Here is a 72,089-nt window from a genome sequence, read left to right on the forward strand (position 1 = left end):
AGTATTAATAATGCCTTACTTTGGTACTTAATTAAACAATACCACTATTATTGTGCCTGGTTTTACTCTTAAAATACATGAAAACCAAGCAGCTTCCAGGGGCTTCGCCCCCCCCCCCCGGGCCCCCACTGGACCCACCCCAGGCCACCTGCCTGAACGTAGTTATCCATCCCCCCTAAACACAAATCCTGTATCCACCAATGGTGTCTACTGATAATGTGCTAAATGGAAGATTTACATCCGCGACAGGACTTTGTTCAGTGTGTTAATTCAACCGAAGTTTTTCTGTTGACACATTGAACTCTTGTAGTTTGTTTATGTTACTCAGCTATTTATGGCAAGCAAAATTCACAAGAAATGAGCTAAACATTCATGTGGTTTAGCACTGATAAACTATATTCATCTACTGTAAACTATAGTTTACGGACCGGAAAATGGAAACAACGTAATTGTATAGTTCACATTTCTATTAATTCCAAAGTTAACGCCTTAATTTACATTTCAAAATACATGTAGTAAACTGAAAAGTATGGAAGGCCAAATTCACAAATTAGAGCTAAAAGTAAAATAAGAGCTGAAAAATGGCATTTTGTTTTAAAGAATCTTTAGAGTTTCATTAAAATTAAGTGGTGTAGGAGGAGTTGCGGATAAGAGATAGATACCCTTCAATATTTTTGAAAGAATGGCATTGTCCATATTTTGCTTTAGGTAACCCGAAATATATGTCGGATCAAAAAGTAAAATAGGAGGTGCACAATGGCTCTATATGTAACAAAGATTTTGTATTGAAAATGTTCATTAAATTTCATTATAGAAATTTCATATACAGGGGCTATCAAAAAGTTCGTGGACTAGCGCCATAATATTAAAACCGCGGATGAAAGAAATGGTTATATCTTTTCTATCTATGGAATAAAACAAATTATAAATTTTATTTAATAAATTAGTAAAGTTTTTGTAAGCAATGGTATGTTCACGGCGCAACGAAAACGACGTTTTTCTACATAAGTGTAACTAAGATAAACTATTTTGATATGGACATTTGACATCCAAAAATCAAATCACTGTGTTGGGACCTATCTAAAATATGAAACTCATTCTGGATGTGTTGGGAACTATCTTTAAATGAAATTTTTAGATTGGAAGTATGAAATTTTATTGTAAATTTTATACAAACAAATATTGCCTTGAAAATTCTTAAATTTTAGGTTTTGCCCCTTGAAAAACTGGTATACACTTAGGAAATGTTTTAACTTGCTGATTTGCACCCAAATTTCTTAATTATTTCAGAGAGAAAAGGGATGCAAAGGATTAATGTCGATTTATAGTCAAGGTTTGAAAAATATATCACGTCAAATAATGACGTTGATCATGTGTTATATAGCTATATTGAACTCCAAAAAACAATAATGCTGGCAAAATCAAGCCAGGACATGTATATTTGCAATAGTATATGCACTGAAAGCTGCTGTTCATGACATTTCAAAATACTAAGTTCAATTACAGGTAGAAAAAGCGGTGAAAAATAATATTTGAAGACGGCGCCGGGTGACATATAATGTGGCCTTTATTTTATATTAACTTGGGGAATTATGAACGTATCAAGCTAAAATTTTCAACATTTCTTTATTTTTTGTTTTTTTATGTTCCTTATAAATTTTGTAAGCTCAGAGAGCATAGTATTAATTTTATAGCCTCAGTCCACGAACTTTTTGAAAACCCCTCGTATATTATTGTAAGCTTAAAAAATGGATATTGAAGGGAATTGGTAGTGAAAAAAGTTTGCCTCAACCCCCCCCCCCCCCCCCCCCCCCCCGACCACCACCACCACCACCACCACCACCAAATAGGATTTTTGGACTTTGGGCAATTTTCCTTTTTTTTTTTGTTTGGCAACTTTTTCAGGTAAGTAAAAAAAAATACTGGTAGGTTCAAATGCATTTACTACTAATTGAAGATAGGTACAATTATTTGAAGAAAGGTTCAAATATTTGAATATATGTTAATTTGGGTTCCATAAACTTTTGCCATGATCGGCGCATTAATTGTTGAAAGCCCAACCAGTTAAATTGTTACACTGTTTTGATTCCTCTGGTTCTCCATACATGCGGATAAAAATGCCGTTAGTCACTTACTTGCTCTTCTTTGTGAACTTCTTAAACACTGCTATGACAGCAATTCCAAGAGAAGCAGCCACGCATATCTCTTTGTAATGAGTTTTCATAAATGTCTGCACTCCTTCCATTATACTACTTTTTAAAAGATATTGTATATATAATACTTCTAAACGTCCATCGTCTTTCAAGTATTTAAGATCCGGTTTCGTGTGTATGACTATCTGTTATGTACATAAATAAATTCATAGGCCGGGGGTTGAAAAATGTTCAAAATTTTGACCCTTTTTCCAACCCTGCCAATCTATATAGGCACTCCCCATAATAATTGTTAGAAAATACGCCGTGAAACTTGCTCATTTCACTCATTAATACATGACTCATAATGTTATTTTCAAATTTTATGAATACATATTTGTTTGTATCATCTGTTCTAAGATGAATAGTGCATATGCAAATTACAACTAACATTTATTTCTTTTTGACCCCCTACCTTCATGCATCAGTTAAATCAATTTATTTGAAAACACAAGAAAAAAACGCAGTTAATCAGAGAGACAAATGAGAAAATTAGAAATATTAGAAAAAGTATTGAAAATCAAAAATTAATTTTTGATAAGTAATCATGGATTTATTGATAAGTCTTATTTTTTGTTTAGACAAAACATAGTTTTACATGTAGTGAAATATACCACCATTAAAAAAAAGTACATGTGTGTTATCAAAGTTAATTTAGTTTGAATGCAGAATGATTTAATATTTGATATTCATGTAACTTTGTACGAATAGAACATATTAAACATTTATAGAATTTATACACATAAAGGAGTGCTTATATTGTAGCAGAATTTGCTGCTTTTTCATTTCAATGTTATTTTGTATATTCGATTTTGTTTTTCAATAAAATGGTTGTGTATTTCATAAATGAAATATTGATCCAATTAGAATGAGTGTTACATCCTTTGATGAAATGGAAATTACATTAATTCTATGTTTCTTATATTTGCTAAACGTACAATATCTGTGTTATTCATAAAAAAATCAGATTTGTTTTTACTAATATCGATTGTCACATTATGCATGTTTATAATATCTTACTACATCAAATACATCATTAATACATTTAATAAACAATACAAAAATATAAAAGTGACAAATGAGAGGGGTAAAGAGAGAGTAAGAGAGAGAGAGAGAGAGGGGTGAGAAATGGTGAAGGAAGAGCATGTTCTTAGAAATATGTCTGTTAATAATTAATTAAAGTACTGGTATATGTATGTCCATTCATTGGAAAAGGTCTTTGAATGTCTAGTTTCAGGGTTTTTACATGTGTAAAGATCCATATATTTTTTTTTTAATACAGAATATGCTTTAAAAAGTCTTTCTAAATTAATTTCATATTTTGCTGTTAGTACAATTATAGATATTTTAATAATCGATTTAGTCAAATTAATAATGATGAAAATGTTTGTTGCTTCATCAAGGAGTGAGTAATCAACTCTGTCTCTTATTTTTCTCTCGCCCTCATTTAATGGCCTCCCTTGTATTACCGTGTGTAATACAGTCATCCCAGTCAGGCCAAAATTCTGCCTTCATTCTCTCACAGTAGCCACAAAGATTTTCAAACTCTGAAATTTGAAAATAATAAAAAAAGATAATGGCAAGAAAATTACTGTCCCCCTTCTATAAAGAAAAGAGAAGGGGGTGGAATAACTGTAAAATGCAGATGGAGATGGAGAAAAAGATCTTTGACCTTTGACTTTTTGGCTTTTAAAATCTTTTATAAAACTTATTTTTGTTAAAGAAATTCATGTTTTTAAGTTTCAATGTGAAAGCTTTTGGAACTATAATGTGAAAATATCATCTGACCTTAAAATCAAAATGATGGAATTCCCAAAGTCTTTAGGAGTTGTGATTTGAAATTTAATAGCAAAAGTATCATAGCAAATATTTTCAAGACTTTTTTAAAAAAATCGAAATTTGAAAGTGATGAACACAGAGACAATGTATGAAAAATAAAGTGCCACGCCACAGCATGATACACCCGTCAAAAAATTACAATTTTCTTGAACAGTTTAGCGTGCAAGAAAATCAGGTCAACCTTGATTCTAAGATTTCCATGATTTTTCCATTCCTGAAAATATTTATCCATCCCCTGTGATGTAGGCATTAATTATAATAAATATTACATCATTGAGAGATTTCTATGCTGGTTGTGTTAGACCTTGTCAAATGCCCATCATATTAAACAATATCAAATTAGTCTTAACACCTTAATCTATACCAAATTAATTTTGAAAAGAAAAGGCTGGCCATCAAATGACATATGCTATAAACTGACCAGCAGTTCTTCTGTCTAATCCCCAAAGGATACAGATAAGACTGCTTGATCAGATAACCTTCCTACACTGAACTCATTAATCTTGTCTACTCATTACTACCAAGAGATGAATGGGTCTGCACTATCTACCATAATTTTTTTTTAAACATATAGAATACTCAAAGATTTTTTTTGGTTGAGATTTAATGTCCGACAGGTTTTTTCATGTAATTCATATGGACATACTGATTCCTAGTTTTTAAATTCATGATATTATATAATATCAGATTAGTCTATTATGCAATATCAAATTAGTTTTGATTACTTTTCATCAAATTCATTTTAAAACTTAGGTTAGCCAACAAGAGCTTTTTTAATCCAACAGGCTTTTGCCCAATACTCAAGGGATATAGATAGCACCGATGCTCTAGCTGCCAGTTAGCTCTTCACACTAAACTCATTAATCTCTCTCTAATTTGACATGCAATTTTCTTTTATCAAAATTCTTCTTGACCAGTGCTTGATAATTACACTCATGGGAGAGGTAGGATTTCTCTAACATACATTATATTTGTTATAGATTGCTGTCAAGTATATGCTTAAAAAAATAAGTATTTTCTTGATTTAACATTTTTTTTAATAAGGACGGTGCAATACTCTTACATTATTTGGGATGTGAAAATGAAAAGTAATAAGACATATTTTCTTTTAAATTTCACTTAAATTAAAGGTCACAGTGACCTTCTACCTAAGGTGCATAAACTAGCCAAGTTTGATGATTGTAAGTCTTATAGTTTTCTAGTGATGGGCCGGTAAGGATTTTTCCATATTTGGCTATATCTTCTTAATTAAAGGTCAGAGCGACCTACTTTTTGTGCGCGACACACCTTCTACCCAAGATGCATCAGATGACAAAGTTTGATAATCCTAGATCCTAATAGTATTAAAGTTATGAGCCGGAAACGAAAAAGCTAACAGACAGACGGACAGACGGACGGACACGAAGCCTGTAACATAATACGTCCCGTCTTAAGACGGGCGTATAAAAAAAGACATATGACCTTTTGACCTCAAAATCAATTTCATTGTAAATGTGTTTTTAAGGTGAAATATCCCTCTGCTCAAAATTTCGCCAATTTTTAAAAATTCTAATCACTGATTTTTATCAACAAAAACAGCATTAGATTCAAATGAAAAATAGTTTGAAGTATGAAGCGCTTCTTACTTTTTTCAGAAATGAATATTATGTCAAAGCATAATGTGAAGAAAATACGATATGGTAAATAAAAAGATCAATAATTTTTATCTCACAATAAAATTAGAAATATGAGATTGACGTGAAAATAATATTCACTTTCATACCTATCGAATTCTCATTAGAAAACATACTGAAGCATTGCTTTTTAAATCAGAATATCAAATTGTTTTCTGTGCTGGTAAATAATACGCATCCATCTACAAGACTTATCTTTCCATTATCGCGCTCTAGAAACTAGAAATCAAACATCTGTACGATAGAACAGGCTTGATTGAGTTGACTATAAAATGGTCCATATTAATGAAATCTGTAAATTCTGAATTGACAATTCACTGAATTTCATGGCAAAATGTGTTCAGTAAGCTGACAATCCACTGAATTTCATTGGAAAATGTCTTCAGAAAGTTATCTCTCTTATCTGTTAGGGATATAACACCTTAAAGATTGACTGGAAATAACAAGGTTAAACATAGAATTAACGTTTGAATAAATGGACTTGACATTTGACCCTTAAAATCTTAAATTACAAGAGATCCCTTTTAGGCAATAGTAATTTATGATAAAAAATTAATTGCAAAAGCTCAAAGGCTTCTTTAGATATAGCCCTAGAACGAAAGCATAACACACTTAGAAGGTATAAATTAAGGACCTTGACATTTGACCCAAAAAGCAATACGATTTTCTTTTAAAAGGCGGTAATTGTGAAATTAAAAGGGCAGTTTTAACATAAAAATTTAATGATTAAGTTAAGGTTTTTTGAAATATTGTACGTAAATGAAAATGTTATGTACAGAAAGACTAACAGAGTTTCAGTGACAAAAGCTCATTGTTGTTCACATATACATGTATTTTCAATGGGATTTTGATCTATATCAGGCCAAGTCTGAAAAAATGGGTCGTTCTTTCCTTTTTTTCTAGCCCATTGATCTACAGCTATTGTTTCCTTACTTTCGAGTTTCCCCCGTGACGCAGTGGTTAGATGATTTGTTCTATATTCGCGAAGTAAAAAGTTGATTCCTACGTCGCGTGTTTGAATTCCATTATTGGGCATGGAGACAGGTCCTTCGGATGAGACTGTATAAACCGAGGCCCCGTGTCGCAGAAGATGTTGGCACAAAAACAGTCCCTCCCTGCCCAATGGCTCGGAGTGCCGAGTATAGGACAACATTTGCAGCTCTCTACCGGCAAGTGTTGGCGTCTCCATATGAGTGAAAAATTCACGAGATGGACGTAAAATAATTTACAATCAATCAATCGATTCTTACTTTTGAATTCCTGTTCTATGAACGAACCAAATTCATGCCAATAACACTGGGAGAAAATTCCAAATATAGCGCAATCCGACTGACAAGGCTTCTCTCCAAGAAAGAACTTTTTCTTCCCTAAAATACACAAACAATACAATTTATAGTCCTGTGCAAGAAATCCTAATTTACCTTTTCATTATATATAGTATGTATTTTTATTAAAAACAAATTATATGTTTGCACTAACCTAAAAAGTTAGAAAAATTCGTAAGGCATTCAACAATGATTGTCTCCACTTCTTCTTGGGAATGACGACCCAATCCTTGTGCATTTGCTTGCTTTGCGGAAGCACGCTTCATGAGTTTCCTCAAGATCCACGGTATTTTTATATATTTGGTAAGTCTGTTGCCTTCATCGTAAACCCATCGACTTAATACAAATGTCCTGTATTGATAATATGGAATGGTATATAGACATTTTTTCTACTTATTTCAATATAAATGATTAGAAATGTATATTTCTAAAATATTGAGAGATTGTAAACTTTCTACAATGTTCAAATTCCATCTGAATTTCTTTTTTCAAAGTACATCATTAAAAATAATCATTTATATATAAGGAAAATTATAAAATCTTTAATGTTTGTGCGGAAAATGAGATATATAAAATAACAATCTGATTGAACATTGGTCAACAAATATATATTTCGATAAATAATTATTACATATCAAGGCATTTAGAGAAATTTGCCTGTTTCTTATACTTGTTTGACACTTTATTTTTTCTTTTTAGCTTATTTATTATAAAATACATAGTTTAAAACATTCATATTATCGTTTAAATACATCACAGATAACATATTTCTGATTTCATACCATGCTTATTAAAGGCTAAATTAAAGAAAATATTTGATTTCTCTAAAAATACATTTATTTCGTGGGATACACTTTTTTATTTACCATTTATAAGACTTCAAAGAATCCAGAATCATATTGAGATGCATAAATGAAATTTTGTTGCATCAAGCTTATAATTTTGAGACTTTGAAATTAAAGTTATTTTTGGAATTATTCTTCCTGGCCGAGGATCGGATTACCTAAGAAAAAATGTTCAGTGAATTTAATCTGTCTACACGAAGTAGGGCTTATTAGGGCATACAATGATATCAGGGAATTTGTTTGAAAACTTTATCTCATTTCAAGATCCTAGCATTACAGGAATTTTTTAGATGGTAAATGAAAGAAACTATCAACTTTATTCTTCTGCATTTTCATCATTGAAACAAATAATAGATGTTTATTTAATTTTATGTGAATTAATGGAGATTCTTTACATTTTCTTTTGTTATGACTTTAAAATCAATGATAGACCCGGGCTCCGCAAATATGGCATTTAAATTTAGCATGTCTTCAACAATGTCATCACCTTACCAAACGTTAACGTTAAATGATGTCCGAATTGCCCGAGGTGCTAGAAAATATGAAATATATGTACTAGTGTATGCAAACCAGATTGATTAAAGTCCTGTATATCTGACATCAAAATGTACAAATATTTGAAGACTAAACTACAGAAAAAAACATGTTCGTTGTTAAATTAAAATTAAAAAAAGGGCTTGATCCGAGAGGATTTATATATGATTTATATCCTCGTTTTAATATTTACCAGTAGAAATACTCCTCCGCCACTTTTTGAAGAGAATAAGCTATCGCCCTTTCCTCGTCTGTAAAATCTTTGTCTAGATCTATGTTGAATGTTTTATTGATGTACTTGATACAAAACTCTGAATCCGCCACCTCCTCGCCATTGTATTCAATCCATGTCATTTTTCCTTTCGAACTTTTGTTGGTACCACTGTCGAATTCATTCTGGTTAAAATATTGATCATTTACATTTATATTTAAATGTATCAAGTATGAAAATGTATTAAATGTATTTATATCAAGTTCATGCAGATGTAAATAACTGAATCAGTTATAAAGACAACGCATTTGATTAACAGTGGGTGACTTATTGCATTACAATCCTTTGATTTATACTCAATATCAAACCTGAAATGGAACTTTTGCCATTCTCAAATAGGTTTCAAGTTTTACAGCAAATGGAGTTAGGCTAGGTGCAAATGGACCTCTGCCAGTTTGGTGGTGGATAACCGTGTCTCTAGGGTAAGATTTTCTGAAGAAAACACACAAATATATAGTTTAAAAAATCAGTCAAAATTTTGATATGTTTTAGAACGACAACCCCTTCAGAATGTATTTGAAGCTTCAAACTTGCTGCAATGAAGCTAGAGAAACCATGACAGCCTACACGAATTTTTTTTTGTGTTTTTAGGAAATTTGCGGCAAGTATGCAGCAAGCTTACAGCAAACATTTAACCATGCGAATGAGTTTCGCTGTTAGTCTGCAGCAAAGTTCGATTTTCAAAATATTGAAACAATGCTACATACTTATGGCAAACATCGCTGCAAGCTTCCTGGAATCATTGCTCATGTGACTAAATAATTATTAAAATTTTACAGTTGGAAATTTATTTGCAAAAAAAAACTGAATACACACTATCATACATATGCAAACAAGAACATCTTCTTCCTATGAACAATTTTGTTGCTGCAAACTTGCATCAGACTTGCTGCAGGTTTGCAGAAAACACAACAGATTGGTAAGGAATAGAAAGGGAACTCGGTTTAAAAAATTTTTATAAATAGACAATGCTCTCCGGAATAAAAGAATTTCAGAATTTACATACGAAAAGGAAAAAATTGTGATAGAGGACATTGAAATTAAAATAACGGTTTTATATTCTGATATCAAAATATTGGATTTACTTATGAATTTCAAAATTATCAGGGAACATAAATTTAGTTCTTCTAATCATCTTATGGAGGGTAAGACTTGAAGTACATGTATAGGTTTTCAAAGGGCTTTTAAATTTAAAATCCTTATTCGGCATGCTGTAACGTTACTTTATTACAGAAAAAATATCGAATTAAGATTTTAAACAAAACTTAATCATCACACAGAAGTCTTATTTCTAAGAAAAATAGGTGCGAAAAGTGAATAATAATACAAGCCAAGCTTTCAATTCGTTTAGAAATTTTGTTCACTCGTCTGAGCCTTATTTCTTAATTTTGTCAGTCGCCAACAAAGCTCATAGGTTCATAGGTTATAGCGTCTATATTAGAGTATTGGAGTAAGGAGTTAATCCGTGCTTCGCTTGTTCGAATCTACTAAGGAACGTCTACACCAGTTTTCAGATGATACTGAAAAAAAACAGGTCCCATGTCGCAGTAGATGTTATCATTAAAACGAACCTTTCATTGCTGAATGGCCCTCAGGATACCTGGCATAGGTTCAAAATTGCAGTTTTCCAACGGCAAATGTTGGCTTCTCCATATTAGCGACTAAGTAAAATATGAATTACATTACATAGCCTATCTTTAGTACTTTAATTCTCCAGAACTTTTAGTAATTCAAACTCTGAAGCACCCAAGGAACGTTTTGTCACAATAAACAAATATCTGACTTATGAAGCGATAGTTCCAAACAATAAAAAGTGTAAGATTAAAGTTTCATGGGCAAGCAGTCAGACGGACTGGGCTAAAACTGTTTGCGTCGAATTGTCGATAATTTAGGCATTAAAAGCAAACACTTTAAAACACTTATAAAATACTGTGAAATCACTAATTTTTGGTACTTTAATTTTCTTTGTTCTCGGGGCATAGAGAGACTCACGAATTCACGAACACCATGAAATTTAAGTTTTAGATCAAACATATGGAGATAACCAACAGTATTCAAGATCAAAAGTCTATAAAACAATACAAAAAAGGTGCAGAGTAAACAGGGACCTTCAAAACAGAGGTGTGATCAGGTTCTATGGAGGAGTGAGCCTCCCCTGCCGACCCGTCACATCCGCCGTGTGCTCCTAGTTATGATCGGAAAATGACGGAAAATCCGTCGTCAAATCAGTGAGTAAATAATGGCATGAGTAGCTTCTGTAGTGTTGGCTTACAAAATTCAGTAACGCTTGGGCAATGACGCTTTTTCAAATTTCCAGTGAGAGAGTACCCGATCACCGCTTTCTTTATTGTTACTTTAAGCTTTACAGCTTAACAGTATATACAATAAAATACAATCGGTTACAGTACAGAAGTGGATAATTTACAGGAGAACAATGTATATGAATATAAATAATAATTGTGAAATAAAAAGAACGGACAATATACAGTTTTTGAATTACAAGATCACCTCTTCGCCTCAAGCTATGTTCAATATATTTATCAAGGTTACACATATCCTTATAGTTCTCAGTATTGAACACTTACATATGCAGTAAAACTCGGTTATAACGAAGCCACTGGACTTATGAAATCCCTTCGCTATATCCGTAATTCCTTATATCCGTTATAAGAAATTCCGTAAATTATATAGCTGGAGATGAATCGCATTTATGAATCGTGTTTATATTTGACTGGCACAAGTGATTAACAATGATAAATTGAAGATGTTCTGTGTAAATCTAGACGAGAAGTATGTCCTCTAGACCTAACTGAATTTTGTTGGGGGATTGCATGTAGTATATCTGTTTTTGTATAAATTGCGATAAAGAGTGGAAAATAACCCTTCTTATGTTAGTAAGTTCAATTTCTCGTAAAATATTTTCTTAGGAAGTAAAAATTAGATGTACCAGAGATCACGATGAATTGATCAAACAACAAACTTGATGTAATAAACTTTTCACAATAATTTTGTTTTGCACTTGTGCCAATGTGATTTTTGTGCCAAATTAAACAGGTCATATTAATGAAAGAAATATTTAAAATGATGTATAATCTTTCATTTCTATGCTTACATTTACAAAATTTGCTTGATGAAGCCTTATATCAACTTATAATACATGTATATAGGCCTAAACCATTGTTCTAAGAGATGTAGGTGTTATCGTGTCGATAAAACACTGAGAGTTTTTTTTCACGTGAAATACGTGTACGTAGTTTTAGACAGCAGTACAAGGTGTGCAATTATTATTCAACTCATCAATATTATCAAAAAGTTTTATTTACATGCAAATGTCAAAGCGTTTACTAGTGCGGTTTTTGAAGCAGCTATTCATCATCTAAAATACCTCCAATATTAAATGTGAGCATAGAGCAGTGTTTTTGGAATATAATCTTTCAATTTTGGCCAAATAAAGTGAAAAAGAAGCTCTACGGTTTTTTCCGGTGACGAAGTGAATATTATGCAGTAAAGGGACAAAAGTTATGGGTCGCTATTGAATCGTAAACCCGTAGTAGACTGTCATGCTTTGGGACTCATTCACTTGATTGTAGAACGGGTGAAACGAAGACATCGTCACGTGTTAAAAATTGCCTTCCATATAAGGTAGTGTACCCGACCTGTTTCAGAAATCATAAATGTCCCTCACGTAATCAAAAAAGTCATGTGACATTACAAAAATGCTTTATTATAATACCTAATTAAACTCTTATCACAGGTTGACTGCAAATTCAAACAATGATTACATATTCAAATTAAAATGTAGCTCACAAATATAACAAATATTTTTATGCATTTTAAGCCCGTATCATAACTGCGTGTGCAGAACTGGCTGTTGGGTCGTCATCTTAAACTGCATAGATTTCTGCCGTTCTTTCTTTTGCATTGGTGGTTTGGAGGGTGAAGGCGCGCAAAAATTCACACGAACAAGACATTAGTACATGTAATACTTACGCAGACATACAACATCGAAAACAATTCATGCTTTTTAGGAGTTGAATCACAATAAAGTTCAATAAATTCTCTGGAAGAAAAAAACATGTACACCTTTGTTTGTGTCAACTGATAAGCTAAATGGAAGATTTTCCACTGCGACAGGTCTCTGTTCAGTGTGATCATTCAACCTTAATTTTTCTGTTGACACATTAACACATTGAAATCTTATAGTGAGCTTATTATCCAGCCATATATGGCAAGCAGAATTCACAAAAAATGAGCTAAAAATACACGTTGTTTCACATTTGCTAAACTAGATTTATCTACTGTGAACTTAAGTTTACGGAACGAAAAATGGAAGCAACGAAATTGCATAGTTCACATTTTTGTTCCATATATAGTTAACACCTTAATCTACATTTTACAAGTCGGGTACACCACCTTATATGGAAGGCAATTTTTTTTTCACACGTGACGATGTTTTCGTCACAACTATTCTCCAATCAACTGAATGAGTCCCAAAGCATGACATTTTACTACGTGTTTACGATTCAATAGCGACACGTGGTTTTCGTCGGTTTACTGATAATATTTTCTTCGTCACCTGAAAGACCGTAGATATTCTTTTTCACTTCATAAGAAAAAATTTGAAAGATGTTATTCCAAAGACACTGCTCCTTGCTCACATTTAATACTGGATTTGTTTTAAAGAATTAATAGTTGCTTCAAATACCATATTCAAACGCTTTGACGTTTGCATGTACATAAAAAAATGTTGGTAATATTGAGGGGTTAAATAGTAATTGTGCACCTTCTACTGCTGTCTAAACCTACCGGGGTATGTACTTGTATATCGAATAAAAAAAAAAAACTCTCAATGCTTTATCGACACATTATCACCTAAGTCTCTTTGATCAATGGTTAAGCTGTTTAGGCCGATGCATCATAAATTGATATAAGACTTCATAAAGCAAATTTTGTATGTGTGAACATAGAAATGAAAGATTATACATCATTTTTAAGATTTAGATAGAAGAAGGTGCGATGGGTAACTTTTAATATTAGAACTAGAGGTACAATGAGCACTTAGCTTACCAAATGAGAGCCCTACCTTCTATATAATTATAATGGCAAAGTTCATATCTGCTATGGGAGATTCGAAATAATTGTCAGATCAAAAAGTTATATAAGGAATGCACAATGACATTATGTTATAAAGAATCTGTGAAAGTATCATTAAATGTTATGTAATAGTATAGAGGAGTTGCAGATAAGAGATGAGTACCCTTTGATATTATAGAAACAATTGCAGTGTCCATGTTTTGCTTTAGGACACCCTAAATATGTGTTGGATCAAAAAGTAAAATAGAAGATGCACAATAACAATATGTTAAAATATTCTGTGAAAGTCTCATCGAATTGAATTTCATTTAGTGGTAAAGAGGAGTAAGCAAATAGGAGATAGGTACCACAACATTGCAGACGGACGTACGTACAGACAGACGGACGGACGCACGGATATCCCGATCACTATAAGAACATGGTACAGTTTAAATAAAAATTAAGCCCTGTATTTTTAAAAATATAAAAGGAATATAAGAAATAAAAAGTCATTTTTTCTGAATCATAGGAAATCCTTGCAGTAAGAACACACGAATCGTTTTTCTCATGAAACCTCCTATATATTAATTGTGCCGTCATTAAATTGTGTATTTTCCGTATTTTCTTAAAAATTTGTAGAGGAAATAAATTTTCAGTGGAATTTTTTTGCAGAAAACATAATCTTCCACCGTATCCCACAAAGATTTTGAGATATTTAAATTTTCAAAGCAGTTTACATAAAATATTATCTAAAAATTGAAGTTTGAAGTTGATGCGACGGTGGCAAAGACTATTCTTTAAAGCACATAAATGAGTCATTCTTAACTTATAAAGAATTTAAAATGTATCAAATTAATGACGTTATATTTCCAGAATGGCCTTCTTTCATGCCATATTCTTTAATGATTTATCATATTCATCTGCTCCACTCTTATTAAAGCCAACATCATAACATTTTATGAACATTAATTTTTAGGGCACAATAAAGCCCAAAAGGTACATTCTTCTATATATCCTTCAACTTTTCAAGCGAAGGGTAATAATAAAAAGAAAGAAAATGAAATATGACAGGACAATTCTAAATTTTACTTCATATTTAAAAGAGAGAGATGTAGAAAATACATATTGAGTGATCGTAATTATATGATCTAAAAAGAAATTAATGAAATATTTGTCGTAAGAATTCTCTTATCTTGAAACGTCTTTTTTCTCTCTCTCTCTCTCTCTTTTATTTTATCTTCTTTTATCAGAAATGAAACATACATATACTACTAATATTGTATACCCACTTTTTGGGATCGCCAAATTAAAATAATTAAATTAAATTTTAAACATATCTTAAACATGTTCAAATCAACTGTACCTATCTTCAAATAAATTATATCTATCTTTAAATAAAGATAGGTTTTATTCAATCATACAACCCTATCTTTCATTCATTTGAAGATAGATACAGTTGATTTGAAGTTATGTAAAAATGCTATGAATTAAAAATAGATACAGGTTGGAAGATAGGACATGTGCAAATGGGAAAAACTACTTTCCATGAAAATGCTATGTTCAGTTCTCTCCTGTGATGTTTAGTTCGCTGTTAGAGGGAGATTTAATAATTTTAATTACTTTTCAATAACAGAAAAAAAAATTTACCTTGGTATAATTGAATTGTATCTATCTTCAAATCTTTGAGGAGTTTAAATCAAATATACATACCTATCTTTAAATAAATTGTACTTATCTTCAAATGAATTGAAGATAGGTATAATTCAATTGAACATATCTTTAATTGTTGCAGATATGCATAATTCTATAAAAGATAGGTGTAATTTATTTGAACCTAGGTTTAATTATTCACATTTATCTCTCATTCATTTGGACCTACATGTATCTTTAATTCAAGAGGTACATATCTAAATATTCATTTAAAGATAGTTTCAATTATTTGAAGATAAGTGCACTTATTTGATTAAAGGTTGAAATATTTTGATATATATTAACTGGACGTTCCATAAACTTTTGCGTAACTGTTAAGGTTTCATCAAAGAGCAACATGTCCAAAAATTTATTTTTACAAAAGCTCCAAATCTATGTGGTATATAAAGCTGAAACTTTTACAGTAAATATATATATCATTGACAGATTGAAAGTACCACTCGATAACAAATACTGAATAAAAATATTCATCAGAAAAATTCTTTTTAGAAAGCCTATATTTTTAAAAAATACACTCAATTAATTCCGTACTTTTATTGAAAGCCATCATTGCAGAAAAAATAAAAATGTTTATCAATGAAAAACAAGTTGGACTTTGATAGCCTCTGGAAAGTCATTTTCCCTATTTATTTTGTGCAAATGCTAAGATTTGAAACCGAAAGTACATTGACAATGGCGGATTTTATAGGTATATCTAATGCTTTCAGTAACAGCTTTTCAAAGACCATTCACGTCCAACTTATATTATTTCTGCAATGATGGTCTTCACTAAAAGTAAAGAATTAAGCAGGTGCATTTTTTCGCATATGCAAATTTTTTATATCTATTTTCTCGATAAATATTTTTCTTGAATATTAGTTTTCAAGTGATAATTTTTATTTCTTCTTCAATAATAAAGTGGTTATTTAAACAATAAAATGCTTTCTTTGTTTGTTGATACACATATATTATTTCTTCATAACCCGCGTAAGCGGGTTTTAAACTAAAAGTACAGTATTAAACAGACATTTTATTGTGTATTTTATATCTGTTTAAATAATCAATTAAAGCAATTTTTTTTTTTTAATGATGTATATATTTTACGTTTCATTGATGGAACAAATATTAAGAAATCTGTACAGGCGACATGTTTTTTATGCAGTGATACAATGGGGTTTCTTAAGAAATAAAGGAGAAAATATTCAGTGGATGTAAATATAAACTGTTAAAGTTTTAACTTTATATCTCATGTTGTTTTCGAGCTATAGTAAAAATAAAGCATAAAAATGCACAAACAGTTGTTACGACCACTCTGGCTCTCCATACATACGCATAGGAATGTGGTTAGTCACTTACTTGCTTTTCTTTCTGCACTTCTTAAACACTGCTATGACAGCAATTCCAAGAACAGCAGTAACACATATCTCTTTGTAATGAGTTTTCATAAATGTCTTTGCACCTTCCATTATGTATCTTTTAAAAGATAATGGTTATTGCCGGTTTTCAGTGTTAAACTAAATTCCGGTTTTGAACTACGGTTATCTGTTACGGACATAAGTTTATTCATTGCAGTTGAAAAAATGTACGGTGGTATATTTAGGACAAGAATTTTTTTTAAAAAAAAAAAAAATTCGTTCAAACGACATATCTCTTGAAAACGAGATAATATGTTCTGAAAACAACACAATTTCTCGTGAAAACGATATATTAAATTGTGAAAATTACTTATTATCTCGTGAAAACGACATATAATGTCGAGAACACGAGATATCATCTTGTGAAAACGACATATTATCTCGTAAAAATCACATACAATATCGGTTTCACCAGATACGTATGTTATCTGTTTCACAAGTTAATAAGTCGTTTTCACGAGATAAAAAGTCGTTTTTTAATAATTTATATAACATATCCTAAATATAGCGCCGTAAAAATATTCTAAAAGTTTGACTTTTTTCTAATCCCGTCAGTCCATGGGCAATCCTCATCACAATTGTTAGAAAATACGATTAGTATATGATATGTGTCTCACATGGTACCTTAAAATGAATATCTTGATTTGACTTTATATATAGTTTTGATTTGCACGGCTATACATGTGACCTTTTTTGATAATGTTCAGTTTGATCAAAATGCCATTAATTTAGAATTATGACATCATAAAGCTTATTTTAAGCAGTTTTTTCACAGAAAATATTGAGCGCAAACTAGAACAAACTTGATATTTTTACAAAAAATGTATCTAAACAAGTTTTATTACTGACAGAAAAATGTTGCATGTTCCAAGCTGCGCTCTATGTTTCCCATAAGAAAAAATGTCAAGAAAAAGGTTTGACTGCAAAAATAAAAACATCATTTTTGACATCATGTGATGCCTGTTAGTTTATATAAATATAAAAAATGTATTGGAAATATATTTCATCTATAAAATAAAAATCAATTATATATACATGAATACCATTTTAAAATGTTGATTATATATAGTCCTCATCATGCATAGACCTTTATTCATTTTACTCATTATACGTGACTCACCTTGTCATGTTCACTTTTTATGACACAAGTGTGTTTATACATGTATCACCTGTCCTTAAGATGATATTTATCGTGGCATATTTCTGCCCATACACATATGATGAATTATGTTTACATGCCACCTGATGAAGTTGACATGCAGCACATTGATTTCAACATGCAAAATACTGGTTTTGACATGCTAGTTAGCTAGGTAGTTCTTATTAGAATATACATGATAATGTAAATTTTGGTAAATATTTACTTGTTAACGCCAGTATCTGACACTCTTCATGCAAGATGCAAAACGATGTAGACATGCGATTTATTTATGTCAACTATAACATTCAAGACAATTATGTCAAAATGCGATTATTTGTGTCAACATGCAAGATTAATTTTAGACATGCATCTTTTTATGTCTACAAGCAAAGTATATATCTTAGCATCCAAGTTAATAATGTCAACATATATATCTTTAGCAACTTATTATCTTGTATGTTGACATAAGTAAGTTGCATGTTAAAAAATAAGATATAGGATAACACTATTATATTGCATGTTGATGTAAACAAGTCACATGTTATTATATTTTATAGCTTTTGAAGCAGAAAAATGCTACCATATAGAAATGGAAATAACGTCTGATATTTATTTCTTCTTGAGCTGCACCTTCATAAAAATCTTTTTGATTAAAAACATAATAAAATACAGTTTTGTCAGAGATGAATTTTTAAATGGGAAAAATAATTCAGTCTGTTATATTCCTATATACAAATATCAAAAGTTCAGTATCCGAAATGTAATTTAACTTTCTCAATGGACTTTACTAGAATTTACAATTCTTGAAATACCGCATAAAAAGAAACATCGAGATACAGTGAACAGAAAGAGAAAAATTACAACAAAAAAAAACAACTAATCAACTCATTTCTAAATTTAGAAAAGAAAATCCAATACACTATGTAATAGTATATTTAAAATATTCATTATACTCGAACAAGAATCTTTCTATTTTTAAAAAATATGAAATGAAATACATGTAATCAAAACAAAAATATATATATATAAATCAAGCAAACCGGAACAATACCAGGCGTTATTTAATGAAATTAAATGAACGGTGAGCGTATTATACTTCGCTACAACAGTGTGGGTGTGGGCAAAGATTGGTAGATGTCCTCATAAAGACAGGAAACAGGAAGTTCTTCATGACCCTTGACCTTTTCTGCCGCAGTTAGCACTTCTTCTTTGATATTTTCAGCTATATGCTAAATGATGGAAGTATGATTACATCTAATAAACTGGTATAAGTAAAAAAAAAATTATATATCCTCTCAAATTGAAAGCTTCATTTATATTTTTTTTACCTTCAATTCGTTTTCGTCTGTCATGTTTTCAATCAATATTCTCTCCTTAAAAGTCTCTATTGGATCCTTTCTTTGTCTAATTAAGTCGATTTCGTCTTTTGATCTATAACTGTATAATATTTTAAGTATTACTACCTTAAAGTTGACTCTCTCTCTAAAAATGTAAAGTATTAGCGGTTTTTTTTTACATCTTTAAACAATGTTGTTTTTGGTGGGTAGGGGTGGGTGCTACAATAAACAATAAAGCCATCTTACCCAAAACCCTTGTCCTTTGCACTATGTCCTCCGTACCTATAGGACATCGTTTCCACTATAATTGGACCATTTTCCAGAGCATATCTTTTGGCAAAAACAAAAGCTTCTCGAACCGCCAAAATATTCATACCATCAACCTATTCAGAAATTGAGTAAAACAATACAGAGCACTGCACTGGTGCTAAATTTCTTGTTTTGCACTGCACTGGGCTAAATTTCTTGTTTTGTATTATCCATTGGTCTAATACCAATGAAATTAATGGAGATAACAAATAGCATCCATTAAACAATACAAAATAGGTGCAGAGTAAACACGGACCTCCAAAACATCAGAGGTGTTCAGGTGCCATTGAGATTTGAGCATCGCTTGCTGACTAGTCACATCCACCGTGTGCTACTTGTCATGATTGGGAAATAACGGAGAAACCCGTCTACCTTTCCATGTGCAAACAATGGCCTAACAATTAGCATTGAAAACTCAGTCAGCATTTGACTCAATCATAAATTGTATTTGCAGACAAGGGCGTTGTATTGACCCTACAAATGATGACTTAAACGAGACTGCTTTTTATATTCTTATTTCATCAACTTGTTTGTCAATAATTTAAATCGTTTTAATAATTGTACATACATTTGAACATAGAGCTTGATTTGGCGTATCGAATCAACTGAGAGATATGAACCCCGAATGCAATTGATGAAGGCATATTGTTGTTGCATTTAAGTAAGGGAAATCGACGATTGAAGATTAACGGACATCACACATTCAAGTTTCCGTCAGAATTATACCCGGGTTTAAAGTTTAAACTAATTATTGAGTGTGTGATTATGAAATTATTGCAGAGACCGTCAACATGCAAATACAATTACACTGCACAGAGCAATTGTTGGCTATTATTTTCTAATCCTAGGCAGTTGTATTTTCAGCCAAATACAAGTGCTTTCAACTGAAAATTTTTACTTCTACCCACTTACGTTATTTTTTTCACATATATTGCAAATTTATGCACAATATGGGGGAATTCAGAACCTTATCATTAAAATAAGGAGTATGTCAAATTAAATATATGGAGATAACGAACAGTATTCAAGCTCAATAGTCCATTAAACAATAGTGATCTTATTTAAAATGAGGAAGAATGGTAAACATATGAAAACATAGACAAAGGAATTATCATCAATCCAGGAATGTAGTCTCCCCTGGAGTAAAAATCCGTGCTGGCAGTCACCCTCTCTGCTTTCGTTGAAATACTGTATACATTATTATCACAATGGTAGATACACGGAAGGTTCCAGAGTTTGGCCATATTGAAGGCTTCAAATATCTGACCCTGATTGGCCGCACCTTCTCCATAGGTCGAAACAGATACATTCGGCTTCTTGTTGTATTTCATAGCAAAGCCTACACCAGTTCCAAGGGGTACCTTTAGTAAATGATAAGAGTGAACATAAAAGGATCTTGGAAAAAGTTTTTTTTTTGGTTAATTAAAAAGAATAGCAAGCGGTATGGAAGGACAATGGAGTACATATGTAACTCCTTTTGTGTTATTCATAAAAAGAGAGGAAAAAATAGAAAAAACTTTAGATAATTTATTTCCTTTCAAACTATCAAATTAAAATTAACAAACATATCAAAATAGCATCCGAAATTGATCCCGATTCTCTGCTGTTTTGTACAGCGCTAACACACTCATTCACAAATAAACACACACGATTGTTGCGAGGGGATGATAAACCCAAACCAAGACAATCATGACGTACTGAAAGGAAAATACCACTGCATTTCAGTGTTTAATTCTTGTAAAAAGATAAGTTGAAAACATTAAATATTCACAGTCGCCCCTATTATTCCGTTGCCACCAAATAGATTCTTCGAATAAAGATGCATAGCTCCACCTTTTCCCTTAGAACAGCCGGTTGATTTTCCTGTGGAATAAAGGTAATGAGCATGATGAAAGAATTGTTTTCTTAAGACGCTAGAACAAAGGAAGATATGGAGATAACGAACAGTATTCAATCTCAAAGTCCATAAAACAATACAAAAAAGGAGCACAGCAAACACGGACCTCCGAAACATCAGAGATGGGATCAGGTGCCATGGAGGAGTGAGCATTCCCAAAGCATTTTAAGAATGTATATTTGATACTTGTCTGACAATCATAGAAATCAGATTGCTATCAGACAGAAATGAATACAATTTGTACATGTATTTAGATTTAATTTATTCACTGAAAACAAACCTATGGGTACACAAGGCACAATAATTAGGACAGATGATACATTTTTTTCTATTCAAAACCGATAAAAATTTAAACGTTTGGTGTTTTTTTTCACGTAAAATTTATCTTTTTAACTTATGGATTTTAAAAAATTATTTTATAAATTTCAAAATGTGAATGCAGAAAACAAGAATTTTTATCATGATAAGAAGTTGATAATTTCTTAATATTTTGAAATTTTACAACAATAGACCCTGACATATATAGTCTTAAAGTCTTCCATGTCTGTTTCATATTTATACTGACTAAAACGATAAAGACAACCTAATAGCTATACTATGCATTGTATAATAAAACGACTACCTCAGCTTTCTCAATGTGAATTTTTCTTACTTGCTGTTTTTTTGTCTTGTTTTCTCTTTCTCCTATTTCATTTTCTGATTATGTATACCATATACTTATACCTCTGACCCGAATATACATACTATTAATATTTTCCATTGTCCTCATGTACCATGTGTTTTAAATAGTTTTGAGTGAATAAATGGACTTGAACCTGAACTTGAACTTAATAATGCTTATATATACACTTGCATTCGGTGTTTCTGTCTCCAAATTCTGAGTACGATCAAGTCTTTTATTCAATGCAGATTACTCACAAATAAGTTAAATTTACAAAGATTTAAACAAATAATTTGAATTAACAAGAATTTGAACATCCCCCTATAAACATTTTTTCGTCTTTTCTATTGTAATGAAGTCTTTTTAGCGAAAAAAAATGTCGTAATACGAATGAATGGAATGAAAGTCACAAGGGAACAGTGTAACACATTTGTTGCAAGTCTTTAAGTTAGTAATACTTCAGCAAATATTTAGTTTGATTCACTTATTTTACCCAGAAATTCTCCAAGAATTTGCTCGACTGTTATCCCTCTAGCATAAGCCCAGCCATGGATACGATATGTACCGACAACTATGTCTTCTTGTGTAATGGCTGCCTCTACTCCGGCGCGCACTGCTTCCTTTATCATAAAACAACACATATATCATTATAGATATTGTTGACTGCCTATGTTATAATTACGGTTTTAATATATTCTTCTTTTTAGTACTTTGCAATAGGTTCACATAAATTTATAATTTATTTAACAATAAATGAAGAAAAGGGGAATAATAATAACGTTGGTTTTTTCGACATCGTATTACATGTATATTATATTACATTGCATATATTTCAATACTTAAACATTCTAAAACATTTCTAAACAGACTGAAATAGCTAGACATTTTCTTGTCTGTTTCGGTATAAACCGTTTCACGGTAACTGCGGTACTGCTCTTTTTGGAGGGCAAAATGATAATGTAGTTTAGTGAAATATGACGTAAAAGTTGTTGTTAAATACACGTCACCTAATTATCTCTCAACAAAAACTTCGCCAAACGTTATTATTTTGCCCTGTAAAAGAGTAGTAACGCAGTTACCGTGAAGGGGCTAATAGTAATGAAGGAATATGCAAGTTTCGATATTATTTCCCTGGAAGCGCTCTATTGTAGATGAGGAATGTTAGTTTCGTTGCCGCGTAAATAAACAGGTTGAACAGATATTTTTATTGTATACATTGCATAATCGATATACTGGTTTATCATAGCTACATGATTGTTAGTATGCACTCTTCAACTCGAGAAAAACAGAATTAATGTAAGGCGTCATTTTTTTAAAGCAAAAAATCGTCCAAAAATAAAATATCAATGGATGTGAGACTTTTCAGAGGAGGGAAGAGATATGGACCTCTAATAAATACGGTACACGTGCATCTCTTTATTACACGCCGACAATCTAAATGACACATTGATTTTTTTCCTTTTTATAACTTCAAAGAGCACACTTATTTTTTAGAGACATTTGTACAATTAATAAAATCTTTTACTTTTCATAAAGACCACGACTTAGGTTTCTTTCCTTTTCAAGTACCCTATACCGGTATTTAAATATATTACATAGTTGCGCTTGATAAAATCATCAAATGTATCACTGCTGAACATTATTATATTTTGATAACATTAGATGTATAATTTTAAAAGCCATAAACATCGTTCATTTAATTTTGTATACAGAAACAACCTGTCCCACTTCCATGTTGAAATGCTGAAATGGATACTTTTTGTGCTTTTATCGTAGGAGAGTTACAATCTCTAAAATCGCGTATTAGCAAATGTTACTCCCTTGCATTAAATAAGTATTTCATATGATGTTTATATTTATATCAAGGACCATGCGGGGTGTATGAGAAGAAAAATGGGAGAAATTCGTACCATTCCTGGACACAGATGAAGAAATCCTCGAATTAAGTTTTGATTAAACAATATGTTTGCTACATTCCCTATCTCTCTCATTTCCGACATCATTGTGAAATATGTGAGGGCATCCGTCCTCGTAAGGGTAGTTCTGGTTGATGGACCAGTTTCTAGTCCATGTAATTGGCAAGGCTGAAAAGGAAAAAAATGAAAAAAATCTTCAGCTCGTTTTCAACAAACCAAATTATTTCATATCAAAAATTAATTGCTTATTTATAAGTCATCACTTTTGTACTCTAAGTAAATTGCTTACATTTTAAAAGCAAACGTACTTTAAGTAGGTGTCATAATCATAGTACTCATATTTCAAATGCAAACGTACCTAAATTAGCGTAATTAAAAATTAGTGTCCTCGCCTTTTTTTTAATCTGATCAGCGCTTTAACGTATATGTATAAGAACATTAGAGATTTAAAACCGTAGATATAAATTTGTACGTTATTATCATGAGTATAAATCAGTGAACAAAAGGGATTTCCAAAGCAAAAAAGTTCAGAATTAAGATCATTGCCGCAAAAAAGTACTAGGTTTACATTCAATCATTTATATGAAAGTATTATCTTGTTTGATACTTCTATATCAAAAACAGCCTTGTTGGCAAAACCACGTCTTGGCCCACATTGAAGAAACATCTGTAGAAAAAGCAAGTTGACAAATTCATTGTTAAATATAATATGATGTAAAATTGAAAATAGGATCATTATCATGCAAGATAATTCGCTTTACTGAAATTTAAGTTGTGATACTAGTAAGTAAACAAAATACACATTTGTTTGACATACCCTCTGCAATTCCTTTCCCCTGGCAAACATTATTCTTATTTCTTCTTATGTTGTCTAATACTGATCTAGAGATTAACAAAAAGTAGAAGAATGAATATTTTGTCATTTTCCTTATTTGTGTAACAATATTATCAGCTGCACAAGAAAATTGTGTCTGAGAGTTTATTTGATTTGAGAAAAAAATTGAGAAAAAAAAAACATGGCTGGTTATTGAAAAATAAGTTGATGATACATGTACGAGGATTTCAAAAGTCTTGTTTAAAGTCGACATCTAAAATTCTGTGGTCAACATAATGGACGTAATAGCATATCAATCCTTCATTCATTAAAATGTTGACTTTATAAAATGTTATAATACGCAAGTTTCGAGATTATCTCCCTTGGTGCACTCTCTTCTTGAGGCGGGGAGTTTCGTTGCCGCGTAAACAGGCAGGTGTGACAGATATTTATATATTGGATACACTGGATCATCGATATACAGGTTTGTCATCACTACATGATTGTCAGGATGCACTATTTCATTCGGAAATAACAGAATTAATGAAAAGGCGTCAATTTTTTAAACAAAAAAAATCAGAACAAAAAAAAAAGACATCAGTGGATGTGAGACTTTTCAGACGAGGGAAGAGATAAAGACCTCTAATAAATACGGTACACATGCATCTGATCATTGCTTGTCGGCAATCAAAATGACACATTGATTCTTTACCTTATCATAACTTCAAAGAGCACACTTACTTTTTATAACAGGTTTGTAGTACAATCAAGGAAATCTTTTACCTACTACGACGGTTCTTTCGTTTTCAAGTATCCTTATCGAAAAGTAGACTTGTAAAATATGCATAGTTGAGCTTGATAAAATCATCAAATGCATCACTGCTTAACATTATTATCTTTCTAAAGCATTGAATTTATTTTTAAAGCCATAAACATCTTCATTTATTTAGGCACGTTTGTATGCACTTGCAACCTAGCTGTCCCACTTCCACTCTGAAATGGATACTTTTTGCGCCTCTTTAGTAGGAGACTTAAAATCTCGAAACTCGCGTATTAGCCTCATCATTTGACAAGGATGCCAACATGCTCCTGTTTCATAGGTCTTCAGTTAAAATTTCGGCCAGGACAGACCTTACTCGATGAAAATAGGTAGCAACTGTTCCTTCGCGCTCGGAACCTCGAAACGAAGCTGTGGATCCTTCGGAGGAGTCCTTAAAAACCGAGACCCCTTGTCACAAATGTTACGATATCTTTACCATTATAGATCAGCAAAAGCTGACACGGTGGACGCCGTGGTCCAATATTAACAAGACGGCCAGCAGTTACTGGGAGCAGAAATACCACTTTGTATGTACAGCGAATGTACAATATACCTGACCCCAGTCCGGCCCAGTCATTGCTCAATGACTCTAAGTGCGAGTAAAGATATAAATTTATTATGTCTTTGTATAAATGAAGAATATAAATTTCTGCTTACTTATACTAAATACGTATATCGATTTTAATAATACTTACTCAAAAAATAAGTAAATTAAAGATCACTAAAATCATCAACACAAACAGCAGAGTGTTCTTGGAAGTAGAGAATGGTTTTAAAATATTACGTGACAGGCAACTGAAGGGTGAAGTGAGCTTTTCCTGATATAAAAAAGAGCTACTATTCTGATATGCCTACGAAGACGATGCTTAAATAATAAAAAGCTTTCTTTGATTGTTAGTACGGGAATAAATGTCGCAGCTGTTGCAGAAAAAATACATAACCCTCGTAGGCGGTTTATGTAATTTTTTCTGCAATAGCTGCGACGTTAATACTCCTACTAACAAACAAAGAACACAATTTAGCATCTTTTGAAATTTAAATTTCAATTGCGGATAAAAATAGGGGATCATTTTTATTTTTCTGTACAATGCCTCTGCATTTTTATAAGAGAGTAATCCAATAGCAGAAACAAATTCTGTAAAAATTTGAGAAAGTATGCAACATACCTTTTTACATCGTAACACATTCATATGAATTTCTTGACATGCGCTCTGTCTGTATCTTTAATGCATCTTTTTTTAAATTTCAATAAATCCACACACACGATATGTACCTTGCACATTTATAGAACTTTGTTTCATATATATGAATGATAAAGCTATGTATATAATAAACCTTAGGTCATTCCTTCGAAGTATTTAACTACCGGTCTGCTGACGTAATAAACACGATTTACATGTATATATATATAATTTGAAACTAATATCCGGTAAACTGGCGATAAGTATATACATGTAAACGCATTGTTACGTAGTCTGCAGGGGAAACATTTACAGTATTTTAAATAATATGAGCTCCTATATACTTCAAAATAATAATCTGATACTTTAACAGGTTGAAAATATTAATATTATTTGATTGATATAACAAAAAGGATCACAAGCAATATTGTCATTTTTTAGACAGAGGAAACTAGGTGAAATAAAAAAAAAGGAGATACAATATTCTTTAACTCACTCAAAAACAGAAAATAGAAAGTTTAGAAGATTTTAACTAGTGTAGAACTACAATGTGAGTATTTGACAAGTTAAGCTGCAAAATTGAAACTAAAAGTACAGTGTCGATATGATGTATTATACAAGAGGCAACTGTGGTTTGCCTAATTGTGACCCTAATTGACAATAAGATCAATTTAATTCCTTCCTGGCAGCTAATTTATCATGTCTCTTGAACTGAAGATAGCGATATTAATAGGATTAAAGGATCTGATTAAAATCTGAAGATCTATAAATATATTCCAGGTAATTGTCCGTTATAAACCTTTATATTGGTTTTGCTATATAGAGGTGAAATTGCTTAAAATGTTTATTTATAAAATTTTATTTCTTTTCTTAAAATCTAAGTATTAACCTAAAAATACCTTCTGTCTTTATCAATGCAGAGCTGACGGCGTCTTGGAACGGTTGACAGGGGATGATTTATTCTCCAAAGCATCTGATCCATATCATATTATGTCAAAAAATGCTTGTGTTTTTGCTCTGTTCGGACTTTGTTTTGGAAACAGAATTTAATCTGAAACTTATTTTACAAACCAGAAAAAAAGATGTTTAAAGCCAAAAGCTTTCGATTAGTTGGAGCTTTGGCGTTTATATTTCACACGTGTATTCCTCTTTGTAGGATTTCAACATATTTGACCTCTTGACCTTGGAGATCGCCCACTTTTTGCAAAAACTTACCCAACTTTTACCTTGGCCAAAGCTTTTGAATAGATAAGGTTAAAGATGGTAAAAACTTTTGAATAGATAAGGTTAAAGATGTTGTGACGTAGGGACAGTGTAACATTCGGGAACTTCGATTTCGGGGGCATAATTATTGGGACGTCATTCAATTAGATAATTATTGTGTAGTACGGGTGTAAGTGTATCATGTTGAAAAAATCTTATTTCAGATTTTGTGATTCTGAAGTAATTTTGCATAATTACAAGCCTCTAGCTATCACCATCAATCTGCTTTCGGTCCAGATCTCAAAAAGTTCAGGCAAATATAATACATAATATAACGTTTTAGATAATTAAAATACACAGTGATCAAGATCATAAAACAGATTTTCTCGGTATTTTATTCCAGAAGCAATCATTTTGCAAATTAACACATATTCCCAAAAAATTAACCGCGAGGGACCACATTATTTAATGACTAAAACATTATTTCAAAGTCTACTACCTATTATTACCCATTTCCTGTTTTCTGGCAAATCGATGAGCGTAAGAATTGTTAGACCATGATTTCGACGGCCTTTTTCCGCTATTTCCCGATCATGGTAAAGAGCACACGGTGAATGTGACCAGTCGTCAAGGGATGCTCACTCCTCCACGGCACATGATCCCACCTCTGATGTTTAGAGATCTGTGTTTTTCTCTGCTCATATTCTATAATGTTTAATGGACTTATGAGCTTTAATACTGTTAGGTATATCTACTTATTTCAACATCCAACAAATCGCCTCATTTTAGAATTTTCATATCATATTAGAGGATCATAAAACTAGGCGATGCATTTCTGTGTGACCGCAACAAAAACATAATAACAAAGGGAATATTTTTTAAATCGATATATTATTATGCTAAGACAAAGTGCACAATTGGATTAGATATCAATCATTGCCATGTTCTCCAAGAGGACAAATGTTGAGGGAATTTTTCAAGCCCTTTATGTGTCTGTGTTAATATAATTTGCTATGGAATGATTTCTAATAAATATATATGAGTGCTTTTGGTCTATTAATTTAATTGACGAAATCGATCTGATTAAAATCAAATTATTGAGTCCTTCAAGAGCATGATTTTTTATTCTAATGGTTTTTGTCAAAGAAAAAGTTAGGATGATGGGGGAGGGGGGGTGGTATATAAAAAAAGATCTGAGCCTTTTGTCAGAATAAAATAGAATATTATACAAATTTCTTTAGGAAACGTGTTAGAAAGTTGAAAGACAATAAGCAATCCGTCTTTTCTTCCCCCTGTAAATAATGTAGACAATAAACGATATGGACATTTTATATTAACATAATGTTTTGGTTTTAGCAGAAAAAGCTTTTCCAGAATTGTTCTTTGATTGTAAAGTTTGTATTTCAACCTCGTTCAACTTGTAATAAATTGGTTTTTAATTGTATGCCGAGGATATAATTTTTCAAAATCTCATTTAAGAGTTTATTACTTTAAATATTGGAGTCATTACTAATGAGTTTGATCAGATCTACCTATTCTAGATTTCTAAAGGAGATGGTTGAACAAAGCGTGCAGAATGCCCATAGCTTAACATATATGAAAATTATGAATTAATTATTACTTGTAACAGCAAATGTCTCTCTATTAAGCTTTTTGAACTTATAATATACAAACATTTCTAAGAAAATATTAAATCAACAAAAATATTTCATTCATTACAGATAATGTGGTATTCATGGGATTCTAACCCAAGTCAAAGAAAAGATAACAACAGTTCTTCTTTAAAGCGTTCGGTACATTGAAAGGAAACGTACGTATCTTTCAGAGGATACCTTAAGAATCGTATCAGGATTGTCTTTAGCATGATAAAGACTCCTCGTTGCTCAATGGCTCTAAATGCCTGATTAAAGCCTTAATTAAAAGTGCCACACTAGCATATGATACAACAGCTATGAGAGTGGACAAAGTATTGGATGGCACCTACAAATACAGCCATTTAATGAAAATACTTGTGGGGAGAATTATATATATTTATGAATAAGAAGGGTTTGATTTGGCCTTTAAAAGATGCTGAAAAAATAATACATGCAGCTTATTGATTTCTTAATCAATGAGTCGAGTGCTTGTGTAAGACAAGAAAAAAAATGAGTTTCAAGAAAATTAAATCCAAGAAGTACACTGTAATTAACTTTGAACACGTCTTCTCTCAATTCGATTAGCTTTATTAACAAATACCTTGTCAGATAACTTTGCACACAAGATTTTATTTTTAGGTTAAAGTCATCTTGTTTTAAAGAGAATAAAACATTCCCCCGTGACGGTGTGGTCTCTTCTTTGGGGAAGACTTGGATGACGAGGCCAGCTGGACAACCGTTTAAAACACCAAACATGTTTTCTACACATTTTGCGAAATTCCTTTTCTCTGTAAAAGTATATAACGGGCCGGGGTTCCACAGTGCTGATAATTTGGCAAACACTCCAGGAATACTCACTAAGTTTGGATTCAGTGCCATTCTCTTCCTTGTCATTTGAAAGACAGATAATATAGTGTATGGCGCCCAGGATAGAATAAATAATCCTGTGCGAAAAAATGATATAAAATTACAGAAGATCATTTAAGCAAAGCAGCCTTTATATTATTTGAGTTGAACATGTAGCAGTAATTATTTTTCTCCAAGAAAGTCATATTTCCGCGGAAAGACAATTTTTGTTTAATCTGCCGATAGAGAATTTTTTTTTGACTGCCAGTTCGCTGAAACAAATTTCCACCAAAACACATTAGAGCATTATATAACTTTTGCACACAGGAAGATTATATTTTTACAGTAACTCAATAATTCTTCATTTTTCTATTTTTCTAACCAGTGTATTACACATTGTTGTCCAGGGGGCCTATTCTGGTGAATTTGCCGATTCATTTAATAGCTAATTCAATATTTTTTTTTAGAAATATACTTACCAATCATTATAAGAAGTGTATTTGTTACCCGAATCTTTCTGGAATCATGGCTTATACACTGGTGTTTAACCTGAAAACATGGAAGGAATTTTAAAAGAAATCTCAATACAAATCATGCGACATCTCAATGTCAATTGTCAATTTAATTTAACAAAAGACAAACCAACAAATATATCAAGATATCTTAAGTTTTGGTTTTGTGTTTGCATTTAAACCCAAACTTCATAGCATGTATGTATTAAGATTTCTTAAACATAAACATTGTTAAACACGTTGAGCGGATGAGTTTTCATAACTTACCTTTACAAAAATCATGAAGTAAGAAAAGCAAATCAAGATGAGAGGAAGTGCCAAACAAGCCATTAGCATGTAAATGTTGAACGTGATATCCCTCAAAGCGAGGCTGTCCCAGATCGGCTCACAAGATGTCCCAGTAACATTTGGCAAGTAAGAACCCCATCCAAGAATTGGACATATCGCCAACGTTAGACAGTATCCGTAAGAACCACATACAATGCCTTTTGCATAACAAGAATGGAGTCTAAAGTTTGGATAAGACATTATTACAAATCTCGTAAAAGATATAGCAGAGAGCAGAACTATCTGTGACAGCCCGAGGAAAGTCATGATGATTCCTTGTATCTGACAGACATGGAAAGACATAATGCGTCTTCCTATGAGAAATGCAAGAGCTGTGGTAAACGTTCCGAAAACTGACATAAAAAAGTCACCCGTACAAAGGCCAAGCAGTAGGATACAAAACGAATTTCTTGTCTTCTCCCAGAAGAATATATAGATTAAGATCCCATTTGCAATTGCAGACACTATGCTGATGAGAAGATATACAGCGCCGTAAAGATATTGAAGCCATTGTTCTATAACCATGGTGTCCGATGCTGTTTGACTTAGATTTCCTGTCATGTTTCACTATAAAAATCATTCAATTTTATATTTAAATCACAATAACAACAAATTAAAAGTTAAATAACAGGTTTCAAAAGTAAAATTGAAGCGTGTTTCAAGGTTCGCTACCGGATAACGTGCATTCGTAGGGAATAAAAATCAATTTTTGCAACGAGTTGTGGATTGCACGGTTGTGTCGAATATATACGAGATGCATTTTAATAGATTTCAGAATTGTTTGAAATATTAACCGTTCAAAGGAAAACTAAATCTTCATGAAGTCGATGAAAAGTTGATTTAGAATAGCCATAATTGAAAACTACAACTACGAAATGTTGCGATTATATAAATTCAAAGTGCATTTAAGTTTCATATTTTTTTTGCTTCAACAGTTTAGCACTTGTCTCACCGATTTGTCTATAGATTTTGTTCTGTTCACCCGAACATCACAAGTCGAACATGGCAAATGTCTCTTGTCGGCAGGGAATGCTCACTCTTCCATGGCACCTGATCCCACCTCTGCTCAAAAGGTCTGATCACTAAATAGATTGCTTCCATAAATTTTGATTTTGTATTATCTTTATCTTCCAACGTCCCTTTCCGCCATTCCGAGGGTGTTATATCATAAATAAAAAAATTAATTTAATTCTGTGACAAAACTACTGTTTCAAATTATATGAAGCTACTGTGTAAGTCTAAATTTTATTAATTTTTATTTTGAAGAAAGATTTTATATAATTCATTGTTTAAAAAAGTACTCAAAAATAGAAGGTTAAACCTTGCAATTTTCCTAAAAATAAAAGAAATATAATGACATAATTATTAAAGACAAATATAACTTCTTAAAATCATTTATTTTTGATTTGGCGATTGTGGCCACGACCTACATAATGCAATATATACTTTATTAATCGTTATAACATAACACCTTATAAACCTTATAAACCTTATATCCTTATCCTTATAAACCTTATCCTTATAAACCTTATATCCTTATCCTTATAAACCTTATCCATATAAACCTTATATATCCTTATCCATATAAAGCTTATATCCTTATCCTTATAAACTTTATACCCTTATCCTTATAAACATTGGATTTATTTCATTAAAAGGAAATAAATCTTAATCCTTCATAAGTTATGTAGTAAAAAATGCATTTAATTCTTTGAAAATCTTATCCTTTGCAGCTGAGTATTAAGCAGAAAAACTATGTATATAGTTTTGATTTGACAACATTCAAGCTTGGTAATGAGTCATAAATGAGCAGATACCATTTCCTCTGCTCCTGGGTGATTTTAATGTTATGTCTATTTTTTTTTTGGAGGCCCTGAAGTCATAAGTTATGTAGTAAAAAATGCATTAATTATTTGAATATTGAAGATTCTAGTTAAAACAATGAACCATGTACATAGTCATGATGAAGAAAGGCGCTTCTTCCAAAATGATAAATTTTATGATCCCTAGGTCAGGGGTACCGAGGGATGGCTGTCTCTAATGTATATAAACTGAAAATGAATTAATGCTTTGAAATTTGCTCTTTGTTATTAAGCAACTTTTTTTATGATGAGCAAAGATTTCTTTTCTAAAATTGTGAAATATGTTGTCTCCAGGTTCAGTGGTTCCTGTAGGTTTGGACACTAATGATTGTAATGCATTTTTTCTTTATTCCTCTGACTTGCCTCTGGGTATTTAGTATTCAAAATAAGCATTGATAGTGTTTAGTTATGATAAGCAACAATGCCTTTTTCGAAATTGTGAATTTCATGCAATTTGTAAAAAAAAAAAAAAACAAATTCAACAGCTGGTTGTTGCATGATACTCAGGTGACCTATATGGCCCTTGGGCTTCTTCCTAATATGTCTAAACTTTTCCCACAAATGAAAAATCAAATAAAGTCACAAAAACAAGCAAGCAAAATAAAATAAAAATCACGACGATAAAGATGACTCTACATAAAAATGATCACTGATTTTTTAGTTTAAAATCTTAACATTGTTACAACACAGCAAGGCTTTCAAAGTAAATGGTGAAAAATAAATTCAAGATGCACAATTTTGGCTTATTCCAATATACATGTACGTACAATGCAAAAATATAATATACAATACTGATCATTCAGATGAAACAATCCAGGTAAACCAATCAAATCATTCTCACAAAATTTTTACCGTGTATTAGAATTAGTTTAATTTTTAGAATATGTGTTATTATGAAAAAAGACTTTATTTTTAGCACAAAAAAATATTCAAAATCGTTATTACCAAATTTCAAGACACAAACATTTAATGTACATATCAAAATTGTATCAAAATTTAGGATTCCACACACAGAAAAGTTTAAAAAGAAAAAATTATTAAAAAACGTTGATCATGAGTTAAATCGACATTACCTAATGAACAGATATCTTGCATCCGAAATGGGAAAGAAATGTCTTTGCACATATAATGATTTGAATGTTCTGGTAATAATGATTATGAATATTTTTGTGCTAAAAATAAAGTTCAAATTCAAAGGTATTTCTAGAAACTGATTACATAAATAATCGTTTATGCTTGAAAATCAGAAAATCTAGAAAATTCTTACATACACGATTATTTATGTAATCAGTTTCTAGAAATACCTTTGAAATTATTTTCTATTTTTGATTATGTGTTATTAGAAAAAAGACTTTAGCTCAAAAAGTATTCAAAATCATTATTACCAATTCCATGAAACGAAAGTTTAAAATACATATCAAAATTGTATCAAAATTTAGGATTCCACACACAGAAAAGTTAAAAAGAAGCAAGGATAAAAAAAACGTTAGTTAAATCGACATTACCTAATCTCCAGGAAACCTGCATCTGAAATGGAAAAGAAAACGTCTTTGCACATATACTGATTCGAATGTTCTGTATAAAAATCAGAAAGTCTAGAAAATTCCTACATGAGCAATTATTCATGAAGTCAGTTTCTCGAAGTCCTTAAAACCAAATCTTGATGTACAGAAATCGAAGCTTGTGTCAGGCAGTGGTTTTATAATGAAAGTCTTGACCTTTTTTTTTTATTTAATGAAAAACTACAAGGAATTTGCTGTAAGCTGCGATGTACATGTACACATGTACCAGCGGCATGAAAAAAATATTTCAAAAAGTGAGTATAATAATTGGTTCAAATATATAAATAATGAATAAAGAGAAGGCACAGCAGCTATTAATTTGAAATTTAATTGACGTATATTTACACAGAAAAGAACGCATATTGTATCTACTGTTACAGTAATGACGCTAAGCCTTGAGAATCTTGTTTGAGCAACAGAAAAAAAAATATTTATCTCAGTAAACCAATATCTAACGAAAACGCACGAATGTTTTTAAATATTGCTACACGTGAAAAAAATCGAACTCATATTCAGACGGAATGGATGTAGCAAAGATTCTAAACCTAAGTTGTTAATACACCTTTAATTGATCGACATATAGAAATAAAACGTACTACCTTTTCCGAGGCAATCTAAATAATCAATTACAAAGGACTCATAACAGAGCTGTATCAGTAGTGTACACATTCAGAAAAATGACTTATTTCTGATCCTTTGAGTGTGAATTATATTGTATGTCATAATTTCTTTTAAACATTTTTACAGTTACATGTATTATGCTGGCGCCATTCTGAAAATGATGAAAAAGGTACATTTGTAATTTAGGATTTTTCTTACATTTTATTACCGTATATTCCCGGAGGAAGCAAAGCAATTAAACTGTTCTACATACTCTTTCATTGCAACTTAACAATGAGGTCAGGGAAGATATAGGTCATTATCGTTAAGTAAACCACATCCTTTGAGGCGTTTCAAAAATATGTTAACAATATTTAATCCAAACAAACGAGAAGCAATTCTGTTAATGTGTACAGATTATTATGCCCCCGTAAACGAAGTTTCGGGGTATATAGTTTTTGTCGTGTCCGTCCGTCTGTCCGTCTGCCTAGCTGTCTCTCTGTCAGTCTGTCTGTCTAGCTGTCTCTCTGTCAGTCTGTCTGTCCCTGTCCATAACTTTTGATTTAGTTGAGCTATGACTTTCATATTTTACATGTTTATTCCTTGTGACAACACCTTTCTTTGGGTACCACCAAAATGGTCCTTTTGACCTTGGAGTGTGACCCAATTTTACACAAAATTTCTCAACTTTTACTTTGGCCATATCTTTTGAACAAAAGATACCAGGACTTTAATATTTCACATATATATTCTTTGTGACAAGAACTTTTATTGAGTACCAACAACGACCTTTTCACCTTGACCTTGGAGATTTCCGTACTGATTTAAACACTTTAACATTGGCAATAACTTTTGAACGGTAAGGGCTAGGGCTTTCATACTTCATATAATCCTTGTAAGAAGACGCGTCATTGGATACCACGAATTTTGACCCTTTGACCTTGACCTTTGAGTTTGACCTACTTTTAAAATACAACCTTGGAGTTTGACACATTTTTGCATAAAAAATTGTAAACTTTTAATGTGGACCTAGTTTTTAAACAGTAGATACTGGGAATTTCATATTTCAAATATCAATTCTTTTTTGGAAAGACATTTCATTTGAAATCAACACTTTTGACATTTTGACCTTGACCTTGGAGAATTCCATACTTACGAGAAAACTTTAACCTTGGCCATAGCTTTTGAACGGTAAGAGCTAGGGCTTTCATACTTCAAATATGTAATCCTTGTGAGGAGACCTTTCATTGGATATCAACAACGTTGACCTTTCACCTTGACCTTTGAGTTTGACCTACTTTTTACAAACATTAAACTTGCCCAAAACTTTCGACCAGTAAGGGCTAGAGCTTTTGTTTTTCACATATTTAATCATTGTGACAAGACCTTTCATTGGATATCAACAACTCTGACCCTTTGACCTTCACTTTGTGTTTTGATCTATTTTTTACAAACTTTAACCTTGGTCATAACTATTGAACGGTAAGGACCAACGCTTTCATACTTCCCAAATGTAATCTTTGAAACAAGGCCTCTTTTATAAACTAACAACCTTGACCCCGGAGTTTGTCCTACCTTTAAAAAACGTTAACCTTTGTCATAACCTTTGAACAGGTGGTTTTATGTTTGTATTTCTTGTGAAAAGGCCTTACTTTAGGTACTAACATATTTGATCTGCATTTGAGAAAACTTAACCTTCCTTCTGTTGCCATACGGGGGCATCTGTGTTTCACAAACACATCTTGTTTTTGGTACTGTTATAAAGGGTATTTACATATAACTCGGGCAAATACACTTCAATGCATAATCTATATGATACATTTGTCTGTATGTTTGTATATAGAAAAACTTTTCAGGAATTTTTACCTCATACATGTATTTAGACGCTGTTTTTTGCCGTCGGAAGGATGTAAAATTATAAAGTTTGTCGATACATTGTGCATTTAAGAATCAATTCATGCAGATAGCACACCGTCTTCTTATTACCTTCTTCTTCCAAAGTACAGAACATATAGATATCAAAAAGGGCACACATTTCAGGGAACTTTGTTTTGAATAAGAAAGGTATACCTGTTATATATGAATTTGAATTATTTTTCTTCAAAATTGCATTTTATATTATGTTTCGTGATAAATAGCAAAATAATTTACTTTATGATATAATCCATCATATTTCAAGCTGCAATGACATTAAAAGAGTACCTGTAATTCGCATGAATGCTGATGTAACATTTATATCACATGGCCATCATTTGTTATTTCAGTGGGAAATACATTTCCCAAATCTTTTTATAAATATTTAGAATATCATTTAAGTACATTAAGAGATAGGAAAAAGAAACATAACTCCCAAAGAAACAGGACCTATAACAAGTTCAATATCTTTACACAGCTTATCATCAGTGACGCAATATCCTACAGGAAGTGAGATGTTCGAGTAACTTCCGTCCAGCAGGGGCTAATCACCCACAGGTCATTTTTTTATGCGTAGCTGCTTCGTTATTGCACTGGAGAAAAGAAATCTTTTATTACTCACAAAAAATGCATTTTCAGTGTGCATTTAATGAAATTCCAATTGAAAATATATCCCAACTATATTCGTTCTTTCGAATTTCCCATCTCAATTCTTTAGCTTATTTTAAACTTGTAATTACGGCTTATTCGATTTTATCATCTTAAAAGTTGTTGCTACCTTATTTCTTTGAAATTAGTGGCGCAGTGGTTATAGCGTCTGCACTAGAGTCGCGAAGTAAGGAGTTAGTTCGAATCCCACTGTGGGACGTGGAGACCGGTCCTTCGCAGGAGAACGTATGAACCGATGTCTCGTGTCGCAGTAAGTGCTGGCACGAAAAAGATCCCTCCCTGCTCAATGGCCCTGAGTGCCGAGTATAGGACAAAATTTGTAGCTCTCCACCGGCAAGTGGTGGCGTCTCCATATAAGTGAGAAATTCAAGAGAGAGGGACGTTAAACAACATATAATCAATCAATCTTTGAAATTATTCATGGGATTTTTCTACGTCCCAAATGAATGATAAATTTTGGTACCCAGGTATATGCGATTGCATAAAATCTTATTACCCAGAATGCTACACATGACATGATACACATTTTGATGGGATTGTCTACCTTCAATTGTAATAAAGGTATATATTTAGTCTGGATTACGTTTACGTTAAGTTTATATTTTTAATTTTATTTTGTAGATTTTGAATTCTTATTTATACAGATTTAACCGAAAAAAAAAATAAAAACTGATTAAAAAAAGAATTATTAATTTGTGTTATAGACTTTTGTCTGGAAAAAATATTTTGTCCATATCAATTTTTATACATGTAACATAGATATTCTTGTTTTAAAATGTCAAATCTATATTGCAAATTATAATGCATTTTATCGAATCTAAACCGAATCTAAACCAAGACTAGTAAACACTACAACCCTCATTTTCTAAAAATAAGAGAACAATAATAATGAAGTTTTTTTTTATTTTCTAAAATATACACAGACTCAATTGTAAACAAGTGTTAAAATGAGATCAAAGTATGCCCGTTCAATCCAATTCTCTTAAACATTTGAATCTTTATCTGTTTTATCTAATTTACTTGAGGGAGCCGACTGGAGTTTGCATTCGAAGGGTTATGTTTAAAATCAAGCTCTTTCGTGAGCATTGACGAGAGGGTTCGTCAAATTGAAAACAAGGGAATTTGAAAATCTCTAAGTTCTTTTCTATTTTTTGCATAAATCATTAGAATTTTCTTCTCCTTTGTAATATTCTATAAAAATAGGGACTTACATGTCGAAGAATTTTCATTTGTATTTTGCACGTCATGTGCAATAACGAACAAAATACCGGTAGTAATACTCATCATATATTATGATACAATCAAAATGACAACTACAATATGCACAAATATGCTTTGAAGTGCCAACAACTATCGCTTTCCCGTATCATCTAACAATAAGTGAATCTGTATCTCAAGACAATTTCTTAAAACTCTCCGACTATAATTATAATTCCCTTAACTTTGCATGTATACTGAAGTGTAAGTTTCATATCATATAAAATTAAACAGTTTTTGCTATTGTGTTTTGCAAATAATAAAACTCAAGTCAGCTTCCTTAAATGAGACTTAAATCACTAAGAGGTAGAAGAATTAGAGGTAGAAAATTAAAATACAGGTATATTACATTCCTTCAATGATAGCAATGATATAATTTAAGTAAAATCCTCTTTTCACTTAAACATGATGTACCCCTAGAAATGATCTGATAAATAAATATATTGAAACAAACCTATATAACTTTCAAAAATCTCAATACAAAAAGGTGATGGATTATGAATAAAGGAATAAAAATATGACATCACTTTAAAAAAAAATAAGGGAGAAACCCATACTAGTATACAAAATTATATTATGTACAATGAATTTGAGACAAAAATGTAATTTATAACGTCAGAAACTGCATCTTCATTTTAGGCTACCTCATGGGATGAGAAGATATTTCTAAATAACATGAAATAATAGATAATGTAAACATCAACAAATATATAAACAGATAAGGTTCCATTGGACCCTCGTGTCTTATTTACACCAATGAGAATCTTTGTTTCTACACATTTTGTCTGTCCTCTGGAGAAAGTCCTTGTTCCTCTGGACTACAATCCTGCTCTGAAAATGTTTGCACATCCGGGCTACGGCTGTCCTCCAATGAGATTCTCTGTACCTCCAGACTGTTGGGAGCCACGGATATGTCGGGCGATTTATTGTCATTGTAAATGTTTGGCATTGTATTTATTGGATGAACAGCTTGTGTCAAATGGGTACAAGACGACGTGCTGAATTTCCGCCCTTTGAACCGAACAAATAAGCTTGGAAATTTCCGTTGAGTGGTTCTGGTGATGTTCTTTTGCACCTGACATGTCAAATTTTTAAAATGAATACAATTCCCCAATATTTTGCTTTTCATTATCTTAATCGTTTTGTATCAATTTTGTAAAATTACAACAGAACACCGAATCGCCTGTAAAGATATCAATTTGATCATTATACTTGATATTCAATGCTATAAATATATTTCAAATGGTTAATTTTCCCTAAACAATAGATATGATAATATTGTTTTGAATGTTCATTTTTCTGCCCAGTTTTTGATGAAGAATTATAACAGCAATTTCAATTTTTTCTTTTATACAGCAGTATATTGTAGAATGGTAAGAAAATGCCGTCTTTCGCAGTTTTCCATACCTTACCCATACAATGATGGCTAAATATTCTCAACACATTCAAATATATACTGACCTGTTTGCTACAAGCGACCCACAGTATACAAACAAAGACACCCTGCAATATTTAAAAATCATTCCAAATACTTTTTAATCAGAACAAACAAATTGAAGTACTTAAAGGTAAGAAAAACGCAACTTACATATCAAATTCAAATTATGTATTTTTGAAAAAAAAAGTTGTACCAAAAATTTTAAAATATATTATTTAAGATTTTAACTCATTATCCAGGTTTACCTCAATTCCTTCCACAAATCTTCCAAAGATGAATGGCCAATCGCTATTTGTAGCATATGTTATCCAAACAAAGATGAAGTTTATCCCAAATAATGGAATGAGAAACATCAGTGACCGGAGTGGTTTTCTAAAAAGATTAATCTTGAATTTAATTCAATTGGAAATTTTTGTAAAGATTATTAGTATTCATCTAAGTATATTTCCTCTATAAAGAGTGTTATATTCTAGAGTGTATTAAGTATGTCCTTTCTTTAAACTCGGATCTGTCACTCAGCCAGGAAGGATATCACTTGAAATTATTATTTATTTCTAATTTAAAAAATTCTCCACACTTTAAAAGTACTCTTTATTACATAAAACTAAAGATGTCGACAATTTATCTTTAATCTTCACAAGTTGAGTAGATCTTAGTTATTCAGAAAACATGTCATTGCTTCAGTTGTTGATCGAACGAAAACCAGCATAAAAGGAAAGATTTATCCTGCAATTAACATTGTAAGAAAACCGATTCTGAATTGATTTCAACATGAACATTAAGTACAACTTATTGACTTACGGTATTATTGATGGAGTTTTATACTGTTTTTTCTCTTTGTTCTTTTTCACTATTGCCCTTACTATAACTACCAGGAAAATTAAATTGCACTGAAAAAAAAAATAGCAAAAAATTAATATATAAAGAAAAACATGACTTTCTGCATAACTCGTTTGTGTTTCCATGCAGGTAATTTTATTTTTCAGTTGCAAAAATAAACTCATTTTTCTTGCAAAATATTGAAAATCTCAGATGTTATGATAACCTTTGTTAAAAACTTTTGTTTATACGTGTTATATGTTCAATTGTGTTAAATTTGGTTTTATCAATTATTTTATGTAGTGAGGCCAAGCTTAAAAAAGTCTTTGTTTGCAGTTGCCGACCTATAATTTTTAGACTGGGTCGGTAGGTAGGCATTCTTTTTTTTTTTGGAAAAAAATTCAGATTTTTGTTAGATAACAGTTAAAACAGGTTTTCATACACCTACTAAACATGAATAAGCTCACCTCTTGTTATAAACCATTGAATGATAAAAAACGTGTCAAAATATGAAAACGAAACTTTCAATATTCTGAAAAATTGAAAAAAAAATCAATTTACCAAATGGCTAAAAAAAAGTTTGGGTCGGGTGCATTTTCAGTGGGTCGGTAGGCAACTGCAAACAAACAATTTTATTTTAGGCCTGACATATTCATTTATTGTTATTTATTAATATTTCATTTCATTTGTGTCAAAGAGAGCACCGCCACACCAGGTGTCCATAAAGAATTTATATACCATTTGTTTGTTTGCATGCAAATATTATCGAATAAAAGCAAAATAATTAAAAAATATATATACGAGGGTTAATCCAAAAGTAATGACACAACTTCGAGCGAGGATCCCCTGCCGACCGTTAACATCGTGTGATCCTTGTCATGATCGGGAAATAGTGCAACGATATGTTATTTTTTGAGAAATCATCCCGATAACAGGGTCTATTTATTCAGTACTCTTGCTTTAGAAAAAAAGGTTTTTCTTTATTATTTTAAAACAAAAACCATTTGATAGAATTACACAAAGTTTGATTAAAATCAAGTAGGTTTGAGAGTTTTGAAATAAACGGCTGATTTATTAATTTGTAACATCTTACGTCAGAAATTAATAACACTGTAAATTTACTTTGTTCTTTCATCATGCAATCACATTTTCCATTCCCAGGGGATAGAATGCATCGTTTTAATCCATGCTAAAAGGATTATACATGTATGTTATTGAGTTCTTCATGTTCTTATTGTGTGGAATTAATGTTTTATGTTGAATCTCCGGTATTGCATTTGCAGTGATATTTCATTCACGAGTATTCATTCTTGGATGATTAAGTTAATATCTTCTTTTCCTTTAAATTGCGCACAATCGTTAAATACTTTTGCTTTTATGCGATAGTACTAGTATTTCATGCAAAAAAAAATCTAATTTTGAAAATATCTTGTATAATTTTTTTTATTTACGTCGACTAGTAGCAATTGTATCCTCCTCCATGGCACCTGATCTCACCTCTGATGTTTTGGAGGTCCGTGTTTGCTCTGATTCTATTTTGTATTGTTTACTGAACTTTTGAGCTGGAATACTGGTCGTTATCTCCATATATTTCATTTACCCTTTCAAGTGAATTATTCGTAGATGACTAATTTCATTACTGTTCATTATTTTAATATTTCATGTATAATAGTCCAGTTCATCTACAGTGATTTTTTGAAGAAGAGAAATAATCACTATGGTTTCAGGACAACCAATCTTAAGATCTCAAAATTTCTCTACATAATACATTTATAGAGAAAGAAATAAGAAAGAATCCCTGTTTTTAGCAACGTGATAATGGGAAAAGATCATTTCAATTCAGGCACATTTCTGATAAGTAATTGGAAATATTTGAGAATACAGTTATTCAACCTTGATAAGAAAGTTTGTGCAGACATTAATTTGTTTGTTTGTTTGTTTCTTTATCTCATTTTAGTGTGAATGCTTTGTGAAGCATTTAAATGCACAAAGACAAACTCCTATTTAGAGAGAGAGAGAGAGAGAGAGATCTTGGTAATAGTACTAGACTACGAGAGACTAGATGCTATTAAGTAAGTTCTTGTTAGAAGTTTAAACTTAAACTTACTAAGATTGTCAAGTAATTAGGACCCCATATTATCCACTCAATTTCAAGAAAAGTGTAAATCCAGCATCTGAAGAAGGTAAGAAAATATGTGAGATATATTTATAATGTCTATAAAATTATAAAATATCGCATTATGAATTAAAAGAATTTTACATGAGAACCACCGTTTTATTAAGTTACTTACTTAAAGTTGTAGCGCTCAATTGTCGATCGTAAAATTGCATAAACAGCAACTGTTATCAGTGGAAAACCTTTAATAATAATTATAATAATAATAATGTCAATTGATTGCAGAGAAAATGTACAAGCTTTTGAATTACAGGTTTTAACACAAATAACCACGAAAAAGTTCCTTATATAACACCTATGGTAAGTTAAAACTTTACAACATAATTGCATGGACTTTTAGACAAAATCCTTTATTCCCTTTTTGTTAGAGAAATTTTTAAATGTGACCCACACTGAGCCAAATAAATATTATCTAAGTTAATTTTTTTATATAAGGTATCGGATTTTCCTAACAAAATCGCAATCATTGATAAAATAAGACAACAAAGGGCGTTATTTAACCAAAGAAGAGCTAGCGGATGATATTTGCATTAAGATCGTCCTTTTTCCTTTTTAAAAATGTTTGTGTGCCCTCTCCAAAACCGGAGGGGGGGAAGGCAAATTCATCGGTCGGTAGAAAGGCACCGATTTTTTCTAAGATATTTATATTACCAATGCAGATTTTCCTTTTGTAAAAAATATTTTGTATTAAGAAAATATGTATTTCCTACTGGCTTAAAATTTGAGTCGAGTCAGTAAGTTGGTCGGTCGAGGGCAAACAGGCAGTAATTGTTCAGATGACCTGACCTAATAAAATATAATGTGATATTAACTTTTTGACAACATACCCCATCCTAAAAAGCACAGTAGTGGCATTCCCATTTCTCTATTATACGTCTGATAAAATGGAATAAGGACATTTAAACCCTCAACAAACATCCAGAAATATGTGGTTGATCTAAAATATTTCTGTAGACAGTTTATTAACTTGCAGGATGCCTGTGGAATAAAAAAAGATATATGAAAGGTTAAAACTTATTCAATTTTTTTTCTCAAAATTACTACATTTAATTTAACAGAATCTAGTAGGTTTGAATGTAAAATCGAAAATTTTGTTTTGTCTTCCTGAATACAAATTATACAGGAAAAAGCGTATTAAATCAAGGTGGTTCATATACATAAACTCTTATTAAATTTATATTTCAATTTGTCCCTTTTATAATATTATTTTTGTTCTTGACGTTTAACATTTTATAAATCGCAAACAAATTAAAAAAATTGCTTGATTGATGATATATTGCTTAAAGCCGAGTCGGCAATTTTTCAGCCATGTTTCGGCGGCAAATTAAAAAGAACTCGTACCACATACCATGTTTAATGCTATCCAACTTGTTTTTTCATGGATTTTCTCAATATGGTTTCTGACAAACAGTTCGTCCCAAATCAAACTTAGGACGCCCACTAGAATCAGGGAGGATAAGAAATGTTTATGGATCTGGAACATCCTCCGTGATTTTTCATCCGGCGCAGTATTGCCCTGGGATCTGAATGGAATACATTCTTATAAAATTAACACATCTTAAAAGTTAACATTGTCGAAACCAGATAGTGTATATTTTGTACTAATTGTTTAGCCAGAATTGACACATTGAATTGTAAACGGATTGTCTTTTTGTTTCCCCATATGATGACAAGGAGCACACGGCGGATGTGACCGGTCAGCAGGGGATTTTCACTCATCCATGGCACCTGATCCCACATATCAGATGTGTTTAGAGGTCCATGTCTGCTTTGCTCTCGATGTGTATTGTTAATTGGTCTTTGAGCTTGAATACTGATCGTAATCATCATATTTCATAGAGATGTTTTGTCTAGAATGTAGACATCTATAAATGCTGTGATGTAAAAATAATTGTTTAAATTATCCCCTTAATATCCGGAATACCATCTTATCCAGCAAATTTTTATCCAACTTATGATTTCCGGTTTTTACAAGTTGAAGTTTTATAAATAAATACATTATATTTTTGTAAATTCATTTCTGTGTGCTTTTCTTATTTTATTACACGGTTTTTCAATTAAGGACATACGCAATGTAGTTTAAACTTTATTGGGTTCTTTCCTGGGGTTGAAGAGATCCACTAAATGAAGGACCCGTGTGCAATACTTTTAATGTCTTTATATGAATTTGTACACCTCTTTTGATAAAAAAAATTATGAAAAATAATCTGGAATTTATATTTTGTAATTTTTGTACATTCTTCTTTGAATAATGCAAAGATTTTCAGAATTTGATATCTTTTCAAAACCCCTGGTAACGCATGCTGATTTTTTTTTTGTCTAAGAACATGTAATGGTATTATAAGTTTAAATTTAGAATATCTAGAAAAATTATCAATAGGTAAGATACCTTGCGTATGTCCTTAAAGTTGTTGTAACATTTTTATTTGACACTGTATAATAAAAAAAAGAGATGATTGTGCGTTACAGTTTTATTCTACAGATATGCTTTGCAAACTCGATGCATAAAAACAAGATATACAGCTTTCGTTTTTTAAACAATCTGCTTGGGTTAACAGGGGTATTTTGTAGTATCAAATAACATTCTTCAAAATGGTTTACAAAGAGCTTCTTAAAAAATTACCGGTTCCATTTTTGAAGAATTCAGATTTAAGACAACTGGAAAATAAAGTTGACAAACTCTAAAGGTCACTGAAAAAATGCATGTAAAAAATGTAATCAGAGCAAATACGGACATACAAATACAAGGTCATCCGCGGACTGGTCACACTCCCGCGTGCACGTGCCTCTTATCATCACATGATATACGAAAAAAAAATGTGTGAAATAATAGCCGAAATATTTACAAATAAAAAACATCAGTAAACATAAAACCCAATGATAGATTGTATTTTCTAACAAGTTAATGACTCTACCATAGACTTAGAACTTCTGACTCTAAGTGAGACTGTTGATATGCTTGCATCTCAAGCTTATTTGTCAACAGCTAGGCTGTTTAAAAACAAATTGTTTATATGTTCTCTTGCTTATCTTATCAAATAAGAGATATAAAAACCATTTACACATGAAACTGAAAATACATGATAATTGTATGGATTTTATCCCTATGTAATATAAAAAGTGTTTTTTTTACTACCTGAAACAGGACAGGACAATCAAGGATAAAACTAGAACAGGTAGGCTAATAGAGTTTGTAATCAGAGTTACTAATCGTTGAGTCTCAATTAATTCTACCCCAACAACCTGTAACATAATGAAATACGAATTAAGGGTACTTAACACAAACAAAAATTTGATGCATGGATTGATATATATTTTTTGATGATTTTGATTTGAAATGACATAAATAATAATTCCCTGAAATATAAGGAAATCGTAGTTTTCCTTGGTGCTTAGATATGAGACTTTGTTTTGCTGTCTATATGATTCCATACAGTAGTTTCAACAAATCTAAAAATTTATGACAAAATGTTTTAAATTTCTCCCACTATACTTGGTAAACATTGTTTCAGGTTACCAATTTATATGAGAAATATTGTACATTTCTGAAAAAAAAGTTTGTTTTTGTAATTTATCCTTAATTGATGCAGGATAAATAAAACTGGCAATATTTTAAAATCTTTAATCACAGCATATGAATCTTATGAACTAAAGTTGGCATAAGTTAACCATACAAATGTAACTTTAAATAAAGCTAAACGAGTGATTATTATTATTAACATATTCATAGACTTATTCAAAAACTGGATTAAGATTTCAGGAAACTGAATGATTAAATCTAACACGTGTACTAAATCTAGTAATAAATAATTTTTGTTTGAGTAGTTTTGAATGTATTTTGATTTTTTATATTTCTTAATATAACCAATTTCTGAAATTTACACTGCATGACAAAGCAGTGGTATCCATTAAAATTGTTTTAACAACATGTCATGATGTTCTCAGGTTTCGAATTTTCTCCTAAGCATTAATTTTAAAAACAGATGTTCTTAATAGATACATCACCTTCCTTGATTGTTTCTGCTTGCAGACAAAGTAAGTATGTATTATCCCATCAACAAGAAGACCGGTATCGGGTGTATGCCATTTGCCGCTGGCTAAGCAGGTTTTCGAGGCCTTCACTGAAAATAAATTGCACATGAAAGCACAGACAGCTTATATTTCATATAGTTTATCATTAAATAAGGATATGGAAATAACGAACAGTATTCAATCTCAACGTCCATTAAACAAATATACAAAACAAGAGCAGAGCAAACACGGACCTCCGAAACATCAGAGGTGGGATTAAAGTGTCATTGAAAGTTATAATATAACCCTACAGTAAGATAGGGTTCTTGTGTGTATATTTTCCAGCCTGACCTCTCTATAAAATGTTGAGTTCTAATGGAATTTTCTATCCTGCAGTTTCTTGATAAATATCTAAAGGTAGGATTATAAAGCAATGCGGAAGGTAAGAATGATTAATTGTATGTAGTTTAACGTCACCCTCGAGAATTTTTCTCTTGTATGGAGACGCCAATATTTGCCGGTGGAGGGCTGCAAATTTTGTATTATTTTCGGCACTCAGGACCATTGAGCAGGGATGGATCTTTTTCATGCACGTGTCAGCACATACTGCTACACGGAACCTCGGTTTATACATCCGAAGGACCGGTCGTCACGTCCCACAGTGGGATTCGAACCCGCGACGTAATTAAAGGATCTACATGATCTCCTTACTTCGTGAATCTGTAAAGCAAACGCTGTAACCACGCGGGTAACGTGGATGTTAAGAAATAAACTTTAAAATGCTAAAATAGACATATGGACACAATACAGAATCTCTGTTTTATTTGTACACATTTATAACTTATGTTCTACAATATGACTTCCAAATTTTACACTTGATATCAGAGTTAACAAAGAAACTTCTCTTTCAAAACAAAATATTGACGATAAAACGACTTGATGATTAATAGAAAATGAACACTCCCTTTGTGTATCTGCAATTGGTTTCCGTTCTTTCTGTCCAATGGCGTGAATAATATGATTATACTAAGTCATTGTTATCAGAGACATAACTAAAAAATCGTGCACAAAGGGATGGTTTGAATTATGTTTCATTATTCTTATAATGTATGTAGTTGAAAAATATGCAATACTTTATTGTTCTTATAACTGTAGATATTTTTATTCTATTTCTACATTATGTGAGTAAAGACATGTAAAAACGGAACAGGAATTATAGAGAGGGGTGTGACTTGAAACTTGTAAATACATGTAACTTTCATCGTAGGTTAATGTTCAAAATAATGTGTATCGTGCACACAGGATTGTCAAATACGTGTAGAATAATGCGTAAATTACATAATCAACAACTGTTTGTATTAATTGTACGAGTAGTTTACAATAATAATGCAGGTTGTTTCCGATACAATATCATTTTACGCTAGATAATGTTACTCTCCCTTGAAATACCAATAATAATGCTTCAGACAAAAAATAGTTCACAAGTTTTGATTCATTTTTGCTTTCCAACAACTAAATTTCAACAAGACCCTCTCTGGCCTCCTATTATTACTCCACATATTCTTTATTTTGCCATGATCTTTAAGATATTTAAATATCTTCCTTGATGAGAGAAAAAGTTATGTTTCAAGTTTCATTTCCCCTATCTCATTCAATTTTTGCTTTTCCTTGTTGAATGAAACTTTACTAATCGTAACCAATGAAAACGGATATGCAGAATGATGCGTAAATATCGAAAATATGCGTAAATAATGAAAATGAGTACAACTTGAAAACAAACACACCTAGTTCAGGATATTATACAATTTCTACACTACTTCGATAGATAGAAAAGACAAGAAAAATGCAGATCCATAATATCTGAACATTTTCATAAAATGCATCTTTTATTGAAACGATTTTTTATTTACAAAAAAGTCTTTAAATATCTAAAAACACAATCATTATTTTGATAATTATATTAAGCTTTAGCCTTTCCGGGTCATATTTTTGTATTTTGTGTGATAACCATACCTGATCCTTCAGTGGGGATGTAGAATGAAGGACATTCCGTCTCCACGACTGTTCCATTGGGTGCAGAATCAAAGCAGGATACCCCGTCCCAAGTCGCTTCACATTGTGGTTCTGAAGTTAGCAGCGACTCATTGGTAGCACGGTGTCTCTCACAGCAGTCCCTAGCCGTCCTCGAACAAGATATCCAACGTTGGCAGTCACCATGGGTAAGACCAAGACAAACGGTTTCAATGTTCGTGTCGTTGTTTATATCGGGAACAAAGGAATACCCCGGTGAAAACATGTCATTTTCGGGAGTTGATACGAATCTATAGTTCCCGTTTTGAAAATTTGCACTCCAGAAGATTTTGGAATCGTTACTAAAATGGGGTATCAAAAATCGGTAGCAAAATAGAGTTGTGACGACATTGTATAGTCCTTCTCTCTGGACACAATAAGATAATGGCAGCATTTTCTTCTGTGTTTGTAAAGTCACAGCATGAAATTCATGTCACATTTTTCATTCGAAATTCACTGGACTGCCCATTGATATCGAACTGACACTAGCTTTATCGATGAATAAAAGTGTCCCTGTCTTTCTGAACATGTAACATCATCATTGTAAAACTTTCACTAGGTTTAAGTTTTATCTTATTTTCTCGGAAGTACTGAATCATTCTATGTTTTATGAATCCTCTGGATTTTACATTGCAAAACACTTTTATGTACTGAAGTTAAAAACAGGAAATGAGCTCAAGTGTCTAACATCATCTTTTCAACCGGTGTCAACTCAGAAGAAATACCAAGGTTAAAATGCACCAAAAGAAATGAATACAATATATTAATGCCCTTTTAATTCCTGAGTAGAAAGATTCGCTTTAAAAAGACAAACACATCAACTGTTTTCGCTTGATCACACTTAAATATGCTGAAATTTTAGATATTACACGATTTTAGCCATGTATGAGTGTGTTTTTTATTTGCTCGCTGATAACAATTTGCCGATGGTAATATGATCCTAGGAAGAACAAAATAACGAAATTTACTTTACACAAGAGACATGGGGGATTTCCGTTACCGACATTAAATCGCTGGAGGCCAGTGAACAGTGAACAAATCTAGTACTTAGATTACAGATATTTATATAATTACTTAAGCGCTTTGAAGAAGAATTCAAAAAAGACAAAACAAACAAAAAAATGAAAGCATAACATTATGTCCCAGACGTTTTTCTTAATTAAATAAATTGTTTAAGATATTGTCTCTTACTACGACAGAATAGAATATATATGTAACAGAAACAAATAATTGGTTTTCTCATGAATATTGCTCCAAGCTAGGTTATTATCCAGGCTTCTCAATTATTTTCACATATATACAATCAACTTGACCAGAAAATGGATGAATTCTGTCTGCATTGGCATTTGTAACATCGAGTGTCTTTCATATAGTCTTTCCATAAAAAAAAATGTTATGAGCTGAATCTGCATAAAGCAAAGGATAAACAAGCTAATTCAGAGAAATTGTGTCCCGTCTAAGGACAAAAAATGGAAGACATGGGAGAAAATATGCAGACGATAAATGATAAAATGTCAATCTTGATCTCTCAGTTAAGATTCCTTATAGATTAAAAGAAATTTATCATCATTCTATAGTTTCATTGCAAAAACATACAGAAAAGATGGAACGAAAGTGTTACACACGGACAGAGAGGCAGACAGACGGACGGGCGAACCAAAAATCATCCTCAACTTTCAGTGAATCAGGTTACACATCTTTAAGACTTTAACAGTGAGAAAAAAAATTTCTATTTATTTTATAAGTTGCAAAAAAGTTATTGATAGAAATTGTCATATAATTGAAATGAAATGACAAGCACAAACTTGAAGCTTCGCTGTCTATGCACTTTAATTTAGGTTGTGTAGAATCTAAATGCTTGCAAATGCCATCGCACAATGTGTATTTGTATTATCTATTTCATTGAATTATACCGACTTTTTTATTCATCATAAAGTAAAATAATTAAATTGTGTGTTTTTTAAAATAAAATGGTCATTGTAGATACAGTGACCTTATACTTATCATCAAATACAATTATAATTAAGTCAAATGCATTTTCAATCTAATTAATTATTAGACGATTACATACACACTGAATTGTCTACGGATTTGCCATTTATATTGATCATGACAAGGAGCATACAGCGGGTGTGACTGGTAAGCAAGGGATCTTAACTTCTCAATGGCACCGGATCCCACCTCTGATGTTTTAGAGGTTCTTGTTTGCTCCGCTCCTATTTTGTAATGATAAGTGAACTTTAGAGCTGGAATACTGTTCGTTATCTTGCATTTTATTCAATGAACAGTCTTTGTTGAGAAAAAAATGCTACAAATTCCTGCTATTAACAAAATGGAATGTTGTTTAAATGCCTTTAAAAAGGTCTAGGTATATAGAAAATTAAAAACATGCAAATCTTTATTACACACAGGAGGCAAAAAACATTTTTTTTTTGGTTGTGCATACAAAATATTTAGGTTAAATATAAAAATAAGGAATATAAAAAGCTCCGTATTTATAAACAATAGAGTTGAGCTTTCCTAGTGATCTGGAATCATTACGGGTGGAATCAGGTGCTATGTAAGACGTAAATAAGGAAATGTTCGAACCTTTTTGAGAATTCCAAGCCGTAGATCTTTTAAATTCAATATCAAGGACAATTACTCTGTAAAAGATATTTGATTATGCAAGTAATATTCCCAAAATTGCATATAATTTAATTATGGTTGTAACGATGTACTTAATTGGATAAACAATTATTTTATATCGTACAAAATGGGTTGCCTACGTCACAATGACGTGCGTCAAAAACGTGTCAATCCGACTGACGTTACATTCAAATTTTGCACAAATTGAAGTCATTTTGTTAGAACAGTAATCTTTTTTTCTTACATCAAATGAATGAAAATTAAATTATAAGCAATGAATTTAATAGCTACCCATTTTATACGGTATAAACTGGGTTGGAACAGTTTACGCTTTTTTATAAACTGCTTCGCGGTTTATAAAGCGTAAACTGCCCCAACCCAGTTTATACCGTATAAAATGGGTAGCTATTAAATTCATTCCTAAAATAATATAAAAAAATGAGCAAATCTGAAAATTATGTAAAATTAATTTGATTTACTTTATTAAAAAAAAACTAAAGTTAATACGCTGTTGCTACAATATCTTAATCTAAGTAAAACAATTACATTTATGTTTTTAAATTTGATTTTGTTTTGTTTTTCCTTTTTTACGTGGGCGTCCTTGGTTATATACGAGTCAGTTAATGTGTACATGTCTTGGTGTTGTATCGGATGTTTTTGACCAAATGTTATCTAAAAAGCGTCTGTCAGCTTCCTTTTTGTGAAATTTTCTATTCCGTTGTGGTCTGGACGAACAAATAGCGGTTTACTTTCTTATACTATTTCTGTACTTAAAAAACCAACAAAAACCACTTGACCTGTAAATGCATATGAAGTCAGCGTTTACTGGTTGTGTGGTATTGCTTTTATCAGCAGTACAAATCTGCCATATCTCTTCCACTCTCTGAGAAGGGAAAATAATTTCCAGCAATATTCCAGTAACTGCTAAAAGAAAGGAAGCGCTCGCTTCCTTTTATTCTCATTATCATGTAACACTACGAACCATTTATAATGACGTACATTCCTACTCCAGTAGAAGACAGAGTGACACTGTTGGCTTACTTCACTTGTTGCTGTGACCTTGTCTCTTGGCATAAGTTACTTTATTCTTACCCCACTATTTCTGTGAAATTCAATCCAAAAATAGAGCTGAACAATAAAGAAATTGGACACACGTATCGATACCTAACAATCCCCTTACACAAACAACTTTTTTCAGGTCCAAAAATGTTGATTCCTAATTGGACTTTCTTCATCCTATTCTTTCCAATTTTTTCTTCGATTCCTTAGTATTTGCCCAATTGTCAGAAACGTATTGTCATTAAGGTATGTAACTAAAAAAAATTATCTTTGCAAAAAATAAGAAAAAAGAAATATCACATACCTTTAAGTGTAAGTAGGCGGAAAAAATCAATTTATTTATGAAAATGCAAAGATAGTGCAAAAAAGTTGCTTTGTTCAATATACAAAATTTATATTTCTAACTTTTATCTATTTGTGAATTAATTGTTGATTCAACTAGATTTTCTTTCAGTGTCCTGGTGAATACTGCATTTGTTAAAATCACTCAATGTTTATAAAAAAAAATTGGCCAGGGATTCCACAAACCGAGACATTGGTCATTGTATCTTCGGAATCTTTTTTTTGCGTGTTTTCCAACGGCTCTATACACTATTTATACTTTGAATACTAATTAAGAGATAGACAATATCGCTATTTACTATCTTCGATATTTTTTAACCATGGTTTTTAAAATACGAAATATAAGAGACTGCGTGTAGTGTTGATACATACACTCATTCTGTAAAAGAAAACGCTTTAATTTATTGTCAAAAATTCTTTGAAACAATTTTGAACTGTCTTGGGTAAATCAATGGATTAAATCGAAAGAGCAATATCTTAAGCACGATATATACCAAATACAGTCCTGGTTTTGATCCTTACAGATCATAAACAGATGTCTAATATTTCTTAACATACAAGTATTGTTTAGAAAATTTTTGCATAAAATGCAATTATTTGCTCGTTGGATGACAAGAAAAAATAAGGCAGACTTAATTACACCCTCTGGGCGTTGGCGTAAACTGATAGTCTTATGGCATCATTATTTGGAGCTCTTCTTTTTCTAAGAAATTCTGTTTGTAAACATTGTTCAAACTGATTGAAAAAACGTTTCAGAGAAGAAACCTAAAATTTGCTTGACATAAGAATAAAGGGGTTTAGAACAAAGGAGAACTAAGCATTACAACTAATTCACTCATTTTGGCTTGAAAATAATATCAGAATCATAGATAAAGTTTTCAAACATTTCACATGTGTCTCATAATAGAAGCTTTCAGAATATTTCAAACGAAAATATCTTTGAAATATGTTGATTTTCAAAAAATATCAATGAAAATAGCAGAACATACACGGACCTCCAAAGCATCATAGGTGGGATCATGTACCATGGAAGAGTTAGCATCCCTGCCGAACGGTTTCACCCGCTGTGTGCTCCCTGTCATGATCGGAAAGTAAACGGAAAAATCCGTTGTTAATTCAGTGTGCAAATAATGGCCTAACAATATTTATAAAAAAAAAAAAAAACCGCAGTCAGCATTTGACTCAGTGTTAAATTGTATTTGCTGACAAGGTCATTGTATCGATAGAACGTACAAAATGATGCCTTTGAACGAGACTGCTGATATTCTTGTTTCATCAACTTGATTTATCAATAATTTACCTCGTTTAAGAAACTTTACATACGTAGAGCATGCTTTTGCGTATCGATTATCGACTCAACTGACAGATATAAACCCCGTATGCAGGTGTTGCAGGTATATTGCCGCATAAGTCAGGGAAGCTGACGATTTAAATTTAAATTTCGTTTGTCTTCAAGCTTAATTGATAGATGACCATAAGCGTCTTTTTAACTAAAATCTCCGAATGTGAAACAGATGTATCGAACTCGGTGGTATTTTTTTTATCTCAAGCCCACTGGAATATATATATCGTATCGTCATAAGACTAACGTAATTTGATAAAAAAAAACAAGATGCGTTTGTGAAACACTGATGCCCCCGTATGGCACCATAGCAAAGATTAAACTTTTGTTTAATGCAAACTTAATATATTGGTACCAAAAGTTGTGGGCAAGGTAAAAGTTTTTGCGGACAAACAGACAAATAGACAGACAGAGAGACAGACAGACAGACGGACGAACACGACAAAAACTATATACCCCCGAAACCTCGTTTACGGGGGCACAAAAATGGGTAGCAGTTGTTTTTTCGCCATACACCCAGCACTTTAAAGTGAAAGTTGCGGGTCCTTCGGATGATATGAGAGCTTATAAACCAGATCCCCGTGTCACTGTAGGCGGCGTTGGCACGATAAAGATCCCTCACTGTTCAATGGCCCTGAGTGCCGATTAAAGGTAAAAAAAATTGAAGCCCTTCACCGTATGTGGTGACGTCTTTATGTTAGTGAAGTATTCTGGAATGGGACGTAAAACAACATACAATCAATCAATTAATTGACGTAAGAATGGAAATAACCATTGTTAATTGACAATACTTCGTCAATATATCTAAATGTCGAGTTCAAAGCCACAGAAAGTGTTTTCTTTTCACATATATGACAAATTTTGCTTCATATGAATACAAAAATAGCTCAGTTTCCTATGAAGTCAGCATCATGCACGTTTAGTGGTTAATATAATGACCTTGTCAACAATGTCAAATGCGGACGTTTTTTAATACAAATTGTTAAATTGTAAGCTACTATTGCTTTTACCAAATTGTCTGGGGATTTTTATGTTTACCTGATGCTGTCAATAAGCACAATGGGGATGTGGTTCGCAAAGTAAGCTTCCTCTTCCATGGCATCTGATCCCATCTCTATTCTTTCAGAGGCCAGTATTTGCTATGTTTCCTATTCATATTGTTTCAATGAAATTTTGAGCTTATGTTATCTACAAATTTTACATAAGCAATATTTTTTATGTAAGTAAAATAAAGCAATGTAGCACTTCACATAAGACATGATAAATCAATGAACAATACAAGAATTATTTCCGCAAAACCTATTAAGTTTCATATCGTCATTCCTTATTTGTACTGAATATATATCTTTTTTTTCCTTCTTACATTATTCTTTTAAAAATGACAAAATCTCTAGAAAAAAATTCTGTGTTCACATTTGAATTCTGCATACCAGTGTAAATGTAAAGTGTACATGTTCAATGGTGCAACATCATTGAAGCAAAAATTCCCGTTCAGTATTTCACGTATCATTTTTAAGTATCCACTTATGTTTAAAATCTTTTGTTTCAAGTTGAACTTGGCTGTTTTTATATACACATTTAATACATGCACATGCACTAACTGTACCAAATCTTATCCCGGATTATTTGCAATACAACAAATCTTCCTCCTGCCGATAAAAATGCTGTATTACAAATCTTTCCTTAGAATTGACAACTACTGACAAAAAGTTCGTAGATTTTTTTCATAACTTTTTTTATTTAACGTCATATTATAACCAAATTTAGTACACATATTTTAACAACAAATTCAAATAATTTGAGCAAAAAATTGGAAAATATTTGCATAATTATCCAAATTATCAAAGATTTAATACAGCAAAAATGGGGTCACGGAGCAGGGTCAAATTGAGCTATTTACTACTTCTATACTTTATAATGTCTAGAGCCATACCTCTAATGAATGGCGTTTAAACGAAATAAAATTGAAAAGTTTAACTTTAGTATCCTTCTATTTCTGCAGATGCTAAAATTCAATGTAATACATCGCTTTGTTTAAAAGATATCAATTTCTAAAGGCAGATAAACTTCATGAAAAGAAGCAAAAAACGATGACGTCAAAGGACGTCACGGAACAGCCGGTAGCGATCAAATTTTGCCTTGTATTCGGGAGGCCTTTAGAACAAACTCTGAAAATGTTAGCAGAACCAGGAAATAGATACAAAAAATGCTATGTATTTTTTTTATAATTGAAATAACTACTTTTTGAGTGTTAGAGACTTGGAATCGGACCCTGAACGGTCTGCGAAGAAAGAAATGATAGTTAAAAAAAATTGTTAAGTAGTTAGTTACGTCATGTAACGTGATGTGCGATTCACTTTTGCGGAACTTGTGCAAACAAGAGTTTCACGATAAATAATTTGAAAACATTGAGAATCTACCTTAAGGTATATTCAAACTATTGTTAGCGAACTAGATGTCAAAGGCTATGGATATGTTTTGATGAATTGGGAAGAAGCTACAAACGGTGTATGTAATGAAAAGGCTTAGTAATTTTGAGAAACTTTCTCGACGTTGTTTTTGACGTCACAGTATTGTTAACCGTGCTACGTGGTGACAAAACATGTTGCTTTGAAAATTGTCTAACACGAGTTCCATTTAATCAAATGGAATGAAACTTTACACACTGACAAAATAAATATTTTTACATATGAAAATGTACTGATCTTGAATTTTGTAAGAATTATATGATGATGGAGGACATTTTCTACGTATTTTTTGAATGACCCTCGTATAAAGGAAAATTTCCCTATCCTCTTCATTGCACCCTCTCTTAAACATTTACGATCTAGGCAGTAGATTTTGAAAACAAATAATCGGGTTTTTATTCTGTTTACAAACCTAGCACCTGTAATAAAACTGTTTGAATGTAATCATATTTTCATTTGATTCTTCAACGAATAACTTTTTTTCAACTTTGTTGAAAATACGGACAACTATTAATCTGGGACCAAACACAAACATTCTCAAATTAAGGGGCCGACTATAGTTTTATTGTGTAAAAACTACAATAGCGAAACTCTTCATTTTTATACCATATATTACTTACATTAACTTCAATGTACATGCAAAGTCTGGGGGAAATCTACCGTCCAGGTATTTTTGAGGGACCGTCTCAAAATTCAGGTACATTTACTATAGGATTATATAGGAAAATGCCAATTTTTAGCATTTTAAAGCAAATTATACAAATACTACAATAGACATTTTGTTCAAACTATAATATTTGATGAGTAATACTGTATTATACAATATATGTAAGATAAACAAAATTCTACCGTCTTGTTACTAGAGGGGGCATCTCAAAATGCAAAAAATTAGCAAATTTTACTATTTTTATAGAGTATTACAAAATATGACGTACACAATGGATTCACATAAAACATAATAAAGATATTGGAGATATTCTCAAATTTCTATGTTTTAAATTTTAAGAGCCTGTGTTTATTACTTTTTCTTTAATAATGTTTTTATTACCCCTTTCTTTAAGAGCTACAGACTATCATAACGTCAAAAACCCATTGCAACGACGTCAACCTACCTATCAATTGCAAAATCGGTCAAAAAATCAGATATATCAAATTGTAATTACATTTTTATATCTATAATTTCTTAATTTTGTTTAATTTTAATAATTAAGAGAAAAAAGTTGCATTAAAACAGTAAATACACTTCATTTTACTATCATGCGCGAAATATTGGTGTTTATTTTTGGACATGTTGTATTTAAGTAGGTCACTACTAAGTACTTAAATAAGGAAAGGTGACAAAAGAAAGGCCGAATTCATTTTATGTCTAATAATATGTTGTTTGATGGTCCTTTGTCTATGGTCAGCAAAACATCCAGATATAAAACAGATTTAATTGACTCTGTTGTGTCTTTATTTAATGTTCACTTGTATATACCGGGTATGACTGTACACATGAATGGAAATAATTGTTGCTGGTTGATATATCTAACTGTAGCATTGAAAGCAACAAGTGTTTTCCTCTTCTGATGTAGAAAGTTTTTGTAAAATAAATTCTGCTTCATATGAATATCAAAACAGGTTGGATAATAAAGGAACACAGTTAGTGCTCATCGGGATTCCAAGAGTTTGTCGGAAAACTTTGTCTCCGAGGACTATATAATTGATGTCAATGAGGAACGCTAGCATCTTTTTCAACTTCAGAGTACTTGTATTACAATCAGAGTGAGTTTTAACAAAGTACACTTGCTGATGACCAATCAGAAAATGTGACAATTTTTTTAAAAATTGTTTTGAAAAAGCAGTTGTTTAATATATCAAAAAAGTGTAGGTTTTAATTAATCGTGAGGAATTGTATAACGTGCAGAAGAGTCAAAAAGGAAGAAAATAGATGTTATAAACTTTTGAACATTTTGGTGATTTTAAAGTTTTTGTATGCTGTTGAGTTTTATCTTTCTGTGGATCTCCTAAGTAGTAACAGCTACTGGTCATTCATTCTGGACAGCTGGTCTTAAAATGTAAAACGACCCTTTTCTCCCCTTTTCCATTTTATAGCCGATTACAATAGACCTAACGGATTACGCTGTTTGTGACGTGCTAACGTTTTGCTTGTCGAGAGGTTTAAATAGTACGTCACATTGTCACCACATCAAAGGAAGTGTCCGAGATACAGCTTGTTTGCTGGGTAAAAATAAAATGGAGTAGACAGTCCCGCTGTTGTTTTCTTGCATATTACCAACATAGTTAAATGTCTTTAAAACTTGAATTAATCAATGAAAGCATTTTATGATTCTTTTTTCAGTCCATTACGAATATTTAAATTGGACGATTATTTCATTCTATCGCAAACTTTATCTTTTTGATATATGCGTACATGTATAAAAATCAAGTAGTGCATAAGTCATTGATCATTTATTGGTTACGCGTATCAATCCAAGCTATGCATTCTGAGATTGTTGCAATTCAGTGCAAGAACTGCTGAAAAATAGAGCCCCCTCTCTACGCATATATTCGACAGAAATGGTGAAGAAGAAAGGCCGGGGGAGGCGTTAAAATTTTATCGATTGAAGTTCAATTTATTTATGTTTTAATAAATTTTGTATGTATAGTATAATTAATACCGAACGACAGAATGTAAAGCGTAAATCTATCTACACATGCACTTCCTGATTCCTAGAGAGGGGCGTGGCAAATTTTGGAAATAAATGGGCTGTTCTCGAAAAAAAAATCTATCCTCGACCAGCAAGAAAATAAATAATCTGTCCTTGGCTGATACTTCTAACACCTCACTCCACCCGTTTTTTTTTTTTTTTTTTTTTTTATTTATATAATAAATTATTATTATTTTTTCTATTCATATGTTAAGCTATTCTTTTTTTATTTATTCGTTTTACTCTCTCTCTCTCTCTCTCTGAATACATTCTAAATATGTACAAATTGATAATCTACTCCTCATACATTTTTTTCAATGTTTACACCCCTTCTAGAATATGCTGTAGCAAAGTACGTCGGATGTTTCTTATTTACAGCTGTTTACGTTTTTGAAGAGTGCAAAGATAAGGATTGAAGTCTTTCGTCCATTGGTAAAAGTTACTTTGTTCTTGTTCAGGTAGTGTAGATTTTTGACTACATCTCGTAAGTATTAAACACTGAAATGTGATTTTGAAGGATTTTTTATCTTTGTAAATTGAATACATTTGCTTATGTAGGTTAACATTAAATTGATGTTTTTGCAGATTATCGAAGAATTATTCAAATAAAAATATATTAAGCGTTTCCTTTAGAAACCAGATTTTGAGGAAAAGATTTTCTAAACAGAAATCACGAGAAAATTATGTTCTTTCCTTTCAAATATTCACTGTGTATATTGAAATTATGAAGTCATTGTGTATGACCGGAGTACTTCATTCTCAACTCTCTTGGACACTTAAAAAAAACATAACCATCTTTATGAAAACTTTATATAATAGCTGGATGATTTACTGACTATAAATGGCTTTAGCCAACTAATAACTAAATTGCGTGACAAATGAGATGACCTTATGTTTTCAATCGTCATATTTCTTTTCTTGTGTTTCGTAAAAAGTAATTTTTTTCTCTTCCTCGTTCTGATTACATGTTCATGTCTAAAATATTCCAGCAAGGATTAAAATCAACTTTTTTAAAAACAATCCTTACTCAAATTTATGTTATTTCACTATACTGAAAATCCTTTAATTTTTAATCTATTAACAGAATGTTAACGTTTTGTTAGATAAAAAATCACGTCGTGTCATTCTGAAGGATCTCGAGAGTTTCATAGCAACATATAAAGCTTTCATCATCTGCATTTATTCCTGTGAAGATTCACAGATTCGCATATAAATTCATTTTTCAAAGGGTAAATATATCAGTTTCATTCAATTCTCTGGGAGGAAAATTTTGATAATAATATTCTTAACAATTTCTTACAGAGTTATAAAGCTAGTACCATATAGATTGATACAGATTAAATCTGTATCGATACATATTAACTAATTTTGCAATTTTAAAAAGCCGAATTATACTTTAAGGGGTTATACGAGGAATAGGGGGCTAACTGTCTCTCTTATCGTTCTCTTGACAGAATGCCTGTGTGTCATTTTTGTATGAGAATGTTCATAATGCCAATATGACCCTTTTCCCAACTTTTTTGATAATCACATAGTATCTTCCCATATCCATCCCCCAAAATCTTTTTAATGACAAAGGTATAGGTTTTTTTGAGATTTAAAAGAACAGGGATAACTTTTGCCTTATTTGGCCCTGCGAATTTCTAAAAAAAAAAACTGAAACTGCTTAACTTTTGTTAATAATTGCATTTGATATGATTTAGACCTTTTGTGATTGCATGTCTGGCTAGTCAAAACATTATGACGTCACGAAATGCGTCAATTTCTTTGTATTTTGAGAAAGTCTACAAGTACGGCCAATTTTTAAAACTATTTTTCAATATTTAATATAGATCGCAACCTCTGATCTAAAATAAACAACTGGTAAATGATAGAACTGTTTCTGAGAATTACAAGATATGTTTTAATTTTTAGATTAGAGGGTGCGCTCATATTATTTTTCTTCTCTGAAAGTAATGAAATATACATGTTTCCATAGGGTTAGGGTTAGATTTCAAGAACATTGCAATTACATAAAGTCTGATTTCCAAGACCTGCAGTTTAATGAGAAAATTTTTTAATAGGAAATGAAAGTACTAAGCCTCTACTTTATTTTGATGTTTTAAATGGAACATTAACTGTTAGTTTATGTTAATAAATTGGTTTAACTACAGGGCCGTTTTATGCATAAAGTGAACCAATCTCTTTCATTTTGCTTTTCACAATTTTTTTTATACGGGCTGTCAATCAATCTCCAATTTTTTTTATGAACTAAAACTTAGCAGAGGGAAAAATCAAAGATTTAGTATTCCCAAAAGAGTTTGAGTAAACCATGCTTATTTTTATAAATTTGAAAGCTATGACGAATTTTACAATATTATACTGTAACAACAATATTGAAAAAAGATTATAACATCTCCAATGTCAAGCATTTATGTAATGAATTATTGTGTAATATTCATAAAATATTAAAACTAGTCTATAATTGCACCAGAAAGAAATCATTTTAGTTATACTCCGTGAATGGACTGCTATATGCAATATCAAATAACATTTAACTTAAGTGTGTGTGGGTTATAACCGTTTTCAGTGTTACGCAATGGCATGAAACCAGCTGAATTGAAAATCAAAACCGAATTGAAAAACAAACTGCATTATTATTAAGGTTCAGATGATATTTTAAAGGTACTTGGACACAGATTTGAACTCAATATTTTCTGTATACTACACAGTAATATGACGAATGATATATTTTATTAGCATTTCACACAAAAATTAATTAAAAATCTTGTTTCATTTAAAAGTTATTAAAACTTCAAATTTTTTGGCGGGTTTGATTGACACATCCTTGCACTTTCACATATTTTAATTTTATTCTTAATCTTCAGAAAAATGGCAATCTTGTTGTGTTTTAATGAGACATATTAAAACTTTAATCCAGAAAAATAATTTTATTCGGAGTAGAAATGTTAGAAAGCAAAACGCCTTCACAAGTATCGTCATTTCGAGCTAAGTCGTGTTTGCAAATCGAGCACACTCGTGTTATGTACACAGTTTTTGTAAACAAGGCAGGAGTTCTGTTTTTGTTGATGTTTTGATTTCACCGAGTGCGTTCAATTGTCAAAGTCTGCTCACCACAACTGCACGGACTGAGAATATATTGTGTGTTTGTTTTGCTTTTGAACATGTCTACTCTGAATTTTCTGGATTATAGTATTAATATTTTTCATTCATACACAACATGATTGCCACTTTTTCCAAGTATTAAGATTAAAATTAAAATTTGTAAAAGTGCAAGGATTTGTCAATCAAACCCGCCAAAAATTTGAGGTTTTAATAACTTTTAAATGAAATAAGATTTTTAATTAATTTTTGTGTGAAATGCTATTAAAGTATATAAGTCGTCATATTATAGAGAAAATATTAACTTCAAATCAGTGTCCAAGTACCTTTAATGAATTATACAGGTATATTTATGACGACTACAAAAATGAGTAGACATTCTAACTGCTCTTCACCCACATATGCTTACCATCGAACCTTATGCAAAGAAATTTAAAAGAAAGATCAGTGAATTACTTTTACGAATGTTTTATTGTGCTTTTTCCGAGTTTATTGTGTAAATAAATATCTTCGTCTATACATGTGTATATTGTATTCCCCTTTTGGCATTTTTGGTATTTGATTCTTCTAAAGTTAAATGAAAACTGCAAGTCAGTCCTTGAAATGAACGGTATTTAATGTATTTCTATGAACTGCAGTTTGCGTATACAGTTGTCTGAAATGTGTCACTTCAAAGAATCCTAATATTTATTTCCTTGCATATTTCTAATGTTAAAATCTAATTTCAAAAGAATGAAGGCAATGAAAAGGAAATGTGCATTTTTATTCTCCTCTCCTTAGCTTAAAATAAAATAAATAAATAAAGCTAGCCTTTACCCGTTTTTCAGGCTTTACATTTAAATGTGTTTCAATACCTTAGAAGGCTTAGCAGGAAAAGACATTGTTTATCAGAAAATTAATTTTTTTTAACCAATCCTTTAGATGCCTTAAAAACAATTCTATGAAATTCTGTCAAAAAGTCATTTTACATAGTTTCATTGATTATGGCATGTCAAACGTTGCTATATTCGATAATCTTGTGATGTATATTCAAAATCTTGTGATGTATGTTCTAAATCTTGTGATGTACATTCAAAATCTTGTGATGCATGTTCTAAATCTTGTGATGTATGTTCAATATCTTGTGATGTATATTCGAAATCTTGTGATGTATATTCTATAATCTTGTGATGCATGTTCAATATCTTGTGATGTATATTCGAAATTTTGTGATGTATATTCTATAATCTTGTGATGTATATTCAATATCTTGTGATGTATATTCGAAATCTTGTGATGTGTATTCTATAATCTTGTGATACATGTTCAAAATCTTGTGATTTATATTTAATATCTTGTGATGTATGTTCAATAATCTTTTGATGTTTGTTCGATAATCTTGTGATGTATATTCGAAATCTTGTGATGTGTGTTCTACAATTTAGTGATGCGTGCAATAATATTGCATTATGGGTGATATGACGCAACAGTTTTATAAGAAAGTAAGGACAAATTTCATTGGTTAGAAATAACGAAAGTAGCTTGAGCGGCGATTGTTATCGTGATGCACACAACTTCGCAAGTATGAAATTGGCGAATTTAACCTTAAGTCCAAATTATAACTAATACTATAGTAAGACAGTATAGTGAAATGTATTGTTTTGGTACAGCATCACGAAGCACTAAGTCATAACGATTAACGTGAAAAGACAAACGGTGGCAGCATCAAAATGGCTATCTGCTGGAGAATAATGTTTTATCTTATTTCAGGTCCTCATATTGATATTATAGGGATTAATTGTACATTGATACGATTTGTTTAAATCATAAACGCCTTTAAGTTTAATATTATCATCATTATGAGATTGAAATAGACTTAGGTCAGATTTTGACCTTCTTGTACTTCGTCTATAAAACACAATGCTTTATATAGATAAATTTATTTCCAAGATAGCTTAAAAGTAGCACGAGCTTTGATTGATTACAGAGTCGGGAGTCAATTTTCGTCACGTTGACAACATTCAGACAGACAGCTAGACAAACAGACAGGACAAAAACAATATACCCCCAGGATCTTTCGATCCAGGGGCATAAATATAAAGCTAGTCCAAGAGCAAAAAATATACGTCAAACTCGGCATCCAAAGCTGGTCTATAAATCCCCAGCATTATATACACCATCCATAAGTTAATTTGGTTAAAATATGGCTAAATTGACTTTCTGGAAAATGTAGGTCAGATCCAGCATCGAAGCAAGTCTGGTAGTGTACATCCTTAGATACATCATTCATGCAAGTTTGGTCCAGATAGAGCTTATAGTTACATGGTAATGCCTAATGGACCTACTCCTGGAAAATAAAGGTCAGATCCAGTATCCAAAGCAGCAAGTCTGTAAGTGCCTTTCCCTAGATGGATTATCCATGCAAATTTGGTCCAGATAGAGCTTATAGTTATTTGGTAATAGACATGCTCCTAAAACTTTAACCTGTTAACTTATTTGGAAAATGTAGGTCAGACTAGCACCCAAAACAAGTCTGATAGTGTACATATCCCTAGATGCATCATCAATGCACTTTGGTCCAGGTAGGGCTACTTACTGTTACTTGGTAATGACTTGCTCTTAAAGTTCTTTTCTTGCACTTGTTAAATATATTATATTTTTAGGAAAAAGTCTGTCAAAAATGTTTTTATAAACTTTTAATAAAACATATCAATAATTTTTTAAAAACATTTAGTATAAGAAAATACAAACGCTCAGGTAAAAATGTATTACATGTATTATTTAGTATCAGATGAAATAATTATTAATAAATTTTTTTTATGGTACATAGATTAGCAACGTACTTAAAGCTGAACAAGATTCCTAAAAGGAATGTGGCCGCCATTTCTGTTCGGAGAATCGCTATACCTGCAGACCCCTATATAAAGGATAGGACTTGGTCACTGTTCAGTGTAATCAGTCAACACTGGTGTAGACGGACATATGCTATACAACACTCGGTATCGACAATAATAAGTTAATAACGTAACACTTTGTCTAATGCAGGAAAGTAAGATAACAAAGAAACTTTCAATTATAGTTGTACAGGTTAGTGCAGTATACAAACAATCACGGATACACATAACTGCAATAAAATGTAAACAAAGGTAATGCCAAATAACCAGCACAAACACAGGTCACCATTCCACGCCGAAACACGTGATAACAAGAGGCCCATGGGCCACATCGCTCACCTGAGCACTATGGCTGGGAAAAAGTAGAAATTGGATTATTATTGAATAGTGTATATCCAAAAGTAGTCCCATGACCAATCATGGCTTTGCTATTCTTGATAAGATGATTTTTAAAGAATTTTCCTATATATTTCTATGTAAAACTTTGGGCGGCCATCGTGGCCTACCCCAGAGGGTCACAATTTGAACAAACTTGAATCTATACTACCTGAGGATGCTTCCATATAAATATGATCAATTATGGCTTGTTATTCTTGAGAAGAAGATTTTTAAAGATTTTTCCTATATTCTTCTATGTAAAACTTTGGTCGGCCATTGTGGGCCCGCCCTACCCCCGGGGGTCATGATTTGAACATCTTTCCTGGCACAGTGGTTCTTGAGAAGAAGATTTTTAAATCATACCACCAAATTTTCATTAATTGCCAATTATCTCCCCTTGAATGAGGGCATGGCCCTTCATTTGAACAAACTTGAATCCTCTTCACCGAAGGATGCTTTGTGGCAAGTTTGGTTGAAATTGGCCCAGCGGTTCTTGAGAAGAAGTCGAAAATGTGAAAAGTTTACAGACAGACAGACGGGCAGACAGACAGACAGACGGACAGCTAGACAGACAGACGGACGCCGGACAAAATGTGATCAGAAAAGCTCAGGTGAGCTAAAAAGATAAATGGTTACTTTCTTGTATAAATATATTTTTCAACCACATCGTTCATTCAAACTAGCACTTTAAACCATATTCTGAGAAATACGCATTATACATGAAAATTGTTACAACAAAGAAGAAAAATTGGTCTTTTAAAAAACATATTGAGTGTGCGATGGCTAATTGAAGTGATACACATCTTGAGCACCATTGTTGTGAAATCACTTTTTAAACTGATTTTTAATTCTTGTACAAGCAATAGCCATTTTCTGACGAAAATCAGGGTTCATAAAACCATAGATGAAAGGATTTGCTAAGTTATAAATAAAGTACATGTAGAACAAAATCGTGTTAAACGGTACAACCTTTAGCTGTATTAGCCAAGCTGGTAGGAACGCCGCAATGAATACCAGAGCAACAACAGACAGCATCAGAGCTGTCTTGATGTTATTTACACGAATACGCTCGTTTTAGTCGAAAAGTAGATGTGGCATCCGATTTCCTGTGATTTTTCTTCTTCTTTGCTCTTGACTTGGGTGGAGTTTCATTACTGGGCGTTGTAGCCTGCGAACCTTCGTTATTTGGTTTTAACATGGGACTGTTCAAATTGGCATCCTTTTCAGTTGTTTCCTCGGTCACACGCGTGTTCTGCGTTTCTTGACTAACGTAAATAAAATCAGTATTTTCACTTTCACCAAGTTGTGTTTTACTGAATATGCAAGAGGGGAAAAATTCGGTTCTAAGTCGTCGTTGTCTGTGAGTAAGAATGAAGTGGTAAATAACAACATACAGGATGATTACCACAATGCCGCATGTCGCGTAAATTGATGCGTATATTGTATTATACACTGTGTAAAATGTTTCTCCTAACATCCGGGGGTTTCCGCAAAAAAGAACCTTATTTTGCAAATGTAGTTCTCGAAGCGCAAGTACCGCGGGGTGATCTGGTGAAAGCAATTCTGCAATGGCTTGTATTTCAAGTGTCAGATTTGTATGATATCTGTCCTTTAGTTCAATCAAACCAAAATTCAAGCAACTTACGAAGTCAATAATCAGGGCTAGAATGCTTAGAGAAAATACTATAACTTTGGCTCTAAACTTCGTCATAATCTGGATGAAAGGCTTACATATGCAGTAATAACGATCCACAGCAATTGCTACCATCAGAAACGCCGAAAAGGGTATAGTTGAGGTAAGCAGAAAATGATAGGCTTTACACAAAGGGTCGTAAGGCACCCTAAAAGCAACCATCTCCATAGCAGCTGTGGCAGGAATTGTAACCAGACAGGAAGTAAAATCGATTCCCGCCAAAGTTAATATGAATATCGTTGAAGTCATTTTTGGATTTAACATAGAAAAACCATATAAAACAAGGGCGTTGCCGGCAACTCCGATGACGGAGAAAATGATTAGCATCACAACAGCTGGGTTTTCATAATAGTCTTCGTTTATAGCCTCTCCGTCATCCGAAACCTCAGTCGTATTTGACATCTTGTTTTCACCTAAAAAAGAAAATTAAATTAATCTGACGTTTAGTATTAAAATACTGTAACTCGAAATATTTTCCAGTGTTTATACAAGCCAATGTTTGTTGTTTTTGTAGTGAGAGTACACCGGAGGTCTAACATGTAGTTTGAGAATGTACCCTTGTGATCTGTAAGGATTTACTAATAGAGCAGACGCTTTAACATCATCGGTATACATGTGATCAATCTGAGTGAAAAATTCACGAAAAAGGGCGTTCACATATAACAGATGAAAGTGCCAAAGAACGACTATGACTTCTTCTTTTCCTTCGTCCACTTTCCATATTCATGTAGAATACTTTAATATCTTCGTATTTCAGCTAACATGTTTTATTTCAATTCTGATTGGTTCTTAGTTTTTTAACTAAAGAATGAATGCACTTAAGTACGTCATTTGGAACCTTTTCGGCTACCCATTTTAAGCTTAACATTACAATATATCGCTAATTTAATCTATGATTAATGTGTAAGCATATGCTTTTGATATTTACATGTGTATTACTATAATTTTTTGTCATACCTTTTTCTATAACTACAGACAATCTAATCGAAAAGAACATGTAAAAGCCTGAAATTCCGGAAATTTGGACGGGACCACTTTCGAATCCAAGGTATCCGCAAATAGGCGGAGACATTTAAATCGCATGGATCTTGAATGTAAACATTAACACATATGATTTGTTTTAGCAGGAGAAGAGAGAGTTCATGTTATTTTTATGGTGCACAATTAAAAAATTGATTCTAATTTTTAGGGATGGGGTAGATGTCTCGCCCTGCAGACAATACAGAGGCGACATGAGCCTATACATGTACTTACTAATTACACTGTCAATACCAGAATGCTTTCAAAACACCTCTAATGAAAAATATAAAGTTAATTAAGAAACACATTTATTTAATCTTCAAACCCTATTAAAATTTGCTAAAAAATCTTCCATAGTTTGAAGTTGGAAGCACGATAGATATTGGCACAACTGAAACTTAAACACAATCAATGAAATGTTCAATAAAAGCGTCAGCATATCGAAAATTAGAATGTCACGTGAGTAAGGTGATTATGATATCAATCGTTGATGCTCGGTGACCGGTTAATTTAGTAGCTATCTCGACCCTTGTTTGGAGACATATTTATGCCCCCGTAAACGAAGTTTCGGGGGTATATAGTTTTTGTCGTGTCCGTCCGTCTGTCTGTCTGTCTGTCTGTCTCTCTGTCTGTCTGTTTGTCTGTTTGTCCGCAAAAACTTTAACCTTGCCTATAACTTTTGATTTAGTGGAGCTATGATATTCATATTTCACTTATGTATTCCTTGTGACAAGACCTTTCTTTGGGTACCACCAAATTTGACCTTTTGACCTTGACCTTGGAGTTTAACCCATTTTAACACAAAAATTTTGAACTTTTACTTTGGCCATATCTTTTGAACAATAGATACCAGGGCATTTATATTTGATATATATATTTTTTTGGAAAGACCTTTCATTGGATACCAACAAACTTGACCTCTTGACCTTGGAGATTTCCGTATCTATGAAAAAACTTTAACCTTGGCTATAACTTTTGAACATTAAGTACTAGGGCTTTCATACTTCACATATATAATCCTGATGAAAAGACCTTTTATTGGATATCAAGAACCTTGACCCTTTGACCTTGACCTTGGAGTTTGACCTACATTAAAATTACAACATTGAGCATAATAAGGGTTTGGACTCGGGCATTCATACTTCAAAAATTGAATTCTTGTTACAAGACCTTTCATTTGATATCAAGAACCTTGACTCTTTGACCTTGATCTTGGAGTTTGACCTACTTTTTACAATGTTTAACCTTGACCATAACTTTTGAACAGTAGGGGCCAGAGCTTTCATATTTCACAAGTGTAATCCTTGTGACAAGTCCTTTCACTGGATATCAAGAATCTTGACCCTTTGACCTTGATCTTAGAATTTGACCTACTTTTTACAAACTTTAACCTTGGCCATAACTTTTGAATAGTAAGGGCCAGCGCTTTCATATTTCCCATACGTAATCTTTGAGACAAGGCTTTTCTTTAGAACCCAACAACCTTGACCCTTTGGCCTTGATCCGGAGTTTATCCTATATTATAAAATGTTAACCTTGGTCATAACCCTGAAACAGGTGTAGCTAGCGTTTTATATTTCGCATTTCTTGTGAAAAGGCCTAACTTTGGTACCAACATATTTGATCTGCATTTGAGAAAGCTTCACCTTCGCTATGTTGCCATACGGGGGCATCAGTGTTTCACAAACACATCTTGTTTTTAAAATTAGATATGAGCCGCAACTTGGCCAACATTGTCCTTTGGATATGTTTTAGTTTAAATTAAAGTACACGTTCTGTGCAAATGAGACCAATGGCCAATTAAGTTGCGGCTCGATGTAAACAATGTCGTTGAAAACTGGTATGCATATGAAGATCAATAGAAATGTGAAAAAAATGTTAGACCCCCGTCTAACAAGAGGCCCATGGGTACTGTGGCTGGGAAAAAGTAGAAATTGGATTATTATTGAATAGTTTATATCCAAAAGTAGTCCCATGACCAATCATGGCTTTGCTTTTCTTGATAAGATGATTTTTAAAGAATTTTCCTATATATGTCTATGTAAAACTTTGATTGGCCATTGTGGCCCCGCCCTACCCCCGGGGGTCAATATTTGAACAAACTTGAATCTACACTACCTGAGGATGCTTCCATATAAATATGATCAATTATGGCTAATTTGTTATTCTTGAGAAGAATATATTTGAAGAATTTTCCTATATATTTCTATGTAAAACTTTGGTCGGCCATTGTGGGCCCGCCCTACCCCCGGGGGTCATGATTTGAACAAACTTGATTCAACACTACCTGAGGATGCTTCCATGAAAATATGATCAATTATGGCTTTGTAATTCTTGAGAAGAAGATTTTTAAAGAATTTTCCTATATATTTCTATGTAAAACTTTGGTCGGCCATTGTGGCCCCGCCCTACCCCCAGGGGTCATGATTTGAACAAACCTGAATCTACACTACCTGAGGATGTTTCCCCATAAGTTTCATCTTTCCTGGCACAGTGGTTCTTGAGAAGAAGATTTTTAAAAGATACCACCAAATTTCCATTAATTCCCAATAATCTCCCCTTGAATAAGGGCGTGACCCTTCATTTGAACAAACTTGAATCCCCTTTACCCAAGGATGCTTTGTAGAAAGTTTAGTTGAAATTGGCCCAGGTTCTTGAGAAG

The 72,089-nt window shown here is 32.0% G+C and overlaps 6 protein-coding genes across 7 annotated transcripts; all 6 read right to left on the minus strand.

Moving 5' to 3' along the window:
- Positions 1 to 3,188: 3,188 nt before the first annotated feature.
- LOC134231143 (failed axon connections homolog) lies at positions 3,189 to 16,964 on the minus strand. 2 transcript variants are annotated; one of them, XM_062713095.1, is made up of 6 exons: positions 16,798 to 16,964; positions 8,988 to 9,111; positions 8,602 to 8,804; positions 7,184 to 7,380; positions 6,955 to 7,071; positions 3,189 to 3,739 (listed from the first exon to the last, which is right to left on the minus strand). In XM_062713095.1, exons 1-6 carry the CDS (start codon positions 16,905 to 16,907, stop codon positions 3,636 to 3,638), a joined length of 855 nt encoding a protein of 284 aa, XP_062569079.1. In that variant the 5' UTR covers positions 16,908 to 16,964; the 3' UTR covers positions 3,189 to 3,635. The 2 variants fall into 2 exon arrangements, with proteins under 2 accessions (XP_062569079.1, XP_062569153.1); XM_062713169.1 differs by lacking the exon at positions 16,798 to 16,964 and adding an exon at positions 12,670 to 12,817.
- Positions 16,965 to 18,916: 1,952 nt separating this feature from the next.
- On the minus strand, positions 18,917 to 19,722 carry LOC134231300 (pyruvate dehydrogenase E1 component subunit alpha type II, mitochondrial-like). The gene is made up of 3 exons (XM_062713276.1): positions 19,581 to 19,722; positions 19,326 to 19,434; positions 18,917 to 19,226 (listed from the first exon to the last, which is right to left on the minus strand). Exons 1-3 carry the CDS (start codon positions 19,706 to 19,708, stop codon positions 19,098 to 19,100), a joined length of 366 nt encoding a protein of 121 aa, XP_062569260.1. The 5' UTR covers positions 19,709 to 19,722; the 3' UTR covers positions 18,917 to 19,097.
- Positions 19,723 to 20,704: 982 nt separating this feature from the next.
- On the minus strand, positions 20,705 to 25,065 carry LOC134230509 (pyruvate dehydrogenase E1 component subunit alpha, somatic form, mitochondrial-like). Its single transcript, XM_062712376.1, has 6 exons — positions 24,935 to 25,065; positions 24,725 to 24,784; positions 24,112 to 24,285; positions 22,695 to 22,821; positions 21,415 to 21,506; positions 20,705 to 21,004 (listed from the first exon to the last, which is right to left on the minus strand). The coding sequence occupies exons 1-6, from the start codon at positions 24,962 to 24,964 to the stop codon at positions 20,705 to 20,707; spliced, it is 783 nt and encodes a 260-aa protein (XP_062568360.1). The 5' UTR covers positions 24,965 to 25,065.
- Positions 25,066 to 30,195: 5,130 nt separating this feature from the next.
- On the minus strand, positions 30,196 to 32,561 carry LOC134230610 (short-wave-sensitive opsin 1-like). Its single transcript, XM_062712476.1, has 3 exons — positions 31,395 to 32,561; positions 31,095 to 31,164; positions 30,196 to 30,713 (listed from the first exon to the last, which is right to left on the minus strand). The coding sequence occupies exons 1-3, from the start codon at positions 32,013 to 32,015 to the stop codon at positions 30,196 to 30,198; spliced, it is 1,209 nt and encodes a 402-aa protein (XP_062568460.1). The 5' UTR covers positions 32,016 to 32,561.
- Positions 32,562 to 38,952: 6,391 nt separating this feature from the next.
- LOC134231383 (calcitonin gene-related peptide type 1 receptor-like) lies at positions 38,953 to 50,455 on the minus strand. The gene is made up of 11 exons (XM_062713379.1): positions 49,776 to 50,455; positions 47,757 to 47,872; positions 46,888 to 46,994; positions 45,100 to 45,274; positions 44,579 to 44,729; positions 43,867 to 43,933; positions 43,683 to 43,749; positions 41,558 to 41,646; positions 41,002 to 41,128; positions 40,780 to 40,821; positions 38,953 to 40,393 (listed from the first exon to the last, which is right to left on the minus strand). The coding sequence occupies exons 1-11, from the start codon at positions 50,224 to 50,226 to the stop codon at positions 40,091 to 40,093; spliced, it is 1,695 nt and encodes a 564-aa protein (XP_062569363.1). The 5' UTR covers positions 50,227 to 50,455; the 3' UTR covers positions 38,953 to 40,090.
- A 16,632-nt stretch (positions 50,456 to 67,087) lies between these two features.
- Positions 67,088 to 68,837, minus strand: LOC134230706 (G-protein coupled receptor daf-38-like). Its single transcript, XM_062712572.1, is given in 2 exon segments — positions 67,088 to 67,786; positions 67,788 to 68,837. Coding segments are annotated over 2 exon segments (1,269 nt in total). The 5' UTR covers positions 68,810 to 68,837; the 3' UTR covers positions 67,088 to 67,539.
- Positions 68,838 to 72,089: the final 3,252 nt, after the last annotated feature.

The sequence above is a fragment of the Saccostrea cucullata genome, unplaced genomic scaffold (assembly GCF_032062105.1).
Source record: "Saccostrea cucullata isolate Sc308-1 unplaced genomic scaffold, CSIRO_AGI_Scuc_v1 ctg782, whole genome shotgun sequence".
In the NCBI taxonomy this organism is placed as follows: Eukaryota; Metazoa; Mollusca; class Bivalvia; order Ostreida; family Ostreidae; genus Saccostrea; species Saccostrea cuccullata.

Bases quoted from the DNA above. Each gene is read 5' to 3' on its own strand.
- LOC134231383 (XM_062713379.1), bottom strand. From the start codon at position 50,226: ATGCTGCCATTATCTTATTGTGTCCAGAGAGAAGGACTATACAATGTC. The intron at 46,995-47,756 runs GTGATGTATCTA...ATTATGTTACAG, and splicing joins AGCAGAAACAATCAAGGAAG to GTTGTTGGGGTAGAATTAAT. The intron at 41,129-41,557 runs GTAAGTCAATAA...TAATCTTTTTAG, and splicing joins AAAACTCCATCAATAATACC to AAAACCACTCCGGTCACTGA.
- LOC134230610 (XM_062712476.1), bottom strand. From the start codon at position 32,015: ATGACAGGAAATCTAAGTCAAACAGCATCGGACACCATGGTTATAGAA. The intron at 31,165-31,394 runs GTAAGTTATGAA...CCATGTTTTCAG, and splicing joins ACTTCATGATTTTTGTAAAG to GTTAAACACCAGTGTATAAG. The intron at 30,714-31,094 runs GTAAGTATATTT...TTTTTCGCACAG, and splicing joins TACACTTCTTATAATGATTG to GATTATTTATTCTATCCTGG.
- LOC134230509 (XM_062712376.1), bottom strand. From the start codon at position 24,964: ATGTTTGCCAGGGGAAAGGAATTGCAGAGG. The intron at 22,822-24,111 runs GTACGAATTTCT...TTTATGATAAAG, and splicing joins TTCATCTGTGTCCAGGAATG to GAAGCAGTGCGCGCCGGAGT. The intron at 21,507-22,694 runs GTAAAATAAGTG...TTTATTCCACAG, and splicing joins AATTCTTGGAGAATTTCTGG to GAAAATCAACCGGCTGTTCT.
- LOC134231143 (XM_062713095.1), bottom strand. From the start codon at position 16,907: ATGGAAGGTGCAAAGACATTTATGAAAACTCATTACAAAGAGATATGT. The intron at 9,112-16,797 runs GTAAGTGACTAA...TGTTTTCTTCAG, and splicing joins AAGTGCAGAAAGAAAAGCAA to AAAATCTTACCCTAGAGACA. The intron at 7,381-8,601 runs GTAAATATTAAA...TTATCAATACAG, and splicing joins GCGGAGGAGTATTTCTACTG to GACATTTGTATTAAGTCGAT.
- LOC134231300 (XM_062713276.1), bottom strand. From the start codon at position 19,708: ATGAATATTTTGGCGGTTCGAGAAGCTTTTGTTTTTGCCAAAAGATAT. The intron at 19,435-19,580 runs GTAAGATGGCTT...AATATTATACAG, and splicing joins GCAAAGGACAAGGGTTTTGG to TTATAGATCAAAAGACGAAA. The intron at 19,227-19,325 runs GTAAAAAAAATA...TCCATCATTTAG, and splicing joins CAGACGAAAACGAATTGAAG to CATATAGCTGAAAATATCAA.